Below are 72,089 nucleotides of genomic sequence, written 5' to 3' on the forward strand. Positions count from 1 at the left end.
GATACCGATTATTTCATTTGGAAATTCGGATTTAATACTATTTAGAAACCCGGCCGGGCGGAAATTAATATAATTAACGGCTTGACATGTTGGGCAGGACTGGACATACGCCCTTGTTAACTTTTGCAGTTCAGGAAAGTAGACTGCCTCGCGTACGCGTTGAGTAGTTTTTCGAATACCAGCATGAGAAGCTAAAGGGCTGTCATGGAGCTCTTGCAGGATATTTAATCTAAGACTAGCTGGGATAACAGGTCGAAATTCGTTGTTGGAATTCGTAGTTTTTGTATAAAATAATAGACCATCTATTAGTTCGTAATGGGCCGCCCTATTTCTTATCGCCACAATATCTTGGTGGCTAAAATTTTCAGGATCCTTCAAATACTCATAAATACTTCCAAACTCAGGATCCTTACCCAGTTCGGTTATTACAGTTTCTCGGGAATTTATTGTACACGCTGTCAGCATTGCAACTTTTACGGTATTACCCTGTTCGTCTAATTTAATTCGTGACAGGGCATCTGCTACGATATTTTCCTTTCCGGGGGTATGCTTGATTACCAGATTATATTCTTGCAGCTTGAGTGCCCATCTTATTAACCTTGGGGATAAATTTTTTCCAGAGTACAATCTAGTTACCGCCGCATGATCAGAATATACTGTTATCGGCGCCTTTCCAAAATAGACTCGGAACTTTTGCACTGCTAACAGAACTGCAAGTGCCTCTCTCTCGGTCGCGGAATAGTTTCTTTGTGTTTGATTTAAAGTTCGGCTAAAAAATGCTACTGGCTGCTGATTTTGCGAAAGTACCGCTCCTACCGCATAATCCGAAGCATCCGCTGAAATTTCTAAATTTTCATCCTTTTCAGGAAATTTCAACACAGGGGCTTGCGTTAATGCTTGTTTTAATTTTTCGAAAGCACTATTGGCTTCGGCCGTCCACGAGAATCTTGCCTTTTTCCTTTTTAATTTTAACAATGGCTCAGCGATAGCCGCAAAATCTTTTATAAAGGACCTATAATATGAACAAAGTCCTAGAAAAGAAGAGAGCTTCTTTGCCGTGTTTGGAGTGGGATACTTTTGTACCGCGATTATTTTTGATTCATCTGTCTCGATCCCTTTTTGCGATATTTTGTAACCTAAATATTTTAATTCAGGGGCTGCAAATTTGCATTTTTCGACATTAATTTTTAGACCGGCCTCATTTAATAAAGAAAACACCTGTCTTAAATCCTGTACATGTTGGTCTAGATTATCACTAGTAATAATGATATCGTCTAAATAGATAAATGTGGACTTTCCGAGAACAGGTCTTAACACAATGTCCATGCATCGCTGAAATGTTGCTGGGGCGCCTGAAAGGCCAAACGGCATTCGCAAAAATGCATAAGTGCCAGACTTGGTTATAAAAGCAGTCTTAGGCACGTCCTCAGGCCTGATCCCTATTTGAAAATAACCATTCGTTAAGTCTAAAGTTGTCATAAATTTGGTTGATTTTATGTTCCTTAAAATTTCTTCTATAATCGGTAACGGATATACCGGATATTTCGTTATGGAATTTAATTTACGGTAATCAATAGCGAATCTCCACCTTTTTGGATGCTCCAAAGGATAATCATTATTTTTCTTACATAAAACCACCGGACTAGCATAACTACTTGAGATAGGCGTTACGATCTTTTTACGTAGCATATCGGTAATATGCCATTCTATAATTTTTTCCTTATTCTTATCATACCGGTATGGTTTTTGACGAACCGGCAATGCATCTCCGGTGTCAATACTATGGTTAGTAACCTGGGTAAATCCTGGAATATCACTAAATAAGGAAGCAAATTCACTTACCACTTGTCGGATTCTATCTTGCTCGTCATTAGGCAGGTGGTCGAGATTTACCCTTGGCGGTTCAACCTTTTCTACACGCACTGGCTTCATCGTCAGCTTAAGAGACGCTTCATTAAAATCCAGTGTAGCTTGTGCGTCTGAAAGAAAGTCTATTCCTAGTATTAAGTGTGCTTGCAAATTCTTTACTATAAAAAACATCACCTTTACTTGTTCGTCCTTGATACGGATGTACAAAGGTACTTTACCTACGCACTTACATTGTTCTCCTTGCGCCGCTAATACTGTTGTATTATCCGCATTATATATGCGGTATTTGCGAAAATACTTTCTAAAAAAGACTTCTGCCACACAGGAACACTGCGCGCCGGTATCCAGGAGTGCGGTGGCCGGGATATTATTTACCAAGACTTCAATCTTCGGAAGAGTTAAATTTTTCACCATTACTGTATTTAACTTGTAGGAAGAGGGGTTTTCGTGGCCTTCGGATTTCCGCACCCTCTCGTCAGCAGAAATCCGTTTTAGTTTAAATTATTTTTTCTTTCGGTGCTTTCCTTCTTTCTCCACTGGCCTTGAGACTTTTTTCCTGGGTTGCTATTGAACTGTCGACGTTCGCCGGCTGTTTTTGAATGCTCGGGTTTCCTTGCCCACTGATTCGCTTTTTCTCCGTAGCCATGTGCTTGAGTTTGCTGTAGTCTTGGCGTACCAAATTGGTTTCGCTGTTGATATTGGCGTCTTCTTTCGACGTCCGCCGTTCTTCTACTTTCAAACTGGATTGCTAGCTCAAATAATTTTTCCAGTGTAGTCGGATTTCTCAATTCAATAAAGTCTTGCACTTGGGGTAGTAACCTCGGCAAAATCACTTGAATTATTTCAGGATCCGGATGGTTTCCATACAAGAGCTTGAAAACGTGAATTTTTCTTAAAATAAACCTGGAGAGGTTTTCCATTCTTTGTTGATATATACTGAAAAGTTCTGTTTCTAATTTCGCACGATCCCTTACAACAGGGAAGGCTTTTAGTAGGGCAGTCTTGAAATTTTCGTAGGTATAGGTGGGACTTCCTGCTTGACCCAAGAGACTTCTGCCGATACATTTGAACCAGTTAAGCGCTTGGCCCCTCAAAGCGCTGGTAGCTAAGGTAACTTTTTGAAACTCGTGCACGGGGTAGAGCATGAAGTGGTCATCCAATTTTTCCAAAAAACTGGTTACCTGTGAGTTTCCATTAAACGTTGCTTCTGGTTTTATCGAAGCGCGCATGGTCTGGACAATATACCCAAATCCTTCCAGGGCGGCAGCTGGCATTTCTGGATTCTGAGCTGTTTCTGCAGGCAGCACAGGTTCTTCTTGAAACTCGGCCATGGTTATTCTTCGTCGGGCGCCACTATCAGGTTCAATGTTTCTTCTAACTTTCTTCGGAAACATACAATGACCTGACTAGAACAGAGAGCTTACTAAAGCTATGTTCACAAATTGTAGTAAGTGGACAGGATACAGACGAAGGGTATACAAAACCCTTTATTTTTTTCTTTATATACAATGACTTCCGTACTTCGGAATACAATGACCCTCCACTCGGGGTCTAACTTAAAAGATATCAAAATAAAACTAAACTCTAATTTAACTTTAGAATAAGATTGGCCTTATAATAACAGAAAGCGTATGTAGCACAGAGACTGTGAACACTACAATACGTTTAATTTATCAAGAGGATTAAAACCTCTGGCCTGGAAGGCAAAGTAGCAACTGCGTAACTTCTAAGGTAAGCGGCCTGCTTCGAACTCACGGCTTCCTCTCTCCTGCTTGGCAAAAAGGCCACACTTAAATACTTGGCGTTCGCCAGACAACTTTGCATAAACTCCTTCACGCTTATAATTCTGGCCGGAAGTAGAAAATAAGAAGTGATAGTAAAGATTTAAAATAAAATAAACGTTAGTAAAACTTAAGATCCTTACAATCTGGCAGGGGTCGATTCCATTAAAGCGGCTGAATGTTCAACAACTTGCAGAGGAATGGGTTAGCCTTATTGAAAAGTGACTAGATTTTTCCACAGTCAGTCTGGTGTAAGATAATATGAACTGTTTAAAATAGACTCTCTATTATAATACTTTTTCAAGTAATTATCTCAACAACTCTTATTCTATCAGTATTTCACTATGCAAAATAATAAACAAACTAATACTCAAAGACAATTACATTCTAAAAGATTTTATCAGATATTTATACGCTGACAAGTATTTTCTTCAGAAATTCTGGATTACTTTAACAACTGACTCAGTTCTTCGTACAGTTCACTAATATTTCATAACACGATAATCATAGTTTTCAAAATAGTGAAAGATTTTTTAAAAAAGGTGATTACTTTGTTACTTTGAAAAGTGGGAAAATTTCTGTTGATTTCATTTTTATTTCAGCTTCCCAGTCAAACTATAGTTAAATTATACTATATTCTTGAGTAAGTATAACATTTCGTTGAATACATTGTTATCAGATAATTCTTGTAATCATAATTTGTTATCAGATAAGTCTTTCGTCAGAATATTTTTCTGCAAAAGTTAACCTTTTCTCTGCAATTTCATATTCTAAAATATTTTTCAAAATGAGCCATTTAAAACTCGAAACTGTCAGTATATGATTTAGTCCACATTTCCTAGTATAAAATGTAACTGGAAAGAGACCCAGAAAGATTTTTACAAATCATTCCTTTCTTACATGAAGAGATTTAGCAAAATTTCTAATGACCGTTTACAAAATTCGGAAATACAGATTTCGCGATACTTTTGAAACACATCTTGAAGAGAGAAGCATTAGTGAAATCCGCGACATCACTTTATAAGATTCTCTTGATTTCCACATGTGCCACTTTAGATGCCACTTTTTGTTAGGAAGCTCGTCCTTGGAAATATTCCCTCTAGACTTATAAGATTCGGCAAAAGTACTTTACCATTATATCTCTGGCATTTTGTACGCAAAGAAAGTTGTAGAATAATTTGCTTTCATGTAGTATTAATCACAGTTTGGAACAATCCTATCTAAAAGAGCATAATCCATTTTTAAAGCAAATTATGCACCTTTGTCAAAATTTAAAATGAACTATGGGTAATAATCGCAGTTTATGACGTGTAAACCCCGTCTTCTTCTCAGTACATTCCAGTTTTAAGACCAGTTAACACATTCTTATCCCAAATTTCAAAGAATTTGTGTAGTTTTTAAAGGATCTATTAAATGAATGTAAAAAAAAATTATGTAAACTGATTCAAGATTATAGACATTTCCTGGTGCAAAATGTAAAAAATTAAAAATGGCTTTTATCAAATTAAAAAACTAACTTTCATATTATATACAAACTTTCATATTCACATACATATTACAAATTAATATCCTTTGATTTATAGGTTTTTTTTTCGATTAAAGGAGTTTTCAAGATTTTGGGTGAGATCTTTCTTAGAAAAATATGTTAATTGGAACATTTTTGCTTTCCTGCAAAGCTAAATGTCTTAGTTTGCTTCCGGCCCTAAATAAGGTTGACTGACTTCATTCCTTATTGCTATATTAAAAATATTTTACGCAGTTATGAAATATTGCCCACTAATTTAGCAACTGATAATTTACGGATATTGTGCCTAAATTACAGTTATAAAACCTTAATCGAGTTCGATTAATCTTTACAATTAAACTTTCTAATGCTTTCCACTGTATTGCCTACTCTTTTTAAATTCTTTTCCAACAAAAGAGAAGCGGTCACAGTAGAACTATTACTTTGTGCGAAATTTTTTTAAATAATTTGTTTATTTTTTAAAAGTTTTGGTTAATTAATTTAATTAAAATTTTTAATTACCTTGTTTATTTTTTTGATTGTTACTGCTTATAGTACTTATCTGTTAATTAAAAAAATTAACAAATCACAAATTTCACCACGTTTTTAAATAAATCTATATTGATATCTGAAACCACTATTATTTCAACAGAAGAAGAATCTAAAACTTATATGGAATCTGTAATATTACCTTATGTCCTGAAGCCAGAATATAAGGTATTTCTCCCACCTTCTTGACGTGCCTTCGTGGTGTAGTGGTTCTGCACGCTGGGCCAGTATTTTAGAGGTCCGTGGTTCGATTCTCGGCGAAGGCGTTTGCTCATTTTTCATTTCCTCTGCTTCCAAAAATACCTAATGTCTCTACAGTAGGGCCCAAACTAAAAGTATTTTGGATGAGGAATCTCCACACTCAGGATTTGGCGATTGGGTCCCTTAAAAACCCCAGTCGCCCTTTAAAAGGGGGAGTATATAAGGTATTTCTTCCGCTTTCCTAACGTGCCTTAGTGGTGTAGTGGTTCTGCACGCTGGGCCGGTATTCCGGAGGTCCATGGTTCGATTCCCGGCGAAGGCGTTTGCTATTTTTCATTTTTCCTGCTTCCAAAAATATACATAATATTTTCCTAAATATACCTACAGGGCATAAGTGCCAAGAACATGATATTTGATTAATACAGCAAACATATAACTTAATAATAAAATACAAAAAAAAAAAAAAAGTTTTGTGAAGCCATCTTAGTAACTGAGCATTGATATGACGAACTGAGGAAAGACTGAAAAAAACCCGAAAAATGTATGCCAACACTTAACAGTGCATCGTGAATTCTAAAAGTATGCTGCTTATAAAATTGTTGTTATTTTGTAGTTAGTTGAATTACATATAGAGTAGAGTAAGTGGGAGGAAAATGATGCTTAATAATAAAGTTAAACACACACACACACACACACACAAAGACCCCTTCCCTGAAAAAAAAAAAAAAAGGGGGGGGTTAGTAGGAGTGAGTGTAATAGCAGACTGATAAACTACGAGCTCAGCGAGAGAGTAAAAAACCATAACAAACCCTTTTAGGCGGCCGTTAAAATCTGAAACCTTTCAGATTAAAAAAAAAATGTAATAATAATCAGGCAGTCTACGGTGATTAATTCATACAGTAGAATAATCGGAGTTTTCTAAAATAGTCAACAACACACATGTTGTTTTCTCTTTAACTGCCCATTGCATCTTCAGAGTTACACCATTGCGACGTACGTAAAAGAAGTTCCTTAAAAAGTGCTATTAGATACACCACAATATTTCAATACAGCTCTTGCAGTAACATGGTTAAGAATTTAGAAACTCAGACTATAGGACTTCAGGTTGACAGGGAGATTAATGGCGATAATTTTAAGTTATCTTTAGACCCATCTTTGTTCTTCATTTCAAGTTTTTAAGATAAGGATCAACAAACGCGTAATAGTAAAGTAGCAAAGTAAAGTAAACAAAAGTAATGTTGCAACGTTATTTACGCATTCTGTCTTAAGCTCGCGATATCTTAATACACAATGACAACTGACACACATTAGTTTTATGTAGTATTAAAGAATTTCCAATAAATTATGTAATTATTCTTTGTCACTAATTCATATTTTTAATATAAAAAAATCGAATGTGTACACTACATGACTTCCTTGTACGGAATATTAAATTATACTCATTTTTTCTTGCATTTCATTTAAACTTATTGGATTGAATTAAATCTACTTCTTCGATAGAGCATAAACCACAATAGAATAAATGCACTCTTTAAAATTCACTATATTTGTTTACTATAGCGACACTCTGGCGCTAGCTTCACTTAATAGCGTTACACTTCGTTCATATTATAAATCAGAATGCATATAAATTTATATCATTTAAAGAATTATCTAATCGTTGCCACATGTTCTATTCAAATAGTATAATAAATCTGCGACGATGTATAAAAGAAATAAAGCAAACAAACAAACAAAAAAAGAAACAGTTTTTCATAGACGATTCACTATTTTTCATTCAATTAAATCAGTTCTCTTTTCGTGGCAAGGCAAAAATACATAAAAACTCACAATATCAATATTATAAATTACGAAGTAAATCTGAAACACTTATTTCCTCGAAAAAATTACAGAAAGGGTTAAGCATGATTTAATTCGCAATAATAAATGAAGGCATTATCTTTATTGTTTCGAAGCTTAGTCTCTCTATATTGGCAACAAATCTACTATTGTGCTGTTTCAAATGTAAACAAACATGTCCGCCATGTTATTTAAAAATTAGGCTTAGCCGCACTTAAACAGCTTTTAAATTGTTATAATTCTACAAATATTGCTTTCAGATTTCCTAAAGGCATAAAAAACTTAACTAGAACAGGTGACAGGTGACGGAGGACGGGGACGCCTGGCGTATAACATAGGTAAACAGGCATATGTCCCACGTCCTCCACTATCTCGAAAAAGCAACTCGCTGGAGCCCAGTGAGGCTGCACCGGGAGTTTACATGGCCATACAGGTGCTAGATGTCGGGTAGTTTTTACATAGGACGTTGTTAATAACACAAAGTAACTTAAAAAAGAATATAAAGGATAGCATTAAAACACTAAAACACTCATATAAGCTGAAACACATAGATATACAAAATTCAACGTAAAAGCATAAAAACACACTCGTTATTACGTAACATAAAGACAAAAACACACACGAGAATACATATCATGACACATAGAATACATATGGAAACACGTAGAGCACATAAATGCAAATGTTACACACAGAAGAAACATATGAGACATAGTAACGTGTGCGTAAAGCAGTAGCGCTGTGCGGAAATATGCTCAGTTCACATAATACATAATGTACATACTTTCATTAGGGGCTTCTGTTGCATGAATTACATATTTCGTTGCATACACTATATTCGTGCATTGTACGGATATTATATATTTCGATTTACGATAACACATCATTCCATTGGGTGCCCAGTGCTTTACACTGATAAACATGTCAGTAACATTATTTCTGCAAGTTGGTGGATGTTAACACGAGGCTCGAAATTGAATGTGGAATGTGTATTACAGAATGTGTACATACTGCGAATATCTAATCGTTGAGTACATTGTCTGCAGTACCATGCTACTGTGGCTCGCAAATGTCTTGCCCTAGGGCGTTGATTTGCTGTACAACTGCGCAGATACTCCTTATAGCTGGCGGGTGTTTGATTATGAAACGATAGTAAAGTGTTCTATCATTCATTGGATGTGGTAAGTGGTGGTTTGTTGTTAGACCGCAGTCAAATAGGTAGTGCTCGGGAGAACCTAGCATGCCACAGACACAATTGTCAGATGCTGAGATGCCATGACGCATAAAATAAGATGAAAATGGGCCATGACCCGTTATGTACTGTGTCAGTGGGGCTATTGTTATAAGACGTTCCGTGTCTACCTTTGGTAGGAAGTTATACGTCCTTCTCCCTGTGTCGCAACTATTCCATTCTTCTTGCCACTTTTCTTTACAGATATTACGCAGAGATTTTTTGAGGTGTGAGACGGGGGTAAGGGCTCTTATAGTTTGTGCGTGGATGTTGTTGGCAGCCTCATTAGCCAGACGGTCTGCGACGTCATTCCCTTCGTTGTCGGAGTGTCCTTTCACCCATACCATGTTAAAGCGGGCTTGATCATTATTGCGTAAAAGTTGCTGTATATCTATGATGATGGGTGAAGTGTGGTGATGATCCCTGAGTGCGTGTAGCACTGACATGCTGTCCGTGTAAAAAGTCGCATTGGTAAGGGAAAGGTTGAGGGCATGTCGTAGCGCATTCAATATTGCTAGTGCCTCTGCTTGGAAGATACTATTGCTGTTAGTGATATGTCCTTTCCATTCCTTTACTAGTGTGCCATGTTCGTAGTGAGCAAACGCGCAGCCCACTCCCTGATCATGTTGATCCATCAGTGAACAGTTGTGTAATCGCAGAGGAAGTGTGTTGTCTGGAGTGCGATTGCTGATGTTGGATTTTGACATGGATCCCTCTACCTTTGATGGCGGGGTGGATGTGTTGCACACTGCCAGGGAGTTCATAGTCTGTTGTTCTGAACGTAATTCCTGCATATGTGGCTTCTTGTCTGTGATGGGTGATTCGTACATAGGTAGCCTCTGCCTCTGCCTTTATGTGTAATGGCAGCAGGCCTGCAAGTATCGTGGCGGCGCTGGACGCTGTTGTGCGATAACCTCCGCAGATGTTTAATGCAAACGGCCGTTGAATTGTGGTCAGTAGCTTGGTCTTTCGGCTGCTCATTGGTTGTGCCCATATGACTGCTGCGTAGAGAATTATTCTCTCTGCCACTGTTAGATACAATAGTTTCCTGATATGGGGGTTTTGTCCCCAATTTCTCCCTTGAAACTGCCTGGCTTTCCTTGCGATGGTCGATGTTTTTGTACGTATTTCTTGGAGGTGCGGTAACCAGGTGAGTCTTTGATCCCAAGTGACTTAAAAATAACGAAGACGATATTTAATCGTCTTCGTTATTTTTAAGTTCTTGCCCAGTAGCTTTATACATGGACGTCTTGTGGGATTTATGCCAGGACGTGGAATTACGATGGCTGCGGACTTTTGTCGAGAGATGATTAACTTAAGTTTATTGCATAGGTCCGTGAATATCGAGCAGGTTTCTGTGGCATTCCGTTCCAGTTCATCTCTTGTGCGGCCAGACACCAGAAGAGCTACATCGTCGGCGTATGCTATGATATCTGTGTGCAAAGGCCATTCATGTTGTAGTATGGAGTTAAGGGTGATTATCCAGAGCAACGGACCGGCGCAAGAGCCTTGTGGACACCCTCTTTCCTGCCGCTTGATAGTGAGGCCATTGTTGTTGGCTATTATGAGGCTACGTGCATGTAGATAGTCCGTGATGCTGTTAAAGATGTTTTTGGGACATTGTGCCTCTCTAAGTGCTTGCTTTATAGCAGGCCACCAGAGGGTGTCAAAGGCGCTTTGCAGGTCCAGGGATATGAATGCCGTGTGAAGATTTCTGCCTCTATTTTGTTCTATGCTATCTTTAAGATGACTCAGGGCATGCGTGGTTGACAAGCCAGTTCGGAACCCGTATTGCCGTGGGCTGAGGAAGTTGGTCTGCTGGAGATGGAATACTTAACTAGAACATAAGAACAACATAATTCAATCATTTTTAAAGCAAAAAAATGCACTATTTACAAACATATAAGAGTAAAGAAACTGAGATCACTGAGCCGGGTAACAGAGGGGGTATTTGTATAATTACATTTATATACGTTTGATGCGGACGATTGCAAACCAAATACGAGGCGCACATCTACAGGTTATAGCAGTCCTATATACAAAATTTCAATGTTCTGAAGCTACTCGTTTTTGAGTTATGGGAGATACATACGTACGTACAGACATCACGGAAAAATTCTCTTCAGAATTCATTTTAAAGCAGTTTTATAATTTTTTTGGAAGAAAAGAGTCTTTTATTATGTCTTTAAGTACAGATGTCACCCAAAAATATCGTTAAATTGCATTCGATAGCGGTCAAAATGGATATTTTCGTTGAAATATGCTGCCTGAAACTTTTCGCGATTACAATACTTCCTTTTTACTTCGTACAAGGAAGTAAAAAGAAAGAAAAAAACTGTGTGTTGCAAAATTTAAACTCTGAGTACAACGTTTTTAAATATTATTCTAAAATCCAATGCAATTAAAGCCTAATAGTTTAAAGAGAAAATGAATTACATAAATTAAACACTTTGTTAATATTTAATACGAGTTTTCATCAAGTGTTATGATCTGAATCATTAAAAAACTAATGGGATTCGTGCCTTTGCTTTGCGTCAGTTAATTATCGATATCAGATGCTCCATTTGGTTATTTTTCAGCCTCACACGGGATTCACGGAGAGATGCATTTCTTTGTCTACGCAACTTCTCTGTAGAATGAAAACAGTTTCCCGACTTTCAGCATATGTTGTCAACAATCGAATGCAAAATAAATAAAACTCTCTTTAAATTGACGAATATATCAGGCAATGATGTAAAATAATCAATTCTGAGTTCATGGCAACTCGAGAATTTAAAAAAATTTAATTTTTTTCATATTATAATTATTGTACTTCAATTTCATACATCGCGTCCCTGCAGGTAATTTCACACGCATGGCCATAGATTGCGGACTCTGTTCTTCAATTTGTTTGATTATCTAAACTTCAGAAGCCTTCAATTGTTTTTATTAAAGTTTTTAATGAAAGTGTAATAAGCTATATATACACTGTGAATTCAGAAAATGTTTGCTGAACATCGCAGCAAAGTACCATAGTGAAACATATCATAATTCATGCATCTTCAGCTTGAAATCTGGTCATTCCAAAGTATTTAAAAAAATTGTAAAAAATAAAAACTATTTTTTATGATTTACTAAGGAGAATTAGCCTAAGTCTTTCATGTCTTTTTGAAATTGTCTACTTAGATTTTTTAAAGGTTAAATTAGGTTAATAAAAATTACTGGCGCAAAACCAAGTATTATACTGCACCAAAACCAGTCTTAGGTTTTTAAAAAATATATAAAATGTGCTTCGTAAGCTCTATGTGGAAGTTATACACTACAAATGACGATCAGTTCAAAATTATAAAATTATTACGGTTAAACTAACGTACAATATAGATTTGGAGTCACCTTATTGGAATTTATACATTTCTCATGAGATTGTAATGATGCAAAGCTTTTGAAAGTTTATTACCCATGTTATCATTATATACTCCATTCTGTTATGTACAAAGAATATGACATTCAAATGCTTTACCACTCGAATTAAAACACTTCCATATTATGATTCCTCTGACCTTAAACATTAAGCCAAATTGAATTTTGGTTTCAAGTGACCATACTGTTCTTTTCCAGTCCTTTATATACGGCATTTTACTCTGCAACTAAAGAGCAGTTAATCTTTCATATGCATTTTCTCTTCAAAACGAATTTTCCCATAATTCTTCAGTCATATGCTGATAATCTAGATAATCTAGTCATTGTTAGAAAGTCTTAAAGCATAGTTTTTAACTGTTTATTGGAAGCTACGTATACCGAATAACACGTAGACTGGAAGTTAAAGTAGTTTGCATCAAATTTTGTTAAATCTTATGAAAAAACTGTTGAATCTGTCAAAAATAAAATAAGATTTCTTCAGCAAAATAAAGTACACTTTAGACAAAGTAAAGCACGTTTTTGTTAAATTTTGATTTAATAATTTTGGGAATGGTTTTCTTGTTTCTCATAGAGAAGACTTCAGTATATCTCATGAACTACCAAGGTATAATACCAACATCTTGTCGGATTTTTGTTCTTGAATGCTATTCACAATGGGTTAACATCTGAGAGTACTGCAGATATTTGGAGACTGAGTGTAAGCCCGAAGCCAAAACAAAGAAACATGATTTTTTTTTTTAACTACCGTATATAGCCTCAGTATATAAAGACCGAAAAAATTTTGATTAATTAGCAAAGACCGACAGAAAGTAGGACGAGTAAACAGATCCTTTGGAAAGCTATCATATATTCCAAAGGAATTTCTTTCCAGTAGGAGAATATCAAGCAAATATTTGGTTTGGGTATCACAAACTGTTGAAGAGTATCTAACGCCATTTGAGGGTAAATGAGAGGTTTTTTAACGCAATAAGTTTTATTTCCGATGAAAGAAGATTGGTTGTTCCTTATAATGCTTTGAGCTTCGTTGTAATCATATATCATATCACATATTTCTCTTTTACTGCGATAGATACATCGATGCGATATTTTACAGATTATATATTACAGGTGATATTTTAAAGGATTTTTTACAGGATATTTTACGGAAATAGAGGTTTACATTGTAGCAGAAGTAGAATTTCAACTATGAAAATTAGGAGACACGTTTAATCCGCCATTTAATGCTTCAAGCAAGTTTGCCAGATGTCACAAAGTACTATCAAATACAACTTTTGTTAATATCTTTAGTGAGTATTTAAGGAATTCTCGTCAGGTGGGAATTCTTTCAAAATTAAATAAATACCCATTCATTGAGAAAACATTGGTTAACTTACGTATCTGTAACATCGTTCCTCATAAATTAGAATATCTGGGTGTAAAAATTCGAATTATATTTAAGCGTTTAGTAAATTATATCAAAGTACTGCAAAGATTATCTGATTTCAAAGTCATTATTATGAACACCAGGAAGAACTGTATGCCGAAATCTTATCGCAACGGTTTTGATATCAAATAAAATGGAGGCCAAGTGGTTCATCTTCAAGAAGGAATTTCGCACTGTCTACTCTAAAAATAGAGTGGCATTAACCGTTGATTTTTTGTTTTTTGGAAGAATGTTGTAACATGATGATCGATGACCATTCTTCTTTAAATAGAATCTAGGTTGCAGCATTTCGAAGGACAACAAATGAGCGCTCATATTAGAATATTAAACTGTCGAAAAAAAATTTAGACCATTTTTCTTATTTTCCACAGGAGCAACGCTTATCGGCTTTAATCGATACAAAATAGCCCATATGTAGAAAATGCGGATCTCAAACTTCTTTTTTTATATCTTTAACAAGTACTGTTGAATAAGAATTTCAATATATATATGTACTGATTATGTTTTCTTTGGAAAGAGTATGTGAGCTTATAAGGTATTTCTCCCACTTTCCTAGCGTGCCTTCGTAGTGTACTGTAGAGACATTACGTTATTTGGAAAAGCCGGAGAGATGAAAAATGAGCAAACGTCTTCGCCGGGAATCGAACCACGGACCTCTGGAATACCGGCCCAGCGTGCAGAACCACTACACCACGAAGGCGCGCTAGGAAAGCGGGAGAAATAATTTATATACTCCCCCTTTTGAACGGCGACTGCGGTTTTTAGAGGACCCAGTCGCCACATCTTGGGTGTGGAGAATCCTCATCCAACACCCTTTTAGTTCGGGCGCCACTCTAGCGACATTAGGTTTATTGGAAAAGCCGGAGAGATTAAAAATGAGAAAACGCCTTCGCCGGGAATCTAACCACGAACCTCTGAAATACCGGCTTAGTGTGCTGATCACTACACACCACGAAGGCACGCTAGGGAGGCAGGGAGAAATACCTTATAAGCTTTGGAAAAAACAGTTGAAGTTAAACACGATGCTCAGTACAGCTTCAGATAACCAAACTAACCGAATCACAAATGATACGATTACTAAAAAAATACCGATACTAGAATTGCGACTTTTAGTTTAAAGCCCAGTTACCATAAAGCAAATAAAAGAATTTTATTTTTCTCTTTATCCAGTTTTATTTCAAAGAAATCGATACAATAAATTCCCTAATAGCTGGATTAATTGGGACCACGGACTAATATGATACATTAGACTTCCTGATAATTTAATTGCCTTTATTCTATAGGCCAAATGGGAATTTACAACAATGCAAATGAATAAAAGGCCTTACTAAAAAACAAAAGCAAGTGTAACAGAAAGCTAATGATTTATGTACTAGGCAATTCATTAAGCATGTCTAACACAGCATGTCTAACATTAATATTGGAATACACGGAGCACCAAAGTATGTGCTCTGACTCAATCAGCAAAGCTTATATTTACAAGTCTGCACAGGCCAATAGTATCAGTAGAGAAACGCATGTATTTAAGATTGCTGATGACAAATATGGGACTAAATATTGAAAAATTATCGATACTACACTAAGCTCAGCCCTATCATTAATAATATTATATTAATTTATTTTCATAAAATGCATTCATTTGAGAAATACACAATATGTTAATATCTTTTAATAAAGTAATTTTAAAAATCTTTCATTGTATCCCAGTATTTAACGTAGGAGACCTATGAGGGGCGTCATCGAATAACTGAAAAAAAAAAAAAAATGGGCTATGATCCAAAAAAGCCGAAAAATTATAGTTAACAATATTGATTTCAAGAAGAGGAGACTTCCCCCCCCCCCGAAAAAAAAAAGGAGAGGTGAATTATTTTTTCCTCCTTTTATGAAAAGGGTGATGTAGGCCATAAAAGCTTAGGAACCTATGATCTAACACATGCGAAATTAAAAGGAAAGCCTTGCAGTCGATGAAAAATGATCCGAAATCTAAAGATTTCACTATAAATAGAATTTTGTTGTTATCAGAAATTTATTGTGGCGGATGATTCATACTTTCATTAAATTACATTTAAAAACACTCATTCTCAACGCATCTTCATTTGGAAGGTTATGATGCTCTTGAATTTGCCATATTCTTCATACAGCCTTTAAAAAAATTACTGATACAGGAAATTTTCAGAACAACTTTTTTCAGAAAGCCATTTTAAGAAAATTGTAACCCCTTTTAATCTTTCTGATTAATATCGAAAACGAAAAGTAAAAAAGATATGTTGAAGTATGAAAAAGATAATCTTTATGTTATTCACAAAATAATGAAAGAGGTTTTTTCACGAAAAAAATAAGAGGAACATATATATAAATAACTACGTATGCACTTAACTTTGAATAACCAGATGCCTAAAAAAGTATAATTATGACATGAAATATTTATCACTGCCGACCCATAATACTGGTATTACTATGCCTATTAAAAGCAAATTTTTGAATAATTTTTCAAATGGTTTTGAAAAAAATGTACGATATGAAGTAGCTTGCATATTATTTCCTGTAATATGTTAAAGTAATTCAGTATTTATATTATATATAACTTTTTCATTACACTTTTGATTACGTTTTTCGATTTATAATTCAATTACTCTTTCATATATCATTAATCTTTTTTAAATGTATAAGAAATCATGTAATATAAGACAATGCCTTCGTGGAGAATGTGAGTGATTTTCACAATTACCTTGTATTCAAGTTTCTTCCGCCTTCCTAGCGTGCCTTCGTGGTATAGTGGTTCTGCACGCTGGGTCAGTATTCCAGAGGTCCATGTTTCTATTCCCGGCGAAAGCGATTGCTTTCCAGAAATCCTAATGTCTCTACAAAGTTAAGAAATTATCAGTGGCTAGAAACATTCTTAAAAAATACCAAGACTGAGATTCTACAGCTTGGTCTCGATGTATTAGAATATTTTGCGTTAAGTATTACAAATATATTATTTTCGAAGACACACAATGACAATGAATGATTCGCGTTGATAGGTAAAAAAGCATAAGCAAGTAATTTTCAGGCACTTAAGAAGTAATTATTTCTGTTTTTGAGGACAGGGTATGCTCAAAAATAGAAACCAGTTTGAATATATCATTCGTAGCATCAGTTGCAATTTTGATATCAACCATTTCGGCAGCGATTTTTCCTAGTTGTTATGAAAACAACAAATTCTAAAGATATCAATCTCTTTGGTATTTAATAAACTTCTGGAAAGTTCGAATTTGTATCAACACGACGATGTTAAATTTTTTCTGTCAATTAAATGTCAGATTCATTATTTATATTAAAGTTTTGGCAACACAGATTTTCTACATATATTTTGGAACTTTGGGAAAACTGAATGCTTGAACTGCATCTATTCCATTTCTCACAAGCAAGTTATTGACCTACATAAGGGACATAAATGTAAAGCAGTCTTAATAACTGACCTATGGTAAACATTAATTATAGGAATGTAACTTCTTAAACCTCGATCGAGCTACTTTATCACTACCTTCGGTACTTAATTATCTGTAATTACTAATAGAACTCGATGTTATATAACAGTTTTTTGAAGGATGATTAAGCATTTGTCAAATCTGCTCTTAAATCATTTAGCCCTTTAATTTATTTTTACATTAAAGTGCGATAAGTCCCTGATGTCATAAATTTCTTTAAATATTATCATTGGGTATCTGCCGAACCTAGAAGATAGAAAATGCTAATATGCTAATCTAGTTTCTAATAAACTTCCACTATAAGAAGTTTCGGTAATTTCTTTAGTCTTCTAAAAGGACAATTATTTAATTAAACTTTGATGGTGTTTTAATATATATATATTGTTACATTATTTTCTGACACCAGTTGTTGCGTTATTTTCTTCCTTCACGTTCGTTCGGAGTTCGTAGATTTGAAGTGAATAACGACGACACTTAATGAAGTATCGAAACACACTTTATTTAGCCAATATTAATCAGGACAGCTCCAAAGTCACTTTTTACAGTCGTCGAAGATCTACTACAAACTCGAACAATCAGCGACACAGTCTTCAGGTTATCAGGCTATAAGTGTGGAGACAGCTTCACTGCAAAGCAATATTCTAAGTCTTGCTTTTTTTTTTTTTTTTTTTTTCCCCGCAGTGTACTTTTGAGACGAAACATGTATTGCAAAATTTTAAGGTAGATTTAATCAAGTACAGTAACAGATAATTAGAAAGTTCCCATTAATTTTTTAATTCTTATCATGTTCGCTCGAATCTAGTATTTTTTTCGTTTGACCTTGGGTTAGTTTATATTACAAGTGAAAATTTCACTACATCCTTACATGGAAATAACTTCGAACATAGCAATTATCAGGTGCCGAAGATTTCTGAAGAGATCTCTTAGCTCGTATTGAGAGAGATAGACACGGTTTCAAGAGATCTCTTGACAAAATCCCAACAGTTTACTGGTTGTTATCCGGAATGTTGTTTCTATCTGCTTTTGCTTTTGTAAGAGCTCAGGTCAAGAAACTGCGCGACGCAGTCACCTTTGCTACGTCACTTTATCGTAGAAATTTCAGTCAGCACTCTCCTTTCATCAGAAAAGATGTACAAAGTCCATTATGAGACTACAAATTTATTTTGCCTATGATGGTGAGAAAAGAATATGAAAGTTTTGATAAATGAGCGGTAAAATGACAGCAAAAGAGATATTTGTCAATGCAACCGAAGAAATTGTTCAGACAGAAGCTTCGCATACGAGTAAAACTAAATCGGTGGTTTTGATTTTCTAACTGCATTAACCCTTTGATGCGCCGTGGTCGCGTCCTGAAACCACCAATTTTCGAATTTTTTTCTCCTCTTCTTTCCAAACTTTTTGAGTGAAAATCAATTGATTACTGATCTTTTATCGCTAAATAACAGAAAATGACTGCAGAACCATACATGTTTTAAATCTTAGTACTTCAAATCGGATGCCTTTTAAAATTCGTTTTCAATGAAACAAAATAACTTCATTTTATTAATATAAACAACTTTAAATTTCAAAAGTTATTCATCGCACATCATGATTTCTATCGTAAACAATAAAAAATTGCAATAATTAAACTACACATATAAAAAAACCTATCTATATTTATGGCATTTGCTTTGTGGTTTCAGTGTGCCACTAGAGCATCGTGTCACAATGCTCACAATCCTTGAGAGACTCGGTGGTCGCAGCTTGAAACCACTGCTCTTCACAATGGCGTTTGCTTGGTGTCCGCCGATAACATCGCGGCAAAAACATCGCGGACGAAAACGTCGCCGAGAAAACAACGCAAGGCGAAAACGTCGTGCTACAAAACATCGTGGGAGAAAACATCGCAAAGAGAAAACATCGCAGTTCTAAAACATCGTGCTACAAAACATCGTCGTCGAAAATAAGGCGGTTCAAAAACTTCGCAGTTTAAAAACATCGTCTTCGAAAATATCGTGGTAAAAAATAAAGTATCTACAAATCATCGCATGACGATAACTTCGCAGACATGCTTTTTTCAGGTTTTAATTATTGTAAATGGATATTCCCATAATGATTTGTGAGCGCAGTATGTAAAGAAGGATAATTTTTATTTTCACATATTTTATTAACTAATAAATGTTTACTGAAAACGTAAGAAGGAAACTTAAGCATAAAAAATTAAATGCAAATTATACATTATACTTTTCATGAAAAAATTACCAGTAAAAACTTTATAAAAATGATTTATTAATGACCTTTGTTAGTTAACTATGTCGGTTTAAAATTCTATTAAGTGCTATAAGTTGCATTAATTTTCTATGCTTAAGTTTCATTCTTATTTTCTCAGCAAAAATTTATTAGTTAATAAAAAGTATGAAAGTAAAAATTATCCTTCTTTCCATCTTGCGATCACAAATCAGTATGGGAATATCCATTTACAGTTATTAAAGCCTGAAAGAAGCATGTCTGCGATGTTATCGTCATGCGATGATTTGTAGATACTTTATTTTTTACCTCGATATTTTCGACGACGATGTTTTTAAACTGCGAAGTTTTTGATCCGCTTTATTATCGACGACGATGTTTTGTACCACGATGTTTTAGAACTGCGATGTTTTCTCGTTGCGATGTTTTCTCCCACGATGTTTTGTAGCACGACGTTTTTGCCTTGCGTTGTTTTCTCCGCGACGTTTTCGTCCGCGATGTTTTTGCCGCGATGTTTTCGGCTGTAACCCGTTTGCTTGCCTTTCAAATAAGAATGTTTATTTTTACCCGGATATAGATAAGGGGCTTTGAAACCACAGAGCTATTTTTACTTCCTTGTACGAAGTAAAAAGGAAGTATTGTAATCTCGAAAAATTTCAGGCATCACATTTCAAAGCAAATATCCATTTTCACCCCTATATCGAATGCAATTTAACGATGTTTTTGCTTGACATCTGTACGTTAAGACAGAATAAAAAACGCCTTTCCTCCAAAAAAATTATAAAACTGCTTTAAAATGAATTCTGAAGAGAATTTTTCGGGGTGTCTGCACGTGCGTACGTACGTATGTATCTCGCATAACTCAAAAACGAGTAGGGTCAGAACGTTGGAATTTTGTATATAGGACTGCTATAACATGTAGATGTGCACCTCGTATTTTAGTTGCAATCGGCCACACCAAACGTATATAAATATATTTATACATATATATATCCACTTGTCTCTAGGATCCATAATATTCAACTTTTAAGAGTTTTTAGTTAAAAAAATTATAAAAATAATACAGCGCGTGTAAAAATTTGCTCTTTACCGCATGAAGAAAATCGTTATAAAAACATTTCAAGAACGTTCCAAATATTTAGACGCAAGATTGAATTTTTTAGTCACCAGAAAGAAGAAATTGTACTGAATGTTTGATTATGAACGTTATTTATGTCATAATATTAACTATTATTATTTATTCATAATTTTTTATTAATAATTAAATTAAATTAAGCTGATTAAGGGTCTAAAGCTTATTGTAAATTCCTAATCGTGCTATTCCGTATCAACACATATAAAAATAAAATTAAGGAGGGGAACAACTTTTTTAATGTATATGTGTCTCCTTTTTATTATGTTTTTTATTCGCCATAATGCAAAAATTCCAGTCTGTAAAATAGAATTCCGACCTTTGTCAAATAAAGTCGGAATTTCAGGGTTTCAAATAACTTAAAAATAACAGTACTCCCCCCTCCGAAAAAAAAGAACGTGAAAATCGGTTTATGTTTCTTACTTTTCTTTGAAATACAGTTGCTAGCAATATCTTACATCGACCGATAGTCTTTTGATCAGAACCTGGGCATATGCTAATACTAAATAGATTAAGGAATCTGGAAAAGCAAATGTATCCTTTCACTTAAGTAGATAACCGTCGCGTGCTTTGCTGTAATCGATCAGTAAACAAAAACAACAAAACGAATTTGCAGACTTTCCTTAGACTTTAAGTCGCAACGTTCTGACTCACCGTCGGAATTCATCAAATCTGCTATGTATGGAATTCTGGACATTTGCATTTAGTTAGAGCAACAACATCCCGTGACAAACTTTTAAAAACAATAGCATTCAAAGCAACGATATTTCGTTTTTCAGGAATATTCCATGCTATACTTATTATATATTATATATATATTATATCTAGATATATTTATATTCCATGCTATATTTCGTTTTTCAGGAACATTCCATGCTATATTTATTATATATTATATCTAAATATATTTATATTCCATGCTATATTTCGTTTTCAGGAATATGGCTATTTTTATTAAATATGCTCACATAAAAACATTAGATTAAAAATTGGTTGCCATTTTAATTATCAAAATTTAAGTTATAATACTTAATTCTAAAATTTAGGCCTGTTTAAGAGAGATCAATTTCTTTATGTCTGGTCTTATTACTCTTAGTTTTAACCGTAAATTATGATCTACTTTTAATTTTGTTGTGTATTTATTTTTTAAATATGACATAGAATTTCTTCCCACCAAGGATTTGTCGATTGGGTCCTCTAAAAACCCCAGTTGCCTTTTAAAAGGGGGAGTTTATAAGGTATTTCTCCCGCCTTCCTAGCGTGCCTTCGTGATGTAATGGTTCTGCACGCTGGGTCGGTATTCCAGAGGTCCATGGTTCGATTCCCGGCGGAGGCGTTTACTAATTTTTCATCCTGCCGGCTTCCAAAAATTCCTAATGTTTCTACAAGTGTAGAAACTACACAGGAGAAGGGTTAAAAGTACCCTTTATTAAACTCTTTAAAATTCACAATGCGTCGACTTGACGCTAACACACTACGCCTTACTCGGGCGGTAATTCAAACAACAAGAACTAAATTAATAATTCGAAGATATTAACAAGTAGTAGAAATTACTCTACAGGGCTCAGATAAGTACTGTTACCCTAAAACCGCGTCGAAGTCTAGTAGAAGCAAAGTAATATCTGCCACTAGACGTAAACCAGCAATAAATGCAGAGATAAAAGCTCACGCTATAGAGGTAACGGCGCTTGCCCAAACTTTCCGTTCCATTTCCGTTTGCCGTTACCACCGCGTTTAGCTTGCAAAGCTGCAAGCTGTATAATGGCTATCTTCGTTTGGTTGCTTCATGTAGCGATGCAGGGACAGTAACGCCTAAGTGAGTCCTGGAGGCAAAGTATAATGCATAAAATACAAAATTTTCTTATAAACTGGAAGATTATATACACAATATTTACAACCCTTTGCTTTGCATTAAAGGAGTAATGAGGATGAAGTCAAAATCATGCTATAAACACATATTCAGCTGAGATTTTGGACAGAGCGGATGCGAAAGCACATTAAGCTTTACGTAGGAAAATTTTGGTTATCGCTAAGTATGAAAGTCGCAAAAGGGCGAAGATGGTGGTCCTCATGAAGAATCTCGTAGCTGCAAAGTTCAAAGTTAGTTCATTATATTACATTCTTGTGCTTCCTCTCTAACTTTTCCTTCTAGAGTATTTAAACTAGTATTTAAACTTTTTCTCCTCAAGGTAGAATTTGCATTACCTCATGCGCCCTACCAAATTTAAATATTCTGGCATTGACAATTAGGGAAATGAAGGCTTATAAGAAAGAACGTAAAATTAAGCTAAATTGGTTATTTAAAATAAATATAAATTCCTTGACATGGTTTAAAGCTTTGCGTGGAAGCCTCAGCAGTTTTGTGCTGTTTTACTCAAAATGGGTAAAATACGTATGCATTAAAGTGAAAGATTTTTATTAATTATTTTCAAACGCCTCATCTGAAACAGAATTTACTATTTACATCATCACAAAAGCACGCACACACATTTAATTTATACATACACATAAAAAATGCATTTTTTCTACAGCTAAGCAGAGAAACTGAAATACTAAAGTTCTTGTGCGGAAATATTCGGTACTTTTCCCCAAATCAAGCTGCAGACATTATACAAATGTATACTGTATTTTTGAAGGAAATAGATTATGAAACGGGCAGTTTTCTTGAATGTGAAGCAACTTAGAACAATTGTTTAAGCTTCAGATTTCAAAATAGCTGTTTACGCGGAAACCGAATAAGGAAATGACAAATGTCTCTTTTCCAAATTCCCAAACACATTGAATAATGGAATGAAGAAAGAAGACTCGTCTTGGTAAAAATGGTCAGATAAATAAATCCTTTGGCATTGAAATGCATTAATGCACTACGCATTTTAGTGTACTTATCGGATCTAGATAAACTCCTTCAGTTTATATATTCTGCGCTAAGACTTTTTAAACTAGCTCCCTATTAATGGGTCCATTCTGTATTGAAGAACAAGTAAATGCACACTTTGTCGACAAAATTCTAGAACTTGATGTATAAAAAATCAAGATTTGAAGGAAAAGATTCTAGCACTACTTTTCTGTTCTTGCTTTAAAGCAGATTTGATACTGTGGCTCCGGTAAATAATTTTAACACAGATTAAAATAAAGTGCAATTAAAAGTGTAAATATATTACACTGCAATTAAAGTATCAAATCTGCTTTAAAGCAAAAGCAAGAAGAATATTCTTTTTACCTTATATATATATATATATATATATATATATATATAATTTATTTCCTAAACCGTATTGATTAATTGATTATATTATCTCCTAAGTTTAATTAAAGTAGAAATATTTTAAAAGTGTGCATCCATACTGGTAAGTTATATTTTGAAAGATGTTTTGAAGTAATTTGAAAGCAAAATGTTAATAATGTTTTAACGGGGACTGGAGTTAAATCATCACGAAGAATAATATTACAATTGCAAAAGTAAAAATTAAAACATGTAATTATTGTCATTGATCGGAAATTAGTTGACTTTTCACGGGGAACAAACCAACTCCCGTTCAATGATCAATAATTGATAGAAATACGTAAATATGAAAGTGTTTCGTCTTTACTCGAGTTATAAATTAAAGCCAAACCGGCAATTCTAGTCAGGCCAAATATTTCCGCGAATAGTTGTTACTCAATGAATTGATTCTCATGAAGCATTTTAGTCAATTCAATTTGGAGTAAAAATCAATTACTGTAGAGAAATCTTGTAAAACTCGAGTAATCGTCCCCGACACTATCATCTTTATGTATTTGAGTACTATATTATTTGTAGAAATTAAACATTGGAAATTGTCATTATGAAATCGAAAGCAAAGTAAAGTTGAAATAAACATAGAAGATTATAAAAAAGATAAATAATGCAAACTTTGCAAAAACAAATCAAAGAGAACATAAAAATAATATAAAAATAATATAAAAATAAAATAGAAAATAATATAAATAAGATCAGTGAATGTACATGAAGATATAAAGGCCAGAAAGGTATTAAGTAACTTACATTCTTTCTAGTGGGGGAGTTGGCAGTGTGTTCTCTTCGTGTCTGACTCAGAAGTGTAGGGTGTCCGAAAATTCTTAGCGGCAGTAGGGGCTTTGAATTATATCAGTCGGCGAGACTTGGGTGAAGAAATTTATGGTAGTGGGTGGGACTTGGAATTCTTGAGGGATGTATTTTGTGGAGTTCTTATCTGAGAGAGACCGTCTGTTAAGATTTTTTTAAAAATACTAGTGAATGGAAATTAATTAATTTCTGGCTAATTGTCGTGTCGCAATGATTAAGAATTTAAGAAAGGAAAAAGGCATTTTCGCTATCCAAGAGCTAGTAGACAGTCTAAAGGCAGGAAATAGGCCCATTTTTTTAGTAACAGTATAGTAACAGTATATGTCTGAAGACAATTAGCTTTTTACAATATATACAGTTGAGTAATTACACTATATACAAATCTTTCAACTAACATTCATCCAACTTATACCGCCTTCTCAGGTTTAGGAATAAATTATCATATCCCTATCAGTTAAATGATTTAGAGTGAGTATTTAACGCCTGCTCTTTTAAGGCAATGGTTGATAAATTGAAAGGGAATTAGATTATTTTTGAGAATTTTGATAAGGATCAAAATTTCGCGTTGTAAATCTATTGTATCTGTGCATATAGTTTTAATTCGTTGTATTTTTTTTTTTTTTTTTTTTGTTTTTTGTTTCTTGTTTTGTCAAAAAGTAAAATTTTTTTGTAGTTAATGATTTGAAGATCTAGAAAGTCTATGCTATTTTGTGAATTATTAGTTTTATTAAGTTTAAGACAATTCGGATAAATGTCGGAGTTTTCAATTTTACCAAAATTATTAATTGTAATAAGGTCATCAATAAATCTGTAGGTGTGTTTGTAGTAATTTAACTCTTGTGGTTGTAGATTTTTTTGGAAGTTAAATTCTTTGACAAATAAAAAGATATTACAGATCGAGGTGCTGGAATGTAAGCCCATTGGCAATCCTCTGACTTGTTTAAAAAGTTGATTTTGAAACTTGATGTAGTTATGAAAAAGTGTGCATTTTAGGTAGGTTTTCCATTTGTCAAGAGTCATGATATTGAGTATATTAGGGAAAAGTTTTGGTAGATCAAGTAGACTGGTATAGATTTCTTCTAGAGGAAGTGAGGTATATAAGTTTTCAAAATCATAGCAGTTAATGTTTTGGATGTTAATGGTATGAATGGTATTAATGACAGGAGTGTTATTATGAATGATCCAGCAATAGTTATGATTAGTGTTACAATCATTGAAAATAAATTTACAGATTTTATTAAGTTGAATTGAAAAATAATAGTCTATATTTTTCTTGTAATTATTAGTTCCATTAGCTATAAATCTAAATTTTAATGGTGTTTTATGGAATTTGGGAATCGCATAAAGATTAGTAAATCTGTTGTAGTTTGCATTGAAAGTAATATTGAGTTTCTTATGAAAAGTTTTAATCCTGTTTATTATAGATGTTTCTGTAAGGTTGGCTGATTGATAAGTAGTTGCGTTGAGAAGTTCTTTATGAATAATCTCAGTGTAGAATTGTTTTCATATAATGCTAAAGTTATTAGTTGCTTTATCTATTTTTGTAATAGTAAAAAGCTGTTTTAATTTACTAATATCAGATGTAAGTTGCGACCAGTTCAGTGTACTTTTAAATTTGAGGTGACTGATTTCTGTGGATATGCGTTGAAGAATTTTAGCTTTCCATTTTAAGAAGGTATCTATGGGAAAATTCAGTTGATAGCTTGCTTTAACTATAAATTCGTTGATGTTGTTTTCGAAAGTCTTGTAACAGTAATTTGTAGTCATGTTTCTGACTGGTCTAAATTTTGTACCATAACTCATTAGTGTTTTTAGTTGATGGTTTTGTATGATATTCAGGTTGCCAGTAATTATGTGCTGGTGATTAGAATCTACGTAATTGCTGTAAATTGGTGTCTTACAATGTCATTCTGCAGTTTCATCTATTTCATGGTGGTTAGTAAGCAAGTTGCTTAAGGTCCTTTGATATTTAAATGCAATCATTGGTATAGTGTCAACTGCGGGGAAGTAATCTTTACAATCTCTGATGATTCTTGAGAAATGAATATTGTCAAACTGCGGATGCAGAAAATTGACTTTAAAATAAATTTTGCGTTGAGTGAGACTATTAGAGAGTCTGAAAAGACTAAAATCAAGAATCATGTCTTTAATGATTTGTATGTCGTCGTAGCTTTCTTGAATGAATTTTTTTAGTTTGATAAGGAATTTATTAGTACAGGAGTGTAACCAGTTGAGAAGTTTCTTGGGAAAACAGTCTGAGTCAAAAAAACATTTCAATTGTTTTTTCAATGCAAGTGTATCCAAAGTGGATAAAAATCTCGCATTATTTTTTATTTTGCTTCCTCTTTTTCCTCTCTGCGTTTTGATGCTGTAGAGTTTAAATTGGCTGAAAATAGACTTCTTAGAAGTATCTCTATGGCTATGTATATAAGTGTTAAGTCCATATGGATAAAGTGAACGTTGTTTTAGTATATAGAGAGATTCCTGAAAAATTCGTGTTTTGTGATTGGGTATTATATCTAGTATCTGAAGTTGAATAGAGTTGAAGTCATGGTGTTTAAAGTGTTCTAATTCTGCTGTATTAAGTTGTGATGGTATATATATATATATATATATGTTTTTATAAGCAAAGTTGTAAGAACAATACAAAAAAGACTAATTTTGGTCAAAATTTTTTTGCGCAATGTGCTGCAAAATTAAGGAAATGAGAAGAGAAATTGTAGTTAGCTCGCCAAAAAGTTACCAAAAGCTGTGGCTCCAAGAAAAATCCAACATATGCATATTCAGTAGTTTTTACAAGTTCGAATAAAAAACTACATGTTAAATATTTACGGAAATTTTAACATAGTTTCAAAAAACTAATTAAATTGAAAGAGGTGACATATTAGGCTACATGTGAAATAAAATGCAAATTATAAAACACAGTAAAATACTAATCGATGGAACAAGTTAAAAGCAAAAAACAAAACACAGTAAAAAACCAATCGATGGAACAAGTAAAAAATATATAAAAATTAAAAAGCGGAAAATGGTAAATTAGCTCAATTCGAGGTCCACTCTGGCTTTTCAAGGGAAATTTTCTGAGTGAACATCGAACCAAGCTAACTCCATTACGCGTTTCGCCAGAACTTTGCGTTACAAAATTATTTAATTAATTAAATAAACTGTCCTATCTTTTTTTAGTCTCAATTGTCTGTTCCAATTTCCCGACGCGTCCGCATAAATTGACACATTAAGGTGTAAAAAACGTAAATGCAATTCCGATGTACAACAATAATAAAAATAAAAATAAATAGCGGTATGCTATTAGTCAAAATATACAAAAATGTACGGGCTGGACCTGCAAGCTTAAAGAATTAAAACTTTATATGTATATATCTTGGCCGATTCAGAAAATCTAGAGGTGTCATTTTAGTAGACAATTGTTCTTTAAGTTTTCCCTTAAATTTTTCCTATTACATGAAATGCTTGCACAAGGTTATTTTAAAAAGTGATCAGATATTCAGTAATATAAAAAGAATATTTCAAGGGGAAAAAAAATTGCAAGTGCCATATCTAACAGTTAAAGGGCCCATCAGCTGCCGAATGGTAATTAGATATAGTTAACTTAGTAGTTAATTTAAATTTGTTCTTTCATGAAAGAGACTTTTCTCTCTTGTATGAAGAAGACTTTAGTATGTGATAGAGATCAACAGCATATCACTTTGTAGGAAAACAATACTCTAAAGCGGAGCTTCTTCCGTTCATTATGTTAACTGCAGTCGGTTTTGGTATGGAATGAAAGTAGCATGGCCGCAGCAGTGATGATAAATTTCTGATTCCCACCTTAAAATCTTGCAACATATTATGATGCATACACGGAATTATGACTTTGCCTTAAAATACAGAAATGACTGTCTTTACACAATTTATGTTAAGAAAGTAGCTAGAAAGGTTCTTTGAAATTATAATAAATGCCAAAATTAATAAATTGGTTTTAAGGCGATGGCCTAATCATATACGATAATTAAAAATTGAGACAATGTTAAATCGCAAGATATAAGAAAGAGCTGTATGTAATTAGTAAAAGCAATCCGTGCCGACCACAGTTTATAAGGATCATAATGCATCTCTCAATTACAGAGGCTATAACAAAATAATTAAAACTGTAAGAATAGACTTCTATGTGGATACCTAAGGGTTTTTTTAAGCAAAAAAAATTAAGTACTGTAGTGAATTAGATATGCATTTCATACAGAAAAATACACATTTTTTCTACGTAAAGTGTATAGACATGAAGTATTTCTTTGAGAGCAGGAGACGTGAAAATGAGCGATGCCTTCGTCGGGACTCGAACCACGGACCTCTCGAATACGTGCCGAGCGTGCTGACCATTACACTAAGAAGACATGCTAAGAAGGCGATAGAAATACCTTATATACTTTCTCTTTTAAAGGGCGTCTGGGGTTTTGGGAGACCCAGTCGCCAAATCCTGGTGGTGGAGAATAATCATTCACCACATTTTAGTTCGGGGGCCACTATAGAGAGATTAGGAATTTTTTGAAAGCAGGAAAAGGAAAACAGGAAAAGCAGGAACGTGAAAAATGAGCAATGCCCTCGCCGGGACTCGAACCAAGGAAGTCTTGAATACGCGTGCTGACCATTACACTACGAAGGCATGCTAAGAAGGCGGCAGAAATACTTTATAAAAGTATTAGATGAACTAATTTCGAAAGAGAAAAATTTGTTTTAGTTTTTAACTCATTTTAAAGTTTTAGTTTAAACTCATTTTTAAATTTCTTATTGACATATAATTAAGTACATTTAAAGCAAATTTTTATCTTTTCCATAGAGCTCGAGAGATTCCCTTGTTAAGCTCAGACCTTTATAGCATTTGCTGCAACTAATATATACGTGTGAGAAGGTAAATTGATGATATAAATCATTTTACGATGAGATAGAAAACTAATGAGCACTGTTCATTGTGAAGTTAGCTGAGTTTATTTATTTATTTAGTTTCTTAATCTCTCCCCTCCCTCTGTTCAAAGTTCAATCCGTTTTGCTTGTCTCTCAACTCATGTTGCTTATCTCCAGTGAAGCGAAGTTATATATATAAATTCTTTGCGTTAGGGTTCTCAACCTTTTGACAAACACAAATCATCTAAACAAAAATTGAAAAGCTACATTTTACAATGATCATTTTTCAGTTTCTCAACAGAAATATTAAAAATATATATATTTTGCCATTTGCACAACCTGTTGGCTATTTGTATTAAATATGCACACATAAAAAATATTAGATTAAAGATTGTTTACAGTTTTAATTATCAAAATATAACTTTAAAAATTGGTTACCATTTTAATTATCAAAATATATGTTGTAATATTTAATTCTAAAATTTATTATGAAATTTGGGCCTGTTTAAGGGAGAATTAGTTTCTTTATGCCTGGTCATATTTCACTTAACTTTAACCGTAAATTAGAATCCACTTTTAATTTCATTCTGTATAATATTATTATTATTATTATTATTATTATTATTATTATTATTATTATTATTATTATTATTATTATTATTATTATTATTATTATTATTATTATTATTATTATTAATTATTATTATTATTAATTATTATTATTAATTATTATTATTATTATTATTATTATTATTATTATTATTATTATTATTATTATTATTATTATTATTATTAATTATTATTATTATTATTATTATTATTATTAATTATTATTATTATTATTATTATTATTATTATTATTAATTATTATTATTATTATTATTATTATTATTATTATTATTATTAATTATTATTATTATTATTATTATTATTATTATTATTATTATTATTATTATTATTATTATTATTATTATTATTATTATTATTATTATTATTATTATTATTAATTATTATTATTATTATTATTATTATTATTATTATTATTATTTTTTTCAAATATAACATGGAAGAAAATCCTTCTTCACACAAATAGGTTGTGCAAAAAAGGAATAAAAATTTAATAGCTTTATTTGAAATCCCTTAAAATTCTTTTTCGGTTCAGCCAAAAGTTTACGTATTATTTTTTATGTCTTTAGTTAAAAGTCCATCACAGAAAATTCATATCAATTGTTTTTTTTCTTCACAATATTTTTTAATTTAATCGTTAAACTAACTTTTTCTCTCACTTTACTTCTTTGGGTACCACCAATTTTCCCTTGCGTTACCACCAGTGGTACGCGTACCAACGGTTGAGAATCGCTGCTTTAAGGTAAATCAAAAGTGCTTCAAAAAGCCTGAAGAAGATAGGTGAATTGTACTTATCAGCTGAGTGGAACTCCCAGTTAGTTGACCGTCAATGAATCAATGAACTTATTGTACTAATTAAAATTTTTGTAGATCTCATTTGATAACTAATGAATTCATAAATTAGCTTTGCAAAAGGAAAATTGTTTCACATCATCGTAAGTTTTGGTTCAATTAATAAAAGCCTAACTTGAGTTAAGGGTAATTAAAAGAGACTAGCTGCCGACTTCGACAGAGAAGTATATTTGTCTGCATAGAATTTTGACTTTGTGTCTAACTAGAAACCCATATCTTAACAAAGGGGGAGAAGACGAGGATAATTCAATAGCATAGTTTCCTAACATTATTTGAAATTATAAAAATCTCATCATAAATTTCCACTAGAGATTTTTTTTTTTTTTTTTTTTTTTGTAATTGGAATGAAGAAGAATGGGAAATAACAAAAAAAAAATTATTCGTTATTTAAATTTAAATAATTATTACTTTAAATTGATAAAATTATGGGATCTATTTAAAGTAACAGAGTTCCAAGATTCAATTTACTCATTTTTTTGCTTTGTAATAAAACAAATTACCTTCATATGTTAGCAGTCCACCAACGACCGAGCTGTAAAATTGCTTAACACTAATACTTTCGACCTGGGTTATTTCCCAGGCGAACGGGTTGGTGCAAGGGCCTTTTTGTGGTTTTCCCCATGTGTAACGCTTATATAAGTCAGTTTCCCTTCGAAAATTCTCCCGAAGGTATTCCTTCCCTTAGGCCAGTAGTGCCCGACCTTGTGCTCGGCAGCCCGATTACGTACTATGAACAAAAATATTTTTAAAATAACCATTCATTTATATTTCTTAATTGTTAAAATATGGTAAGCATTTATAGTCATAAGAGATATCTTGCAAGACATTATAAAATAACTGATTGCTGACTGAAGAAATTTATAGCGAACAGGGAATCTTATTGCTTCATTCCAATGTTAGATGGCTCAGCCGGGAAAAAGTACTTCAACGATTTGTAGAGCGTTTTTCGCCAGTAAAGCAGTTTTTGGAATTCGGAAACGAAAGTTATAAAAAATTGGACGATAATAATTGGTTATCCGATCTGTATTTTCTCACGGATATAACAGCTAAACTGAACAAACTGAATGAAGATCTCCGGGGAAAAGAAAAAAAAAAAACATTTTCAATTGACTGGGACTGTAACTGCTTTTCAGATAAAGTAAAATTTGTGGATAAATCAGATGAAAGAAAAACAATTTCACCCTTTTTCAGAATTTATCAAGCCATATTAATAACCACAAGGCAATTGAAACAGAGAAATACTCGGAAAACCTAAATGCTCTGAAAAATAATTTTGAACTCCTTCTCTGATTTTCATAAAGTTCAACCAATATTATTAGTCATCTCAAAACCATTTGCCGAAATTAATATTTAAGATGCATCACATAAGATTGGAAATATGTTTAACAAAAATGTTGATGTTTTGGAAATGTGCTCGCGATAGGCCAAAATGTGCTAGCAATAGGCCAAAATGTGCTAGCAGTAGGCCAAAATGTGCTCTCGAGAGGCCAAAGGTTGAGCACCACTGCCTTAGGCAGATAGCCGTAGTGTGCTTTGCTATATCAATTAAACCAAAGCAAACCATATGCTAGGAAGTTAAAGAATGTAGCTGATCCTTGCTTCTGAAATGAAGTACGGTTTAACACCCAAGAGTGCTTCTGTACTCTGGAATATATTATTATAGGCTTAAGTAACTTACAATGTGTTGATATTGTATGAAGACAAATCTATCTTAAATTTAGCAATATATCATCACTGATGGGCAGGTTATTTCATTTTATGTCTTAAATTTTAGAAGATACGTTTACAGTTCTTTCAAAAGATTTAAAAAAACTGAGAATATTCATTGTAAAATTTTGTTTTAGAACTACTTCAACAAATTTTCCAAAAAAAGAAAGTAAGAAAAAGCTGAAATTTATTTAACGTTACATAAAATGTTATCTTTTTATCATTACAGTCGAACCTTCGATTAATGGACATTTAAAAGAACAGGACTTTTGTAACAGGACCAGAACCGCTGTTCCAGAGTGTTCGCTAAATGGAAAAGTATGGGTCTAATACTTTGAGGATCCGAAGATTCAAGAACTTTTCACTAAAGTGCTGTTTCCATTAACAAAGGTTTGTCTTCATATTCCTTTCAGATATTTATTATTATCAGTAAGATTAATTTGGGTAGCCGTGTAGAAATCCAGCTATCATTAGAAATGTATGAAATTAAAAACAGATTCCATAACTTTAAAAATCATGCAAAGGTCCCACTTTCCCGTCAAAATACGCAGAAATTTTAGCTTTATATATATACATAAGACTAAAATTACTGCAGATATAACTGTCAACAGCTAGAATCCGGAAGAAATGTCAGTTAACCTACAAAATAAAAATTTATTCGGTAGATAATAGACAATTCTTTCAAACAGTTTTGAGTGCAGTCAAATAATTTAATTCCTTATCTGTGTCTTCACACGAGTTTCTGTCAGCCGAGCAGTCTCGTGAACCAACACTTCGCATCTGAGCTTTCAGCTGATAGCTTAGTTAGTTCGCCATGATTCTTCCACGTGTCGTGGAATTCTCACGTGGTTTACGGCATGGATTGCTATGTCGAGATTTGGGGATAAATTTATCAGAGAAACGAGGAAGTAATAGACAAGAGCAATGAAATTCTGAGAACAAAATTATTGGCTGCCAAATTTTATTTTTGATTATAAGATTGATTGCGATCATATTTTGTCGGCATATCACTGAAAGACACTTCTCGCAGCGGCATTGCGATCGCAATATAAGTTTCCGAAGAAGTCTTTGCCTTTAATAAAACTTTTCCTGTTGATTTATTATTAAGGCTAAACTATGTTGTTAAACAGCGGTTTATTGCCTACAGAGATTAAGTAACAAAATTAATGCAAAAGGGATAAGCAAAACCATACTAAAGTATTTATTGAATTCTACAGTTTATAAAAAATAAGCTATACCATTTTAAATACATAATACGCGGCATTATAAATATCTTTTTTTTACTAGAAAAACGCAAAAATTCTTCCAAAAACTAGGCATTTTCAGCAATTTGAAAAATAGGTCATATGACTCATCAAAAGGTGTATTATAATGTTATTACTGTACCTGTGAGTGTAGTTGTTAGTAATTATACTAGTAGGGAGTCTGGATCCTGGAACGGCAACGATAGGCTGAGGGGTACGCGAGTAAGAAAAGTTTGAGAAACACTGCTGTTATCAGTTCGTTAGTCAGTTTCCATTACATTTACATGCGGTGTCTACGAACTGTGCATAAAAACGTAACTGAGAGTTCTAGCTACTTTATTTAAAGCTAACGTAATTCTAAGTGATTTTTCAAGCAATCCTTTTTCAATTACTAAGCTTACTTAAACCAATTATTACATGATTAGATATATATTATATAGATAGGATGATTCAAAGGATGACTAATATGTCTCGAGGGTAAGTTTAAGTGGAAACAGCTCTAAAATAGAAGTGATCGGAAAGCAGATGCGTTTTATAAGCCAAAATGTTTTCTTTTAAAGACAGAACTGTAAAATCTATCTTAAACAGCTCACATCTTCGGCTCTTCTCATTTGTTGAAAGTAGAGTAACTTAATCAGATTCTACAAGGTTCATTCCAAATAGCTAATACACATGTTTTGGGGGGTTGGAGTTATGTATTCAGTGAGATAAGTAATTTAGCAGAGCGCTCCAAAAAACATCCAACTCTGATGGTATGTCTTTTCTATTTAACCCTGATGTCTTTCGCAGGTGTGTGGGTTTAGGTTAGTTAGGTTATTTAATTACGGCAAAGCCTCTAGGGCTATCTGCCTAAGGGGAAGGGATGCCTCCGTGGAGGACTTCCTATGGGAAACTAGCTCGTATACACGTTAGACATGGGGAAAACCACAAAAACACCCATCAGCCAGCCCGTTCGCGGGATTCGAACCTCAGACCGAACGACCAATATTCAGCGACTTTACCGCTCGGTCGCTGGTGGGCCAGGTGTGTGGGGAGTTCACTTTCTAGGTGAAACTGGCCCACCAGCGGCCGAGCGGTAAAGTCGCTGAACACTGGTAGTTCGGTTCGAGGTTCGAATCCCGCGAACGGGTTGGCTGCATGGGCGTTTTCGTGGTTTTCCCCATGTGTAACGTGTATACGAGCCAGTTTCCCTTAGAAATTCCTCCACGAAGGCCTCCCTCCCCTTAGGCAGATAGCCCTCGAGGCTTTGCCATAATCACACATACATACATACATACTAAGTGAAACTGAAGATTGATGAAAATTACAAAATCATTCTATAACTTTATCCTCAGTTAAGAAATAAAGCCCATAACTTTATTAAGGATATTTAATAGTCTTATATACACTATTATTTGTGATCTTTTGTCTAAAATAAGTAGCAATGGCTATTAGAAAATCCAGCGTTTTCAGAAATAATTTAACAAAGATAAAATTGCGCTCACTCGCTTTTGACATGCATTACACGATGCAGATTTTGCCTAGCTTGATTTCAAAGATCATATTTCTAAAATTTTGCACTTCTGTGTGCTTTGAAATCCAAAAAGATAAGCATTGGTCATGTTGATTAAATTAAAAAATTTCCAAGCATTTTAACAGCCGCAAAAAAATATTTGCAATATTTTTATGATCTTTAGACTTAAGCTATCTTGTTGCTTTTAATTTTTATGTATATACCATTCGGCCGTTTGGGAGAACTTTTAATTGATTTATAGTTTAATGCTAATTTAAAGTTGAAATGAAGTGATTTTTACAACTGCTCGCTCACTCAGTTTGTTGTCGCAGTGTGTGGAAGCACTTCGACATTATTTTGCTAGTGGAAATGAGTAGTTTTCTGATTTTTTTGGATTGCTCGATTATAGTACGCACGGATGGAGGTAAGTTAAAGACTTAGACCGGAAATTGCCCATAATGTATGTATACTCTTCCGTGTTATACGTTCCTTTATAATTGTTTTATAAAACCAGGGTTGTTAATTAAAAGCAACATATTTTTAAGTTTGATAAATCTAGGGTTAGAAAAGCATTTAAATTAAAAATGTAAAGAATTTTTTCCCCAACATTTTTATCGGTTTTCGTATCAAAAAATGATCAGGTCTGTTAAATTGTCTGAAATTGATAAAAACAGTTTGATGAGTTTTCTTATATCATATTTATTTCCAAATATAATGTTGAGTACGCTGATAAATGTATTTAAATAGAATTGGTTGAAATCCAAGCTTCTTTTAAGTTTAAGAATGAGGTCATTGTATCGCCTTTACTGAAAATTTTTTATAATAGCTATTATGTTAAGAAGACTTTTCAATAATTCGTAACAACTATCACTGTTATGTAATGTGCCTTAAAATTTCTTATTTTCTTTTAATTTTATTAATGTGAACCTAGCTGTAAAAGATAGAAAACAGATATTGGGAAATAACGTTATAACTAATAAATTTCTGTTTATTTGGGATAAATGTTCAGGAAATGAAAAAAAAAAAGAAATTGCTTTGTTGGAACAAAATACCGTTTATATGGAATGAGCTATATAAAAGAGGCTTTTGGCATTTTAGATTTGGATTTCTTAAATGACAAAAATTAAAAGCATAGCATTGAAAACTTATTTAAAGAGATATTTGAAAAATCCTTTTTTGAACTAAGCTTATCATCGGCCAAGCAACAAAGTCGCTGAACACTGGTAGTTCGACCCGGACTCAAAATCCTGTGAACGATTAGGTTAATGGGCGTTTTCGTGGCTTTGCCCATGTAACCCAAACTTAATTTTTTTAATACCGGGACTGTTTGTAAAACAGCCAGCTGAATTTATTTCCTGTCAGTTGCCTTGCATCCTTGTCTGGGATCTGGCTTAATGATTCCCAAAAATTCATTATCTATAGAGCAGGAAGTTGCATATGAAAAACGAGGAGCTGAAGTAAAGAAATGGTGACTAACTGTTCAAATTTCAGCGAATGACTTTCAAGATTAACATATTAGTCATTCAACAGATATCCTTTAGCAAGGTATTGAAAGCAATCCATTACCTGTGTTAAGAAACCTTGTGGCTTTGTTCGCTCTCAAATAAAGCCGCTTTACTAAGTGCATTGTATAAATGCTTCAAGGAAGATCCTTGCGGATATCCGAAACAGGCATGCGCTACTTTGAACATAAATGTTAAAACCAGGGCTGTTTTAAGAGAGATGAATTGAAATATCTTATGAACAACACACACGATGTGTTTAAAACTCATTACATGTTTCGATACGGAGGAGATTAATTTAATGTGAAAAGTGATTATGAAACTCCTATTTTGCGTGTCTTTGCGTAGTAACTCAACGAATAAAATTCTTTAAAATGCTAAGTTCATTTTTTGAATTTTCTTGAACTTTAAAATCATGCATCTATTGAACCGCTGAATTGTGCCCAAACGTTGTCAAGATGCATCAGTTAATGAGTATAAAATTTATAAATTTATTATTACTCCCTAACAAGAGGCGCTTAATATTAGGCTAACTGCTGCTTTTACTTAGAATGGCATAATTGCATTAAAATGTAATCAGATAAAAGTCTGAGGAAATGTTATGACATTTTTCGTACGCATCGTTAAGCGATCAGTTTCAAGAAAATGAAACTTACTTCAGTTGTTTGAAAAATTTCAACGTTCATTGAAAATTATCAGTTTCAGTATGTACATTAAGAAATAGGAAGATATTTGCTTTATCATGTAATGTAATAACTTTCATTATTTTTAAAAAAGTTCACTTTCTGTAAATTTTAAAATTTATATTGCATTTCATAAAAAAAGGTAGCAAACATATGGCCATTTTTAAAAATTAAATATTAGTTTATATTTTTTAAATATACTAACATTAGATATAAGTAAGACAACTTCGTAATTTTTCTGTAGCATGATTAATGAATAATAACAGAAAATACTTTTTAGGCCTAATAAATCATAAAGTATCTTAATTGTCGGTTATAAAGTATTTTCTGTTCTAATTGCTCGAAATATAATTATAAATTATTATTAATACATCCTATTTGCACTTGATTACGAGTAATTATAGCTTAATTTAATTCTAAGGAAAGGACGCGAAGAAATAAGACTACAGAGAAATCTAATTACAAATTCATACATCACATGAAAAATCAATTTACTTCTGTTTCCATCAATTACCAAAAACTTAACAAATCCCGCGAACTGGCTGGCTGCATGGGTGTTTTCGTCGTTTTCCCCATGTGTAACGTGTATACGAGCCAGTTTACCTTAGAAAGTCCTCCACGAAGGCATCCCTCCCCTTAGGCAGATAGCCCTAGTGTGCTTTGCCATAATTAAATACACCACCAAAAACTTAACAAATTATTTTGTTGTTACCATTGACTGGTAAATAGAAACCAGAAAACATTTAATATCGGTTGAATTCTTGAAGACAAAACAATTTGATTTTCGGTAATAATTGGTAGATTGATTATATAAAAATTTGATTCAACAATGAACAATTTGATTCTCTTGCATAATACATTAATTTTTCTTTAGTATTCTTTTCAGAAATGCATTTTCCTAAAATAAACGGTTCTCGAATTTTCCTTTTAGTTCAAAAGGAATTTCGAAGCACTTCGTTAACATATCCATTACATAATCTGATTAATAATTTATCCCACAGTATATTAGTTCAAATGAATTTCTTATGCAGAATAATTCTGGCATTAGAAATCCCACTTAAATATTTGTTATAAGCAAAGATTTTGGAGATGAAAAAATATTTTTCAGAGTATACTTTTGTTGATTAACAAGAAATGTATTAATAGCACACCGTGAAAAACAAATTTTTTAAATAATTTTTTTAGCGGGAAAAGAGGAGTAAAACAAATGATAACCAGTTTCTCTTTTTTGAAAATAAATGCTAATGTTTATTATACCGAATTCTTTTAACTGCTGCCATTTTAGCAAAAAGAAATTGACAACGCGAAGAGTTTGACAGATGACTTTTGAGTATTGCGAAAGATATCGCCATAAAAGTATAATTCAGTACAAGTCTTAAAATTTGTCTTATTTCGACCATTTTCACAATTAATAACCTATAATGTAAACTAACTTTACAATAATTCTGCCTTACTTTCGCACTAGATCCCATTTACAATTAAGTTTCTCATTTCAGAAAAAAAACTTACTGTTAAGTGCAATATTCATAAATCTAAAATTAATAGTTTTATTCTACAAAAACTTTGCGTAATTCGCAATAGCCTTCTGTGTCGTACTTTTGATAACTTTACAATTTACTTATTATTTATATTTAGATGAAATATAAAATGGTTACGTAAATATTCAGTTCTATTTAAAATAATGCATAGCTAAATAGCACTATTCTCAATGGCAATCATATTACTTTACCTCTGCAACAGTTTTTCCTCTCGCAGTATGAAAGCCTGCTCTTCCATCAAAAAAATGTAATTCAAATGAAAGATTTTGCTAACGGTTAGAAAATAGTTTCTTAAAATTCAAGATTCTTAATGAGAAATATCTTGAAAAATGCTTTTTGCAGTATTTTTGTTACCAACAGTTTTCAGGAGATATCTAATAGAAAATTTGAATTACTTAACTGCAACACATTATTCATTGCTAATGTAGCTACAGATTTAATTGAAAGATTGACCTGATGTATAATAATGTTAATCTAGTATACAAAATATAACTGGGTGATATTTTGTATACCTTTTCCAAGTGCCAAAAGGTACTTTTGTTGAAAGAATTTAATTTCTTTGGAAGTTTAGATACTAACGTTTGCGTGTTGAAACGCACAATTTCAGAGGTTATTATTGTGGTTCATTTTTAAATCACAGATCCAATTCAAGAGATTTTCCAAAACGACTGGCAAGAAAATTAGATGAATAAACCTAAAATATTTTCTAAGCAAATTTATTTTAAATACATAGTGACTTATTTTGTTTCACAACTTATGATTATTCACTGCAGACAAGCATTGAAAATATATTTTATAACATATTTTCTGCAAGAAAGGGTTTTGCTATGGTAAATATTTCAGAAATAATTTGTTAAAGTTACTATATTAACAAGCTTAACAGTTCAGCAATGCCATTTAATAATTAAATTAAAATTAAGTTATATTAGAAACTTGCTGCATTTCTTGTTTTATATTAGGGTTCAGTTTAATTAGAGACATTATATTGAAATCTCATTTTAGACCTTACTTAGCATCTACGTAAATCGGTATTTTTATTTCCGTGTTTGAAGGAAGCTGAATGACGCATTCCTTGGAGACTCTCGTATGGTCTGAACGTCCTAGATGCAAAGCACGAAATGGGAAGATTTTTCTCTGGGGAATTCCTTGCCTTCGTGCTATCAGTAGATAACCTATCTCGCCAGCCATCTTCCAATAGACAGCTGGAGGTGTGTACATTTTAGCCAATTAGGGGCAAGATTTTGCGCACGAAATCGGCAGAATTTTGAACTGTGAACGGACTTGGTGTTCCAAAGAAAATTTTATTTTGATTGAAGCCACATGTATAAAAGCAGCCGTGATTCTAAAGCACCCCATAACAAATCCAAGTAACCAAGTCTCCGCGAAGCACCTCACAGCAGAAGCATCCTAAAGAAACATCATGACTACCGCAGTTGCCTATCGTAGCTTTGACGAACATCAAGAAGTCGAGGATACCATCCCCATGCTAGATCCATCCGAACTCTACCGTCCAGAAAAGAAGAAAATAGAAGACTTCAGGCTCTATTCTGAAGATAAAGTAAGTGTAAAGATTTTTTTTTTTCACTTTAATAGTCTTGGGTATGTTTAATATAAAGTTTTATATGCAAATTCTAAGTTGTGCTCGAAAATTAAACTAAATTCTTTTTACATCTTATGAAGTGAAAATTTTCGGTACTACTGGGTTTCGATGGTCGTAAAAAATCGCCAAACTATTGTTGATGGCAATGCTGCCAAAAATAATTGCGGCAACCCTAATAATTATTGCGGCAAGAAAGGAATTATAATAGTAAATAACCATCTAAGATTGATGTTTTAATTTAGATGAAAGGTTAATTTCATATAATACTTTTTTATTATTATAATTTATATGACTGAATGGAAGCATAAGGGTAAACAACTATTTCAGATCATTATTATAATTTGTATAAAAATTGCTAAACATAACTGAATGGATACCTGCACCGCTATTTCGCTACCGACTTACCGCTAAAGCATAATTTCATCTTGTTGGTTGTTCAAACGTAATTTTCTATAATGAATGATTCCTTTTCTTTGAAAATGTTCTCGGTAAAGTGCAGAATCGCTCACTTATTTGTTCGCCGCTTTTTACAAGGGTAAAAACAATTGGATTTTTGTCAATTTTTTTTTTTAACTTTTTAAGTGAAAATAGGTCGATGTGTACATAGATAAAGCCAAGGGTGTGCGCAGTACCATTTTTGTGAGATTTTTTTAAAAATGAAAATAGGTCGATGTGCACAAGGATACCGAATATGTGCAATTCTTAAAAACGCGTCAAACAGTGGGAGATTCTGCACTTTAATCCAAAATTCTATTGCCGATTTTTCGTCATGGTCAATTCTCAAATTGTTAAATCCATAGGATATTAAAAAAGGATTTAAAATCAAAAAAAGGATTTAAAAATTAAACTAGTATTTCAATGGCGTCTTAAGAAATATAGAACTATATAAACATACGCAATCTGAAATCAGCGTGTACGCTAGATTTGGCGCTTTTGCGCATACATTTTCGCTGCAATTTTTTACGGTCCTCAAAACGGAATTATACCACATTTTCTTAAGAAGTGTGTCGGATTTGCTGAAATCCTATTAATTGTAATTCTCAAAACAGTTCGGAATTGTAGAAGACTGTACTCTTCCGTTTTGCCGGCGCAAGCGATAAAGTCGCCAGTAATGGTGCAATCGATGCCAAACGAAATATCCTTGCTGGTAACCTTTTACTTTAGTTTTTACATTTTGAAAACAAGTCGTAGCCATTTCTTACCAGATTAATTGTTCCTTTCAATACTAGCATACAATTACATAGAAGTTTTACCGGATGGTTCAATTTTATGCCGTAAGGGCTTTCGCGGTATATGTCAATTAGGATGCAATCACACCACTCACCCGAAGACGAAAATATAGAAAAAGCTAAGTCAAGAGATAAATTTATCCATTCTAACAAGAATGCTCTAGCGAATTAAAGCACTGCGGTTTTATGTAATTTCTGAGTAAGCTATTCGTAGGAACTGAAATAATTCTTACGTTTAAACTTGTATTCCAAATTAAGATTTAACTTGAAATTAATGTAGATAATTACTGAGAGAATTATATTTTTGTAGCGTAGTTTACGTTGGGGTCACGTGATATGAATCGGCTAATCAGGATGTTATACGATGAAGCATAGTATATTCTTAATGTCTTTTCACAAATTTATTGGCCTTTTTTACAAAATTTTAAGCGACATTAAAATGGTTATACCTTTAAAATAAAAAATTCTTAGAACTAACATTTGTCAACACTTTTTATGTGTATACTGTGGGTTTTCGCCAATAAAGTCTACTTATCGAGATTTGCGCTGGTGAAACGGAAAATTACTGTAGAGTACTTTAAAATATTTAAATAAAAATGGCCTAGAAACTATTCCATTAAAATTTAACAATCTTTAAGTGCAATTCGGAACCTAAGCGTTTCTTTTTATGAAAGTATAACCCGCAGTTTTTTATTAGTTTCTGTACTTTTATAATCTTGCACCTTTTTATGCTTTGAAAGCTTTAAAGTATTTCTTAAACTTGTATTTTGGTTTTAAATGGAATAAAAATTAAAGTTTTAATGCTTGGGCTATGAACATTTAGTTTTACGTGACTTCTTCCTAATAGGTTTGTTATTTTTATGTAGTAAATTTTGTTTTATTTGATTTAGGAGGATCCAATACAAGCAAGAGTACGTGAAACATACCTCAACATGCATACTTACCAAACTGTAGACTTTGTTTTATCTAAGGTAAAATCTAATTTTAATTTATTTTGCTTTTATAAATTTATATTACAGCTTTTATTCTTACACTTCAAACCAGGACCTTATTTAATTCCACTTCACTTCAACCTGAAACGCTGGTATTTTGGTCCGAGATTCGAATCCCGGTCTAATGGTTACATGGGCGATTTCGTAGTTATCCTCATGTATAACGTGCATACGAGCTAGTATCCCTTAGAAAGGCCTCCATAAAGGCATCCCTTCCCTTAGGCAGATAGCCCTCAAGTACTTTGTTATATAATTAAGTAAACCAAAGCTTATTCAATTTCTGTACTTATTGATAGCAACTTTGCTGCTTCATCTTGTGGTTAAAACTTACTCGTGTTGGTGAAATTTTACTACTAACTACTATTGCTAAACTTTAATAAATTACGCTTTGAGCTTTACAATCGTATTAAATTTATTTAAAGTTTTTTAAATAAACTGTCAAGAAATATTACTTATTTTAGAAAGTAATCCTTGAGTGATCTTCACTATATTAGCGAAGTTTAAACTTTGATTTTCATACCAACTGAAAACAGCATTTCCTGAAACAAGAATATATTAATCACCACTTTCAGGAATAAATTATTATTTATGTGTAATATAATTTTATTTAACAATAAGTATGTTTAATATATTTCCTCGTGTATAACGAGGATACAAGCCAGTTTTCCTTAAAAGTATTCCTTTGTTACAATCAAATACATAATGAATAAAAATGGCGCTAAAAACCCAAGTTACGAAATTATCTTTTTAATTTAGATGGCATACTGGTCTAAATTCGACAAGGCTCGTATGACTGCAATGGAAGCTCTTGAGAAACTGAACTGCTTGATCGATGAAAGTGATCCTGACGTAGACATTCCGAACATCGTCCATGCTTTCCAAACTGCAGAACGCATTCGCAAGGCTCATCCTACTCTCGACTGGTTCCATCTCACAGGTCTGATACATGACCTTGGTAAAGTAATGGCACTCTATGGAGAACCTCAGTGGTGCGTGGTTGGAGACACTTTTCCAGTAGGATGTGAATTTGCTCCTTCTATTGTCTACAGGAGGACAAGTTTCGCAACGAATCCCGATCTCTACAATGCAAAGTACAACACTCGCCTCGGCATGTACACTGAGAACTGCGGTCTGGAAAATGTCATGATGTCATGGGGCCATGATGAATATATGTACAGGGTAAGGATGTTCTTCATTTTATTTTAAGCTTTGGGCATTAGTATATTATTCCAAACGATAATACATAATGTTAAATTATAAAATTTCTGCACACATCGGGGATTCGTTTGGCGATAAAATTGAGAATTGTTAATATAAAATTTAATGACTGAGAAAAATAATAAGTCTAAGTATTCGATAACCATTTTACCTCATTATATAAATGTTCGAAAATTTTTAAAATGTTTTATTATCTATGTAATTAAAAGTCGGCATTTTGAAAACTTCAAAAGAGTTCATGAATTTTTTCAAAAATTATATTTTAAAAATTTTGATGCTGCAGAGTAAACACATAAGGAGTAAAAATTACTGAGTACCTTAATTCTGCTCATGGAAAAGTTTCGTATGCTGTCTATGTAGTTGAAAAATCATTTATCTCCTATGACAATAAGGCATTTTGTTCAGCTTTCGCTAAGCATTGAAGCTAATGTATTGATAATAAAATTACACTTTAGACGAATTTTCTTTCAGCAATTCAATTAATTTTATTCCAATTTACACTCACGTTGATTTAAGCACATACACGTTGTGTAAATATATATAATATTCTTAAATATTACTCTTTATTCCATAATTCAATTATAAGTTCTAATGTAAAATATATAACTGCATTAGGAAATACTTCTTAATAAACTGAATATTCTCTTTTCTATGCGTTGATATATAAGCACTTTAAAAGAGTTTAATGATTCGGTTTATTGATTTTATGTTAAATTAAATATAATAATTTCTTAAAGAATAACTATTTTCATAGTTAAAGATTTTAATAAATTACGCTGTTTAAGGAAAACTTAGTTACTCCATGACAATAACATCCAAACAGTGCCATATTTGCGTATAAGCTGAACAAGCTATAGCTTAGAGCCCCCCCTTTCTTGGGCCCCCTCTGAAAATTTGTAACATATCGCATATAAAAGAATTGACTCGTATTCCCCATAAAGGGCCCCATATCTCAAATAGCTTAGGAGCTCATGAAATCTAAATCCGGTCATGCATCTAAATGATATAAATCAGTATATATAGTATTAGCGGAAGTACCTGATGGCAGTTAAGTTAAATTGATGAGTTCCTATGAGTAACTACACAAAATTTCAAGTCAATCGGATGTATAGTTTCGGAGATCTCATGATGAGTAAGTGGTATTTCTCTTATGTACTCGTATGTAGACGAGCGGAAGTACCCGATGCCAGTTAAGTTAAACTGTGAGTAATACATCTAACAACAGAGAGAACGATACCACTGTAATCCTTCTCTAATAACGATGCAAAAAAACACGACTTTTCAGTCTGATATACATTTTTTCAGTCTTAATGCGATATGGAACTCGCATAAAAAAATTTCGATAGGAAAAATAAACTAATTCTCTCTCTCTCATTATATCAGCAACAATGGCACGCAGTTTTTAGTGGTTTTCGTCTTTCTAATAAAACAATCGTTAAAGATAAAGTTTCTTCCAGTATTTCACCTATATTCAATTATAGTCGATTAAATGTGGCAAAAAATTTATCATAATTGATCAGAAATTAATGTGAACAAACACACATTCTTCTTTATATGTATAGATTTTATAAAATTTACAAATTTTTGATTAACAAACTCTACGATCTGAAAGCGAGCAGTAGCAACACTTTTCGAAATAAAGCATTTTTATCTCCAGCGCGCGACACTGTTGCCACTCGGAAAAATGTGTGTGAAAATTAGCGCTTTCAGAGTTTTTAATTAATATTTCGGCTGAATAAAGTCCTACGAAAATCGGAACAGCCGAAATTGCTTCTCACGCACTTTTGGAACCTGGATTAATGTATTTAACATTTGGCAGCGCTTTTTTATTTCATCGTAAAACTTAGAGAAATTTTTTATTAACAAACTGTAGAATTTGAGAGCGAGCAGTGGCAATAAGTTTCGAAGTTAAACAGATTTTCATCTCCAGCTTGCGAGACTGTTGCCGCTATGAAAAATGAGAGCGAAAATTATCGTTTTTCCGAGTTTTTAAGTAATATACAGTGTCTCACAAAAGTGATGGGACACTTGTGCTTTACAAAAGGAAACTGTAGTAAAATAAATTTAAAAAACATGTAAAAAATTTTTGTGGGTGTGTTTCCCCACTTAAATTTAGTTACAATTATTACATAACATACATTTTCTCAAAATATTAAAATATTAATTTAATAAAAATACAATTGTTTAGAACGGAGCAAAAAATGGCTCACATAAGTGATGGGACACTTACTTTTCCATCAAATATTTTTCCAAAAATTTTACTTTTTAAAAGGTTTTAATATTTTGTTGGATTTACTTTTAAAATATGATTTAATCTTCTTAGGATGGATTCGACTTATTTTTCCAGATTTCTGGAGTGGTTTTACCCCATTCTTCTTGAAGCACCAATTTTAATTGTTGTTTTGAAGAAATGGTGTGCTTGCGAATTCTTGATTCCAATTCTTGCCAAATATTCTCTATGGGATTTAAGTCTGGAGATTGAGGTGGTGTTTTTATTATTTCAGGACAGTTATACAGCAGTCTGAGTCTAACGTTCAAACCAGTGTGCGTGGGGTCATTGTCCTGGTAGAATTTAAAATCGTTATGAAGGTTCAATTTTCGCTTTGAAGATTTCAAATTTTGATTTAAAATGTCAATATACTTGTACTGATCCATTATACTGTCAATGAAAACAAGAGTACCAACTCCAGCGAACGATATACACCCCCCATACAATAACTCCTCCTCCACCATGTTTTCCTGTTGGCACCAAGTTCTGTTTTCGAAATTCTTCCCTGGGTTTTCTCCACACCAAGATTCTACCGTCAGAACCAAATATATTAAATTTACTCTCATCAGCAAATATAACTTCATTCTAGTAATCAGAATTTTTATTTATGTTGGATTTTGCGAAAGCCAGTCTGAGTTTTCTATTCCTTTCACTTACGAAGAATTTTTTTCCTGGCTGCTCTACCGTGATATCCAGCAGATCGAATTACTCTTCTAATAGTGTCAGGATTAGCAATTACTCCATATAATGCTTGTAAATCAGCAGCAACTTTAGGAGCACTCATTCTTGGATTTTTGTTTAATATTTCGAACAATAATTCGCTTTATTCCATTGGATAGCTTTGATGGTCGGCCAGGTCTTCTTTTATCCTGAATCATATGATTCTTTTTATATCGTTTAATGATATTAAAAACTGTTGAATGACTCAAGTTAACTGTTTCAGCAGTTTCTCTAATAGATTTTCCACATTCAATAGCAAATTAATAACTAATTTTCGAATTTCAGGAAAAGTTTCTTTTCGTTTAGCATTCATGGCTGCACAGAGCTAAAAAACACAAAAATTTCAAAAAGAACTGGAAATACTGCAGACGATTTTATAAATTATTGCCAATATCTCTTGAGTAAAAATAAAAAACCCCAAAAATATTTTTATTGTAGTACGTAGTAGTATCTAATGGTGTCCCATCATTTATGTGAGCCATTTTTTGCTCCGTTCTAAACAATTGTATTTTTATTAAATTAATATTTTAATATTTTGAGAAAATATATGTTACGTAATAATCTTTACTAAATTTAAGTATGAAACACACCCACAAAAAATTTTTACATCTTTTTTTAATTAATTTTATTACAGTTTCCTTTTGTAAAGCACAAGTGTCCCATCACTTTTGTGAGACACTGTATCTGATTTTAGCTATTCCTTTTTCCCTGGGGAAAAAGTGGACGTTGACCTATTCCAGAACCCAGAAAAGAATTGTAGAAAGTTTGACGACGATAGCTATAGCAGTGACTGAATTATTAGAGGACAAACACCCAAGCTTTCTTCTTTATAAGATATATATATAGATAAATAAAAATGCGTCTTATATCTGAAATCTGTTAATATTTTTCACGCTTAATATTTGCATTTTCTAAGTTTGATTTTTACAGGAAATTCATGAAAATATAGCTCTAGAAATGGCTTTCGGTAATTAAACTATTTTTCGTATATTGCAGGTTCTGAAGCACAACAATAGCAAATTGCCTGAGGAAGCGTTGTACATGATTAGGTTCCACTCCTTTTACCCATGGCACACTGGTGGCGACTACGAGTATCTCACAAGCAACAAAGATGTGGAAATGATGAAATGGGTGCGAGAATTTAAGTAAGTTTGATTTTATATACGCATAGATTTTAAAATAATTGCATAACCCATGCAATATTTCAAAGATTAATATTTTAGTACGTTAATATGAAAGTTTTAGATCCATTACGATTCATAATTTCTTCGCAAAGAAGCATAGAATTCCGGTTATAATTAAACTACTTGAAAACAAAACTAAGACAGCCTGGGAAGTTGGACAAAGCATATATTTTAGGGAACCTTTACCGCTATTTTGACTTTCACGAGGATAAACAGGGTAGAGAAGAATTGTATAGAATGATTTAGAGGCCTAGGTGGTAATTGGGTCATTGCTAAGCTGACTTTTGTTGAAACTGAACGTCATTTGCGACCGAATTTATGATTTTAATATTAAATAGTGGCATTTACATTTTTATTCAAATCAAAATCTGAAATCCAGTTTCTTTATGAAAGAAATGGAACTGTTCCTAATAGTATACAACCAAAATAAAAAATTAAAAAAAAAAAAATGCGAAACAAACTTCAGCTATAGAATTATGAGACCTTGAAGTAACTTATCAAATAAGATTATAATAAAGTTCTCACTAAAAATACTATCAAAATTACATGATTTCAACTCCCTTTCTCCGGAGATATTAAATGCGAAATTTCAAATATTAGAACTTCTATAAAACCTGAAACTATTGCTTTTGAATTAATTCTTTACCAACGTAAATTTTATGTTTTAGAGGATCAGTATCCGAAATCTTGGTGAAATAAGCAATATTTGTACACTTTTAATTAATGATATTTCTGATAATTTTGCTCATATGAAAAAACTTGTTTTGTCTAATTCGGTTAAACAAAGGATTGTTCTCGCTGAGCTATTTTTAGAGTTAAAACAAAACTTCTATTTCGTATATTTTAAATTAAGACTGTAGTAGATGAACTTGTTGTTCATTCATTTGAACTTAACTGATTTATTTTTTAAATTAACTTTAGGCCTATGACCAACCATTCAAGAGTCACTTATTCGAGTAGATTTTTGAAACGTTCATGTAGTTTAACGAGTGTTTCGAAGTTTTAATACTTTTACCTTTATTTACAAGTGATGTTTCAGAATAGGAATGAAATTAATGGTAAATGCTACTTTAAAATAAAGTCTGGAACTACTAGACTAAATTAGATTAAAAATCTATTTATTAAAAAACAAATTAAACTATTACAGTTTTAGCGAACTTTTTATGCGGTCACCAGTTGAGTTGTATGAGTAAATTCACTGAATTCTGTTTACGGCTGAGTTTACCTTGATGTCATGGCTGAGAAGCCTTTCTCAGTGGATTATATGGAATTACTTTCAGAAAGTTCTCCATGAATCTATTTCAACCCAGATAGCATTTGCATACTTTTAAAAAGTCATCTTTTTCTCCCGATTCCATTTTTGCCGTTTAACCGCCAACTTTTACTCCGTTGTGCGTACTAAAGGAAGTATTGTAATCTAGAAAGCCCACCAGCGGCCGAGCGGTAAAATCGCTGAACACTGGTAGTTCGGTCCGAGCTTCGAATCCCGGCGAACGGGCTGGCTGCATAGGCGTTTTCTTGGTTTTCCCCATGTGTAACGTGTATACGAGCTAGTTTTTCTTAGAAAGTCCTTCAGTAAGGCATCTCTTTCCTTAAACAGCCTTCGAAATATCCATTGACTGTTCCCAAATCCATTTGGACGTTTTTCTTTTTTACGTTGCGTCTGTACGTACGGATAGAATAAGCCTCTTTTTCCAAAACTCATTGTAAAAACGGATTCAAAAGGAATAGTTTCATGTCGCCTGTAGGCACGTATCTTGCATATCTCGAAAACGATTAACCGTAGAACGTTTAAATTTTGTATATGGGGCTGGTATAACAACTAGTTGACCACCTCCCTTTTTATTGCAGTCTGCGGTGCCAAACGTGTATATGCATTTATATACACCTACCCCTTTATCTGGCTTTTATTTTTACATCCGTGGATCGTAGCCATATATTTCCGATTACAAGTGTTTTAAATGACGAAAATATTCATGTTTTGGGAATGTCAAATTATTAAACTAATTTTCGACAAAAAAAAAGATTTAAACTTTTAATGCGGTCTTCCGGTTCCTATACCTGCATTTGGTAAAGTTTTATACGCGTTATGAAAAAAATAAATAAATAAAATTATAAGTTTAACTCCCTTACGACAAACTCACCGGGATGTATATTTTCAAAACTTTAGTTTTTGATGCCATTTTCAACTTCCCTTAAGGGATTACTTAACTTGGAATAATTCGATGAAATAAGTTTAAATGAAACGCAGTATAAAATGTGCATAATTTAATAGGCTGCACAGGGAAGTTGTATGGTGTTCATATCGGATTTTTTAATCGCATTTTATCTCACAAATAGATTGTTTTTAGGCACAAATTAAGTATTTTTACCAAGAGGGAGCCCACCAGCGGCCGAGCGGTAAAGTCGCTGAACACTGGTAGTTCGGTCCGAGGTTCGAATCCCGCGAACGGGCTAGCTGCATGGGCCTTTTCGTGGTTTTCCCCATGTGTGACGTTTATACGAGCCAGTTTCCCTTAGAAAGTCCTCCATGAAAGGCATCCCTCAGGCAGATAGCCCTAGTGTGTGCTTTGTCATAATTAAATACACCATTTTACTAAGAGCGTCAATTATCGTTATCAGTCGTATATATCTTTAATTCCTGTAGGGGAAATATGGCAAATAAGAATTATCACCCCCTTCCCCAGTTATACACAAATATTCTTTACGGAATTCAACACTGAATTCTTCGCCATGTATTCCTAACGTTTTAACCATTAGCATTAATTCCTAACGCTTTGATTCCTAACGTTAGATTTCGTATCGCAGATGGTCAAATGTAAGCAAATAATGTTTCTAGTTTGGTGCACGTGAGAAATTCCCAAACGATATCAAGATGTAACATTTGAAATATTTTGTCAAATTTCTTGGAAGTTTAAAAACTTTCTTCCGGTAAATATTTATCCGGGTGTGTTCATATTTAAACTTTAAGAAATCAGATTAATGCTTTCTATTCTTTGTGAAATGTGTTGGGTATTAAATACATGTAAATGTCTTTATCGCCCTATTTACATTGTTAAAATTTTACGACTTAAAAATAGCTAAAATGTTTTCTTTCCTTTGCAGTAAATTTGACTTGTATTCTAAATCTCACGAAGTTCCTGACATTGAAGCACTAATGCCTTATTATCAGTCCCTGATTGACAAATACATTCCTGGAGTTTTGGAGTGGTGAACCTGATTAATCGAAGGAGGAATATCTGAGAACCAGAAACAGCACAGTACTTCATATGGTGCTTATCATAAGCTACGTTATGGCTGTTAACATAAAACTTTAATAGGCTCCTTATCTGTATATGACAGATCACAAACTTATATAGATTTTATTTGCTATGGACATTGCTGATATAGAGCAATTTGAACGCGATGCATCATAATGATGCACAGTTTTTTCTCTATATTGGAGATTTTAGGTATGAATGGAAGTCATGTTTTTCACTATCATTTGTTTTCAGTTATGTATGGATGTAATTTATCTTTATATTATGTTTCGTATGTTAATACGAAGTATGGATGAGTTATGTAAAATAAAATGTTTTTATTATATTCATTTCTTAACCTTTTATGATAATCATAGTAAATAAGAAATACTCAGAAGTGTTATTTAGTGTTATTTATTGACAATTTATTTTCATAGGATGTTCATTTTTCACACGATTTTCTCCTACATTCAAAATTTAGAGTATGATTCAGGCAAAAAAAAAAAAAAATGTAAATATTTGCTAAAATATTGAATTCCATGTAAATTATGCTTAATTTTCACTTTACTTTAAGAATGTCAACAATTGAACTGTAATTTTACTGAAAACTAAGTTTAAAAATAATCATACGTAAATATACAAAAGTTGATTAGTTTAAAACCAAATGCTTGAAAGATCCAGATTTCCTTATTTAGAATTAATGAGGCTCTCTTCAAGAAAAAGCTTTTAAATTTTAATGAGATAAACATAATTTGCCTAACACATTTGCAATTAAATATATGAGTTATTTAAGTACTAATAAGAAAAAATTTAAAATTTTTAAGTGACTTTTCTGTCCTATATTGTCGAGGGCATACAGACGCAGAAAGATTATTCTAAGAACAGATATTTTTTAAATTCCTGCTATATTGACATACGGGTTTAATTTCCTGCTATTAGCTCACACTCTCCCTATATCTTGTTCAAATTTTCAATTGTTAATAAAATACTTTTTATTCATCCACTTAAGTTCAAATACATTTGGTACTTTTCAGTTTCGCCAACATACAGTATACACATAAAAAATGTTAACAAATGTTAGTTCTAAGAATTTTTTATTTTGAAGGCATAAATATTTTAATATCGTTTAAAATTTTGTAAAAAGCCAATAAATAAAGACAATAAATTTGTAAAAAGACATTAATTTAAGAATTTACTATGCTTTCATAGTTCAACATACTGAGTCGAAGGTTCGTATCATGGGACCCCAAGTGATCTCATCCCATGTAAACTACGCTACAAAAATCTAATTCTCTCAGTAATTATTTACATTAATACTGAAGAGTATATCTATTCTCCCTTCCAATAAAGACCAAAGAATTCACTCATTTAGGAAGCGTTTTACTGCATTAACATTCAAAACAATTAACATACGGGTTGAGGAATATTGCTGTGCATCCAGTTTTGTAACCAATGCAAAAGTCTGATAAAAGCTTCAACACGTAAGACATGTTCCCTAAGTGAAGATGTGTTGCGCTAAAGTTTTATTACAAAGCAAGATTTTGCATGATAATTGGATGGTATTTTATCGAACATGGGCAAATATAGTATAATTTATTCCTGCACACCAGGAAAAGTTCTAATCGTTTTCACAATTTCCAGTGGTGAACTTCCTGAAAGCAGCCTCATCACATTTAAACTTGCATGCTAGAAAGGGCATACGGTCTATAACTTATGAAATTAATTACTTGAAATTGAGTTTTATTGATACTGTTGCTATGTAAATTTTAAAAAATTAAAGTAAGCTTAAATGCCAATAGCGCTGTGTAGCTGTCGAAGTATTAAATTTCCTAAAAAAATTTTAAAAAAAAGTCTGAAATGTTAGATTTTAAATTACGTCCAAAGGGATTTTTTTAACGTTTTGTGCGTTACCTTTATTTATTAAATATCGTGTTCTTTGCCCTTAAACCATAAAATTTAGTTCAAAAGCAATGTCAGAAAATAATTTTAAAATGAGCATATCTTTCGAATTTCCGATACACAGTTCGACGCGCTGGTGATAGTTTTTTTTTTTTTTTTTTTCCCCGCCTCGTAGAGTGTTGCCATTGCTCGCTTATGCAGATTTTTCATTATGTAATTTCCTCAAATATAATGCATGACTCTTAACATTTTGTGGCAACAGTTTGAAAAGTTGAAGCGACATTTATAAGAGTCCGACGCAAAATGCCAAAACGAAAGTAATAGTCCTTACGGACTCAAATCCCTTTGGACTAATAGTAAATGGGGTTTAAAGGGGAAGTCAGTTAATTTTCTAAGTAATGAATCTGGCTATTCTAATTTTAGTTTCCACAACGAAGTTAAACCAAGTGTTGGATAACCTTTTGGCTAGTTTTAGTTTTTGCTAAAACAAATATGCGTATTATTCGTTTGATACGTGTTTCTAATTCAAAAATGAGCTGAGTTTATCATTCCACTTATTTCCTTTAAGTAGTTCTATATTTAACTAGCTGATTGGTTAATGACGACAAAGCACATGGTAGCTTTTGTTAAGGGGAAGATTACCTCTGTGGAACATTTTCTGTGATAAAGTGGCTCATTTTGCGTTATGTATGAGAGGGCCTTGCAGCCGAAATGAACTATCAGCATTTTTTAACTTCAGCCAAAAGTGGGTGAACGTACATTTAAATGAATTGGTACTTACATATTTGAGTACCCATATAAGAGAAGTTTCATTAATTTTTACTGAAAAAAATGGAATGATTTATCCCGAAAATGAATCAATATTTTTTACCTACAATTGTGTATTTCCTCTTTTGTTTTCTGGTGAAAACTTCATGGTGATGACTTCAAAGCAATTATTCCTTTTGTGATTTTGCGGGAAAATGCTGCATTCTTGAACAGCAATGCAATTTCTTCCCTTGCATTCAACTTCTACATGCATATATTTTAAAACTGAGTATAAGAGTTTTAAAAAATTGAGATTCCCTTACATAAACCATTGGGACTTGGAATGCAACGAAGAGAACGCATACAAAAATGTCGACATTGGTTTGATTTATTTAATTACGGCAAAGCACGTGAGGGCTATCTGCCTAAGGAAAGGGATGCCTTTGTGGAGACTTTCTAAGAGAAACTTGCTCGTATATACGTTACACATGGGGAAAAATTTCGAAAAAGCCCATGCAGCCACCTTTTCGCCTAGAATTTAGTCCAGATCGAAACTACCAGAGAAAGCGACTTTACGTCTCCGCGCCTGCCGAGCCCACAGCGACGTTATTTGCTAAAAAGTAAGGAATTACGCAGTGATGTCTGAAGAACTGTTATGGTGTGATGACAGAGCTCAACGTATTATGAAAACCTGAAATTTCTTTTTAAGGGGGTTCAGCCAATACTCAAATATTAATAAATTTTCCTTTTCTTATGTAAATAATTTGACAGATTGAGTTGTTTGCTTATGGCAAAGTTCGAAAGGAGATATGAGAAGGGAGACCTTTCCTGGAGCCTTTTTAAGGAAAAGTGGCTGGTATTTACGTTGCGGATTGGGGAAACCTCATGCAACTCTCTATTTCCATTCTCACGGAAATAACTCAGGCAAACTCCCAGTGTTCGGCAACTTTAATTAATTATGTTATTAGTCAGCTTCTTTTTAATACGAATGTACTATTCTATACTCATACTAGTGACATTTTTCGACTAGGCTTATGGAGGTTCATTGAAAGATTTAGGTATTTTATATAATTATAGCAAACAACACCGGCCCCATCATATGATATCTAAGAACAAACACAGTACCGTATTTTGGCTTTGAAAGTAGAATCGAAAAAGCCCTCAAAACAGTAATAAATTGTAGTACAACACACAGAATCAAAGTTCAAAAGGCACAGATGCTTAAAGGGAATGAGTTAATCTCCCAGGCATGAAGGACTAAATGGCAATATAAACTACTTTGCACACATTTTAGAATACCTAAGAATTCTATTAGACAAAAACTATACTTGGCTTGGAATTTTTGTCTACCAGAAAGCTTTAATATTCTCTCAGTAGGCTAGTAGACAAATACCTAGAACTTGAAAGAAATGCTAATAAAACAATTATATACCAAGGACTTAAGGAGGGCTACCTGGCCCCTACCAATGACTGAATGGTTAAAGAATGTTGAATACTGGTAGTCAGTATTCATCAGAGTTCGTCCTGAGCTCGAACTCGGATGAATAGGCTGACGGCATGGCTAGATGGCTGGTTTTCGTGTTTTTCCTCATGTTTAACGTGAAAACGAGCTAGTTTCTCTTAGAAAGTTTTCCTCGAAATTACCTCTCCCTTAGAAATAGCCGTTATATGCTTTGCCGTGTTTCAATAAACAAACCAAACTGAATAGCTGCTTGGTTTGGATGCTAAACACAACCAAAGTAAATAAGAAATAAATTAAAATTCAGAAAATTGCTTTTTGGAAGGCAACCAGTATATTCTCAACTTCATCCAGGTGGATGTTGGAGTAATGGCATTGCCTCGCAGTATTAGGAATATAGCAGAACAGTTGTAGGTTTTATCACTATACAAAAGTTCCGAAATGCCGCCCTGCTTGAATGGTGTTAAGGAAGCTGTTTGCCACAGCCTTGGATTTAGATTCGTATATTAAAGAAGGCATACATACTTGTAAACGAACAGCGTGTTTGCGGTATAGAGGCACTTATAATAATACCTTATTATATACAAAACTCCTCTCGAGACAACGGTATTACGAGAAGACGGGCGGCAAACTCTCGGATTCGTCCTTGGGAGGTGCTCTCTATCGAAACAGAGACTGAGCAGGGCCATCTCTCACCATAACCAAGGCCTTCATCAACGACAGGCGCAACCTTCAATAATTCTTCATTTTATAATAATAGAGATTGTTTGTCTCATTTTACAATGAATAATTGCATTCTTTTGTGTGGACCTTCATGGTGTAACTGGAAACATGTCCGGTTACCAATAAGGTCTCGGCAAGTTCACAGATGATTTCTCATCAGAAAAATCTGATAATTTTATACCTTTGCATAATTTATCAACCGAATATTTACTGTATCTGTTTATGTTACGTAAATATCATTCATGTTGGATTTTACTTATCGCGTTTAAAGTAGCCACATAATGATGCTTGTAATGTATTATCTATTCATATGGCAACTAATTATATACTTAAATTCTAGGAAAAATATTAATCTGTGTGATCATTTATTCCCACCTAATTAAATGAAATGACTAATTTACACTTTTTTTAAAAATTAGCTTGAATCATCATGGGGCATACCTAATTTCAACCATAGACTATGGTACATACCTAAGCGGAAACGTCGCTGAACACTATTAGTTCGGTTCGACGCTTGAATCCCAGCGAACAGTTGGCTGCATTGACATTTTTCGTGGTTTTCCTCATGTGCAATATGTCTACGAGTCAGTTTCCCTTAAAAAGTCCCCCACGAATGCTTCCCTTTCTTTAGGCAGACAGCCCTCAAATGCTTTGCCATAATGAACATAAACCAAACCAACCATTAACTGAATTGTACGAGAGGTATTTAATTTAAACAAAGGTGGCGTGTCTAAATGGATAATACTTTTAACCCTTTGTTGCATACAAATAATCTAAAGAAGTTAAACGAAAATGTTTGTATTTTTTCTACTTAAAATAACCTTAGTAATAATAAAAAAAATTATTTTATTTAAATTTTATTTTAAATAATTGCTACAGTTTGTTCACTACAGTGGACAGCAGGCATATACATACATGCATACAAATCTCTTCCCAGCGATTTACTGTCATTGCATTTGAAATCATTTCCTGCCTTGTTTGCAATGATCATTACCATCGTTTAAACGGCAAATGTACAACTGACATGTGCATATAGATCCCCCAAAATACCTTCATTTCGTCGATTGTGATTGAATTCATTTTTATACGATTTTGTAATCTGTACCTATTGGATTCACATGTCAAATTTTCTAGAAATTCCTTGCCAAACATAAAATTTCCAGTGGTGTTTTGGCTCGATAAACAGTCCATTTGGGTTTCAATTCACTCTTTTCGGTAGATCTTTATCTACCCACTCCACAATTTTCTCAAACTGATATTTAAAATAAAATATATAAAATGACTAATTATGAATGAAAAATGGCAGTATAAGAAAATGTAAGCAATATTATATAATGCTTACTATGAGAAATTTACGAACTTTGGAAACAGAAGTAGCAGCCATTTTCCAAATAGCAATGCTTTACCTCGTGACGCTATACAACCATCTATGATCGACAGTTGAAAGTTCTAATAATATAGAATGAATAAACACAGGAATGGAATCTGTTAAGGCATTTACAGAAGAATAAACAAATTTAAACTTTCGTCTACTAGAGTGGACATGATGAAACAAAGGCTTAAAACGTATCTGTAAGAATAATGCCAAGATATTTTATTGCTATTCTTATTGTTTAAGTGTTGCAAAATATAAAGATACGCTGGCTGAGAAAGTTTGACTAACAAAAGAAAAATACTTAATTTTCTACATTATTCTGCTGAAATGCAAAGCCATTTTATGATGGATTACAGTTATCATGGGGTAATTACAGTTATCATGTAACCAGAGAGTAATGTAGCTTTCATGGCCTCATGCTTATACCTTTAAAGCAATATTACTGTTAAAGCAAAACTACGTCAAAAATAATTTTATAGTTCAATGACTCGCATATGCACTTCAGTACCTTCGCATAATGTAACTTGGCAAAATTCATCTATTGAAATGCACAACGTTTATTCGTTTTTCATTAAAAGTAAGTCCAAGCAAAGATTACGACATGCCATTTACTTAAGATAACGTTATCTGACTTAGAACAATACAAGGAATACAATTCAGGGAATTCTAAGTTTTTAGGTTTCGTATAAGTATTATTAAATAAAGTTTATTACACATTTTATTCATATTTTATTGTTGGCATTCTATTACAACAAATCCTGTTCCAATCGAAAACTAAATTTATCTAATTTTTGACAGAAGTACGACGTTTATAGCACGTTGAACGAGTCAAACCAATCATTAGGATTTCATAGTGGCAAACCAAGCCTTGGCAACAACGAACACCGCCTTCACACCGTTCATGTTCTTTTGCACAGTTCCTGAAAAATCAAGGAAGATGCGTATTTTAAAGAACAGGAAAATGCTCTGTAGAAATGAAATTGCATTAAATTGCAAAGTAAAAAAAAAAAAAAAGAAAAAGAAAGATGGCTGGTTTTCTTTTACCTTTTCTGTTATTCGTTTTCTGCATCGTATTCCTAAATGTTTAAAGTTATTAAGTTAATTTTAAACTTGGGATAGTTTGTATCCATTTCAAATTTCTCCGATATGTACAGAGCCTTGCTGGTCTTCGTACGTTGTTGTGTGGTATGGTTCTAATACGATCTTATGGCTAAATATTGATTTGGCTGAACGGGTTACGACCTGTCGTAAATAATACCTCACAAAACAATTTATTTTAAAATTTTAAATTCTTAATAAACTATTAAGTTTTCAAAATCAGAGAGATCGAACCACTTCCTAACTTTTTTTTCCATCTGATAACACTAAATGTTTCAGTAAAAGGAAGTTTTTTTTTTAACTTTAAATTTATGAAAGCTACCTAAATAAATTGATACAACAGCTTTGAGAAATAGCAGCACTGTTGCGATGATAAAAAGAACTCAAACCGATCTAAGAATATTTTTTCTAGCTTTTATAAATATAAGGTGAAGCAAGGGCGGTAGGCATATGCCTAGCGCCCTTGCTTCACCTTATACTGCCCCCCCCTTTTGAACTACTAAGCTTCCTCCCCGGATGGAATACCGAGAGAGACCACCTCGGGGATCTGTCTGAGGTCTTTAACTCTGAAATATCTCTGATTGTAGGTACATTTTTGGGAAAAAAGTGGACGTCGATCTTTTCCAGGACTCAGAAGAAAGTTTGGTGACGATAACTATAGTAGTGACTGAGTTATTTAGAGAATAAACAAAGATTTTCTTCTGTATATATATATAGATACAGATAGATTTATTAAATGTTACTACAGCAAGATTAAAATAACTGTTTATTTCTTTTTCTAAGACGTAGTTCCAAGACTTAAATGTTGCCTTAAATCAAGATGCTTGATGACTCAGTCTCTTACTTGGCGATATATTTCTGTCATTTGGTAGTTTCTATATTCTATTTTGACTTTACATGGGGATATTATCTTTTATTTGGCGATATTACTTCAGTTTAAAAAATCGTTCTATAATATTTTGATAGTACTAACCGATCATATACAAATGTTCTCATATGCATGTTCTCATATACAAATGGCGTACTTCTGTAGGTCGATAACAGTATCTGAATGATAACTTAGGCGCCATGGCATTAAGCGGCATCTACTGTATTTCAGTTTATAGCTATGGGATATTCAAGCTATATTCTTCTGGTAATTCTTTTCTGAAAAATGTCTTGCATAGCATCTCCTCAACAAGAACTCACAGAGCTTCTGCCGTTCTATATGGGAGATTTAAATATTTGGTTACAGTACTTATTGAGTTAAAAAAAATTTTTAATTAATGAAACAATCTAACGGCATCGTTTCCTTTGGTTTGCTGTTAATTTAAAATATTGAAACAGTTTTATATAAATACGTAAAAATTACTTACTCATCACGTGCAGTTTCTACTCCATTTTCTTCAACTAAAAGTAATCAGAAAAGGAAATAATTTATATTAATGCTGAAGCAAATATTTGATAAAATCTTTATTTATTAGTTTAAAAGTGAACATTAGTCCCGAATGGGATATTAGTCTCGAAACAGCATTTTGAGCTGAACGACTATAAACAACGTATCACTTTTCAAACTGTTGCCACCAAATATTATTACTGCGTATTTCTCGCATTGTAAAAAAACAACGGTACCTAGAACCATCTAGTTTTGAATAACGTAATCCTCCACCTAAATATGGGCAACTGGAAGCCCAAGTTTTGAATTTGGAATTTGTTTTATTACCTGTTTCGTATTTTTTAATCTTTAACAAATTGTTCATAAAGAAATTCAACGATTTCAAAGCGAGCAGTGGCAACACACTGTACGGAATAAAATATTGTTACGAAACGCGCAGCTGCGGTAAGATAGCTTCTCCGCAAGGCGGGTTTAGGCAAGGGAAAGCAGAGTTGCCAGATTTGGCGACAGAATTCGCAGTATGCTATAGACGGATGGAGAACCTTTTAGAACGAATTCTTACCGGTTTGGACCAGAATGTTTTCGAAGGGAGCCCCAAAGCTATATAAATCCTGTCTGCACGCGAAGTAGCAGTGAGTCAGTGTCTAACGATTTGATTGTTAGTCTAGTTTTGAGCTGGTCATCGAGTACATCGAGAGTCTCTTAGTTTATCTCGAGTTAGTGCATCGTCGAGTTTTTTCTTAGAGTGTATTGAGCTTCGAGAACGACCGAACCGAGGCGGGAGCTGCACTCTAGTGCTTATCGTCGAGTGCTTAACGAGTTGTAGCGTGGAGAGTCTCGAGAGTACATTGAGTGCTGAGAACGATCGAGCCGAGTCGGGAGCTGTACTCTGGTGCTTTGCCGTGAAGATGTCTTCACCGTTACAGTCTGATAGCCTAAAGCATGTGTTGCTGATTGTTTCAGCGTGCTTGCCGTAGTGTTCGATAACTGTAAACGTGTTTTTTGGAACTATCCTGAAAATACTGCATAATAAATTGTGTTTTCATTCTTCAGCAAGTGTTGTCGTTATTCAATCCAAATCCACGAACCCATAAAAACGTAACAATTTTGAATAAAAACTTCAAATTTTTTTCAGGTGTTGCTAAAAATACACCTACTTTAAGATGATGTTAAAAGTTTTATAGGTACAAAAATACAAAACATTTTTCGAAAAATTTATAAAAAATATTTAAAAATACAAATTTAAAAAGTAATTTGTGAAACGTATGCGAATTTTATTTGGATTAAGCCTAAATTTCGAATTATGGAAGAAGAAATTAAGTAAGTTTAATAAAAAAGAGACATTAAATATATATATATATATATATCAAATTCAATCAACATTGAGGAGCTAAAATTTTCAGAGCCCGTTTTTTAAAAACTACTCCTGTGATTTTTACAAAACTTAGAAGTTTGGCACAATTTGAGCTGTAGAATTGAAATATGAAAGAAAATTGGCATGTTATTTCAGAGAAAGTCCGATTTTCTGTCAAAATAGCTATATTAAAACAATGTTATATATATGTAGAATTGCCCCCCCCTTTTTTTTGCTCAGTGTACCTTATCTAATTACAACGAAAGAGAAATAATTCTCGAATCTATAAAATAGCTAACACTTGCAAATCTAATTATTAAATTGACAGAAAAAGAAAGTGAAAAAATATATAAGGTTTCAGATTTTAATGGTCACCCAAACGGATTTGTTAATAGTCTGCTTTTAAACTCCGTCCTGCTAATCCATTTTTTCCCCTTTTTAGTTTTATTATTAAGCATCATTTTCTTTGCACTTACAACATATACAAAAAAGAGGCAAAATTATAAAACGTTTAAAAGCAGCGAAACAATATGCGGTTAAATTCTCGACGCAGCGTTAAGTGTTTGCATACATTTTCTGTTTTTTTCAATATTTCTTCAGCTTATCATATCAATGTTCAGTTTTCTTATTAAGTTGGTTTTACAAAGTTTCCTTTATTTATTAACCCATTCCGGCACGATACCTTTTAAAGTTGGAGCTTTGATAGAAAAATAAAAGGTAAGCAATCTAATTAGGCCTAGAGGAGCACATAAGTAAAATTTTGTGAAGATAGCACTTATCTTTTAATTATGTGGGTGTGCCCAAAGCGGGTACATTGATTGAATAGAGCTTCGAAAAGAGTGCTAAAGCGAGCATTGTTGTCAATGAACTGACCGATGAGATGCGGAGAAACAAAGAATACAGACTCTCAGTTGTCCTAGATGATCGGTGAGCCCGGTCTGAGCACACCTAGGGTTCGCCGTTTGATTTTAGGCAAGATTTCAAAGTAAAAATTTAAAACTAATATAGAATAAGGATATTAGCATACAGCCAAAAAAATAACATAGAAATTTCTTTTCAAACAATTCCTTTTATATCCTTAAAAAACTCTTCAAGATTTCTTTGAAAAATGAGGGTCTTAAAAAACTAAACATGGCTAAAATATATGGACTGGTTTGTGTTGAGTTGCCATCTACTATAAATAAAGAAGGTTCAGCGTAACCTATAGTAACCTATAAATCCTTTTTCATTCATTTTTTATGTGCGTACAGAAGGAAATTTTTTAGTGTGTCCAGACCGGACACACTGATGTGCCGCAAAGGATTAAATATCGCGTTCTTGGCGCTTACGTCACATAAAATTCGATTCAACAGCAAAATGTAAAAAGATTTAAAGACACATCTTTCGAATTTCCGATAGGTTCGGTAAAAATATCGAAACTAATCTTGTGAAAATTTGCAAATATAAAGCTGATTTTTGTTGTTTGACTTCTATATTAATATTCGTTCGGCGTGTTATTTTAACCTAAATCGTTGAATTTGTTAATCGAAAAATCGTTAAAGTTTTACAAAACATGAAATATAGACTAAAACAAAATCAAATTGCTCATGTTCGGGTGTAAGAATACATTATTTGAAATTTGATGCCTCTACGTACCGTTGTTTCTTTACAATGCGAGAAACACACATACATTCATGCAAATTTTTCATTATTTGATTTTCTTAAATATAATAACTAGATGGTTCTAGGTACCGTTGTTTTTTTACAATGCGAGAAACACACATACATTCATGCAAATTTTTCATTATTTCATTTCTTTAAATATAATACGCAGTGATAATATTTGGTGGCAACGGTTTGAAAAGTCACACATCCGTTTATAGTGATTCGACGCAAACCTATGTGTGGTCGCCTATGTGACTAGTATAGTGATTCACCTATGTGACATCGAATTCTGTAACTTCAAAATAAAAATTAGGTAACTGAATAATAATAGAGACTTAATGTTCGTTTTTCAGCTTAATACATTCTGTTTGTTATATTTTAATGTTCTTAGATATATTCCTTTCAATTAAGGACTTAATTCTTTTAGACCTTAAAAAAGAGAGCGAGAGGTGTATGCTATTTTTTTTGGGGAGGGGGATTTGTACATTTAAAAATACATTAAGTTACACAAATGCATATGTATAATTACCTAATCCCTCCTCTGTTTCCAAAGATGTTGCGAATGCTGTATGAAACAGCACTATGAATAAGAAAACGTATGCTTTCAACATGATGTAGTAACACTGGAAAAGAAATAAAGCATTATCTAAGGCATATTTCCTCAATTCACATCATAAATTACTTTTAAAACTTGTAAATATGCCTAACTAGTGGCCTAGAGACTAAGACTGCTGAATACTAGAAGTTCGACTCTCATGCAGAAGGTAAAGGTTGTGGACCTTTTCATTATAAGACGATTCAGTGAGATATGTAGGCTTGGCTTAATTCTGCCGGAACAGGGTTTTTGGTGATCTCTGTTGATTTATTATTATTGTTATCACAGAAAAATTTTCTTTATGCAATGCTGCCTAGGGCACAGCCTCAGTCATTTTCTTTCTTTAATATAATATATCGTATATAAGAAATAAGAAAAACTAAGCAATATTGATGGCGTAGAATGTTGAATCTGTAATGCAATGCAACTTGGCAGTCGAGCCATATTAAATATTTATCTTTATTTCGACTGATAATTGCAGCCACAATTCACTTGGCACTCTAATTGTGCCTTACATTTCTGATACTGTTGGGATAGGAAGTTTAAATTATAATTTTGACTCGTATATTTTTTATCTTACACACACACACAAACATACACACATATATATGTGTGTGTATACATATATATATATATATATGTGTGTGTATACATATATATATATATGTGTGTGTATACATATATATATGTGTGTGTGTATACATATATATATGTGTGTGTGTATACATATATATATATATATATGTGTGTGTGTGTGTGTGTGTGTGTGTGTAGTTATACGGTTTTCTTCAATGGGGTAAAACAAAAACAAAAAAAATTTTTTTTTTTCGCTCTCAATAATATTGTTCATGTATAATTAAAATTAAACACATAGTATGTCGGTAAAAAAACACTGCATTAATAGAATTTAAAGAAACAGCAGATGTGATAGTACAGAAATAACATACATAAGATCAAATTACGTTCAATTCCTTTAAATTTCTGTTTGACAAATTTTTGAAATTCCTCATTGTTAACAAGCATCTCAGGATTTTATTTTTGGTCTCGTATACCAAGAATGCTGCAATAGCTAAAAAGCTATTTTTTCTATTTTTACTAAAGTATAATTTAAAAAATTTTCTTCGTAGGTACTATGTTTTGTTACAAGCTTTTTGAGTTAATTTCTTGGAATTATTTGCTTTTTAACAAATATACATTTGTAAAATATAATAATTTTTCTTAAAGAGATGCACATTTCTTGAAATACTTGTCTATTATTTGAAAATTGTCTACTATCATATCTTGTCTATTATTATCTCTCAACTGAAAAATGCTTAATATAAACTATTTATTTGGGTCTCGAAAGTTTTGCAGAATTAGTGCGTGTGTGTGTGATTACGGCAAAGCCTCGAGGGCTATCTGCCTAAGAGGAGGGATACCTTCGTGGAGGACTTTCTAAGGGAAACTGGCTCGTATACACGTTACACATGGGGAAAACCACGAAAACGCCCATGTAGCCAGCCCGTTCGCGGGATTCAAACCTCGGACCGAACTACCAGTGTTCAGCGACTTTACCTCTCGGCCGCTGGTGGGCTTTGCAGAATTAGAGTTATAAAGATTACGTATGGTCACATTTCAATTCAGGGAGAAATCGGTTTCCAACTGAAAGTAAAAATTATAAGAAGCTAGGTATGATCTTCGATAACACTATGAAAGCTGCGTATTTTCAGCTGATGAAATCCTGAATCTGACTTTAAGAAATCCTAATCTTTACAAACTGCATAATAATAAATATCTGAATAATACATGACAAAAAAATTTACATTTAGCGTACTTTGTAAGAGGGGGAAAGCAGTATATCTAGATTTTACGAAAAGCTTACCTCTATCCAGCCCCTCGAAAAATTTATAAATTTCTACTAAATGCACGAAGTTTTAAAGCAAGTAATTTAAAAATAAAAATAAAAATGAATCATACGAAAATTGAATGTAACAGATGCAGAAAATTCCATCACATACATTACGGTAATCACTATTCTGTCACGGAGCCTCAGGTAACATCTGGATTCTTCAACCACCATCATTAATATTCTGCTTCTATTAAGATTACTCTGCCAACAGAAGATAAATGAACAGATGGACTTCTAAAAGTCTACGCCTAGTTGAAGATAAATTCATAAACTCTCCAACGTACGAGTAGTTACAATTTCACTGAAAGATGAAAAAATAACTTACAAGTAGATTTTATGTTCAATTTTAGATGAATTCATGAGCTTTATAAAATAATTACAGCTTCAATAAAATTAATGGAAAAAATTATAGGCAGTTTTTTTAATATTTTAATGTTTAATGATAGAAAATAGGTGTAATTTAAATTGTGCAGTAATTAAAAAAATGCAATAAAAATAATTTTCCTCATTATTTTTAGACCAGAGAGCGTTAGCCAGAAAGGCTATCAATTTCGTTTTGGCATTTTGCGCCAGAAACTTTAAATGTCCGTTTCACTTTTCAAATTGTTGCCACCAAATATTCTCGCCTTGTGTTATATTTAAAGAAATTAAGTAATGAAGAATCTTCATAAATGTATATATGTTTCTTGCATTGTGATAAAATAACGGAACCTAGAACCTTTTAATAAAGTAATCCTCCATTGAATATGAACATCTGAAAGCCCAAATTTGGAATGTTTTATTAAGATTTCATATTTTGTAACACTTTAACGAATTTTTGATTAAGAAACTCAATGATTTCAAAGCGAGCAATTTGGAATTTGTTTTTAGCCCAAAAAAGCGTTAGCTCAGAAGAGCTATTAATTTCGTTTTGGCATTTTGCGTGGATTCATTTTCTGCTTTGATTCCCTTTTCAAAATGTTGTCACCAAATATTATCCCCCTGTGTTATATTTAAAGAAATTAAATAATGACCAATCTGCTTAAATATATGTATGTTTCTCGCATTGTGATAAAACAACGGTACCTAGAGCCATCAAGTATTAAATAATGTAAACCTCCTCCGAATTTGAGCATCTGGAAGCCAAAATTTGGAATTTGTTTTATTATCGATTTTATACCTTTTAACACTTAACAAATTTCTGATTAAGAAATTCAACAATTTCAAAGAGAGCGATAGCAACAATGTACGGAAAAAGAAAAAAAAAAAAAAAGTTTTATCTCCGGCGCTCGAGACTGTGTTTCGAAAATACTGAAGATATGCTCTTTTTAAAATTATTTTGCCATATTATTGTTCAATTGAACTTTATGGTGTAATTGCAAAGTACATGATACTTAGTAAATAAAAGTAACACAAAAAACGTTTAGAAAAAGCCTCTTTGAGCGTAATATAAAATCTGAAAGCTTTCAGATTTTTTTAGCCCAAAAGAGCGTTAGCTCAGAAGGGCTATTAATTTCGTTGTGGCATTTTGCGTCGATTCAATTTCTGCTTTGGTTCACTTTTCAGACTGTTGCCACCAAATGTTGTCGCTCTTTGTTTATATTTATAGAAATTAAATAATGAATAATCTGCATAAATGTATATATGTTTCTCGCATTGGGATAAAATAACGGTACCTATAGCCATCAGGTTTTGAATAACGTAATCCTCCTCTGAATATGAGCACCTGGAAGCCCAAATTTGGAATTTGTTTTATTACAGATTTCATATTTTGTGAAACTTAAACGAATTTTTTATTAGCAAACTCAACGATTTCAAAACGAGAAATGGGACTACTGTATGGAAAAAGAAACATTTTTTATCTTCAGCGTGCGAGATTGTGTATCGAAAATTCTAAAGATAAACTCATTTAAAAATAATTTTGTGATATGGTTGTTGAAGTGAATTTTATGTTTTAATTACGAAAAACATGATATTTAATAAATAAAGGTAATCCACAAAACGTTAAGAAAGCGCTCCTATGGCCTTAATGTAAAATCTGAAAACTTTCAGATTATATATATATATATATCGATATCGATTTCTTATTTTGTAACATTTTAGCTAAATTTGATTAAGAAGCTCAACGTTTTCAAAGCTACCAATGGCAACACTAAAAGGGGGGGGAATTTTTCATCTCTAGCAGGCGAGACTGTGTATGGGATCGGAAATTCTAAAGATATTCTCCACTTTAGAATTATTTTGAGATATTGCCTTTGAATTGAATCTTATGGTTTAATTGCGAGGAACGTGATATTCAATAAATAAAGGTAACTCACAGGCGAAATCGCAAAAAGAAAACAATAGTCCCTCAGGGACAAAGCCCCTTTGGACTGAAAGTGAAAATTACGCCCAAAAGGGCATTTTTTTAACGTCTTCTGTATTATCTTTATTTATTACATATCATGTTCTTCGCACTTAAACCATAAAACTCCATTCAACAGCAATATCTCAAAATAATTTTAAAATGAGCCTATCTTTAGAATTTCCGATACAAAATCTCACGCGCTGGAGATAAAAAAATTTTTTTTTTCTAAGCGAGCAATGCTCAATGTTGCCATTGCTCGCTTTGAAATCGTTAAGTTTTTAATCGAAATTCGTAAAAGTGTTACAAAATATGAAATCGGTAATAAACAAATTCCAAATTTGTGGTTCCAGCTGCCCATATTCGCAGTAGGATTACGTTATTCAAAATTGGATGGCTCTAGGTACCGTTGTTTTTTTTTTTTTTTTTTCACAATGATGGAAACGTATATACATTTATGCAGATTCTTCATTACTTAATTTTTTTTAATATAATACAGGACTGTAATATTTGGTGGCAACAATTTGAAACGTGAATCAACGCATAAAGTGAATCAACGGAAAATGTCAAAACGAAATTAATAAGTTCGTCTGAGCTAAACGATCTAGCATGTGAGCTTCTTGATCATCATCAACGTTAAACGGTAGATCAACAATACTCAATTCTAATTTCTACGACTTCGCAAGTATTTTGCGGTTTTATAAGGTTGCTTATGCTCACTTGTCTGACGTAATCAGCCCAAGTCCATGGACCTTATAAGAAATAGACTAACCCAGTGGGCGGGGCGCGCGTCACCGACATGTCGACAAGAAAGAGTAGGGACGATCTGGTTTACTTTAACATTGAAACCTATGGCGTTTGTATCCCATAACTCTTTTTAATTATTAAATGTGATACGTTGTATAGTGATGAGATTATGAAAGCTACAGTTTTTTCCAAATAGGATTTAATATATCTCATTAAAGCACTTTTTACTGCATTTCGCGCATTTTTTTCACGCGTAATTCTTGTACAAACATCTTTACTTTGGTAAAACGGTAAAAACTCTAAACACAAAATTTATAAACTTAATTTTGCGTAAAAATAAAGTAAAATTAAATAAGATTGATAGTACGTGATGCTTTGAAATAAATAAGTAAAATTAAACAAGATCTGATAATTTTTTTTTAAAAAAATTAATGAAAATTTTCAGGCAGTGATTTTCAAACAATAATAACATTACAAAACGATCATATTTATTTGATTATAGGATCATTAAATTATTAACATTAAAGTGGATTAGTTATTTTAATAATTCATAAAATTCGGAGCATAAAAGTTTCTAAGCGTAATGAAAGGGAAAAAAAAGATAAAATAAAATCCAGAAGCACTCAAATTTTATATTACGCCCAAAAAGGAACCTTTGTTCCTTTTTGGGCGTAATATAAAATTTTTTGGGCGTAATTTAAAATTTTTTAAAGTTTTGTGTGTTACCTATATTTATTGAATATCATGTTCTTCGCCCGTAAACCAAATACATTTGAAAACAGCATATCTTTAGAATTTCCGCACTGGAGATAAAACTAATATTTTCCGTACAGTGCTCGCTCTGAAGTCGTTGAGTTTGTTAATCAAAAATTCGTTAAAGTTTTACAAAATATGAAATAGATTAAAATAAATTCGAAATTCGGCCATCCAGATTCGGTTGGAGGTTTACATTATTCAAAATTTGATGGCTCTAGATCAGTGCTCCGCAACCGGTGTGCCGCGGCTCACTGGTGTGCCATGAGTAGGATATAGGTGTGCCGCAATCAAATACATGTATTTGACATTTTGCAATTTTTTATCATGTATTTAATACACAATGACTTTTTTTTCCTTAATAATGTCTATTTTAAATGTTTTTATATATTTCACTGTTGTGTGGTTGTGTGTGTGATTGTAAGTGTGTCAGCATTTGAATTTTTTCGGCACTTCCTTGATAACTCGGAACTCTTTGGTGTGCCACGAAATTCCAGAAAGATTTTTTGTGCGTCGCAGGTGAGAAAAGGTTGCGGAGCACTGCTCTAGATACTGTCGCTTTTGTCACAGTGCGAGAAACATACATGTATTCATGCAGATTCTTCATTATTTAATTTCTTTACATATAATACAGGGCGATAATATTTGGTAACAACAATTTGCAAGGAGACACGGACACTCATAGTAAAACAGCGCAAAATTCCTCTTCGAAACTAACAGCCAGGCGATCGCCGCTTTGGTTTAATGAATTAAATTAACAGTAAATAAAAAAAAAACCTTAATCAGAACTAAAAATAAATTTTAAAAAATAGTCACTATAAAATGCAAGCAAAATTAATTATTACGGTTAAATACAATTTTAATATTAGAATTAAATGTATAAAAATTTTTAAGGCGTCAAAAGTGTTTAGCACTATGATGTATTATGAAAGATAATTGAAATAAAATTCCCTTATAGAAATTGTGCTATAATACTCATCTGTAATTTTAAAAAAGCAGCACAATTTAGAATTTTAAACAAAACTTTCAAAAACTAGTTTTTAAATGTTTTAGTACTTTTTACTTATTTACACCCATAAAAAGCATTGCTTGTTTGAAATTTTCTATTAGTTCAGATTTAAAATATTATTTTCTAAAAGAAGTAGTTACAAATTTCCTTACAGCATAGGAAAAGCTAAAAAAATATCCAGCCCTGAAAGCATGGAATAGCTTTATAATTATTTGGAACGTTAATTATGCTTGATAAATATGCTAAAGTTTTAAAAATCAATCTCAATTTCAAAAATAAAAATATATAGAAATTCTAATTTGTGAAAATGAAGCGCTACATACAGCTTTTTCTTGATAATTATACACACTGCAATAGCCAACCAATGTTAAATTTCTGCAAATCGTCCCTACTCCTCCGGATGTGATCAAGGTGACAGCCGGCAACGCCTCAGACGAGGGAGAAAACCCGTTTGGGTTAGTCTATTTCTTATAAGGTCCATGCCCAAGCCACGAAATTCCTCGTGGCAAAGAGCGTTAGATTACGCGTGCCGTTGGCAACAGCCTTGATCACCATTCAGGTGACAGTGTGATTTAGCTCAGTTCCGCCCGCCACTTTTGATGAATAATACTTAAACGAGCGAGAGAACACCCTCTTTCCTTTCACTAAATCACGTGTAAAGCTCGCCGCATATTTAGAGTGCCGCCATGTCGCACTGACACTATACATTTACAAACACCCATGCCTTCTCCGGGATTCGAACCCTGGCCCTTCGGCACGGCAGTCAGCGACGCTAACCGCTATACCGTTTGGGCGGCGGTTTTATAAGGTTCATCTCATAATCATCAAGTAAGCCAAGCAGTCCTTTGTAACAGCAATATCGTTTGCTAAGCTGAACATCTGGCCATAGAAACAGCAGAGTTGTTGGTAGCCGGAGAATCACCACCATACAGAAGCTAATTTTAAGCATCAGGGACATTACACAAATCTATCATGCATCCATAAACAGTCTAGCTCGACGTATCTATCACGATATATCTATCACATGAAACTTTAAATTAAATGGATAAAAGCTGGCGTCCGAATCTTCTGCAGCAAAATATCCGACCATTTGGTTAATTATGCAGCCGAGAACGAAACATCTCGTTGCGTACATTTTTTCAAGTCATCTTAATAATTTAAATAATAATTTAAATTGTTAAAAAATAATTAAAATCTGAAGGTTTTCAGATTTTATATTAAGCCCAAAGGGACGTTTTTTAACGTTTTCTGTTCTACCTTTATTTATTAAATATTATGTTCTTCGCACTTAGACCATGAAATTCTATTCAACAGCAATATCTCAAAACAATTTAAAAAGAGCGTATCTTTAGAATTTCCGATACACAGGCTCGCGTGCTGGAGATTAAAATGTTTTTTTC

General features: G+C 32.9%; 1 protein-coding gene and 1 long non-coding RNA gene across 3 annotated transcripts; one reads left to right on the plus strand and one right to left on the minus strand.

Annotated features, from left to right (window-relative positions):
• The first annotated feature begins 35,819 nt into the window (after positions 1-35,819).
• Positions 35,820-52,050, plus strand: Miox (Myo-inositol oxygenase). Its single transcript, XM_035371983.2, has 6 exons — positions 35,820-35,950; positions 40,302-40,807; positions 42,969-43,049; positions 43,827-44,249; positions 48,274-48,422; positions 51,567-52,050. Exons 2-6 carry the CDS (start codon positions 40,670-40,672, stop codon positions 51,673-51,675), a joined length of 900 nt encoding a protein of 299 aa, XP_035227874.2. The 5' UTR covers positions 35,820-35,950; positions 40,302-40,669; the 3' UTR covers positions 51,676-52,050.
• Positions 52,051-58,608: 6,558 nt separating this feature from the next.
• On the minus strand, positions 58,609-66,059 carry LOC146997468 (uncharacterized). Of its 2 annotated transcripts, none has more exons than XR_015040479.1 (4): positions 65,967-66,059; positions 63,904-63,997; positions 60,357-60,390; positions 58,609-58,823 (listed from the first exon to the last, which is right to left on the minus strand). It is a non-coding gene; the product is annotated as an uncharacterized LOC146997468 (long non-coding RNA). The 2 variants fall into 2 exon arrangements; XR_015040478.1 differs by lacking the exon at positions 65,967-66,059 and adding an exon at positions 65,831-65,873.
• Between the last annotated feature and the right edge of the window lie 6,030 nt (positions 66,060-72,089).

Source organism: Stegodyphus dumicola, chromosome 4 (genome assembly GCF_044657685.1).
Source record: "Stegodyphus dumicola isolate Sdum_Otavi_A_Nest chromosome 4, ASM4465768v1".
NCBI classification, from domain to species: domain Eukaryota; kingdom Metazoa; phylum Arthropoda; class Arachnida; order Araneae; family Eresidae; genus Stegodyphus; species Stegodyphus dumicola.

Excerpts from the sequence above, each read along its gene's own strand:
- Miox (XM_035371983.2), top strand. The coding sequence starts at position 40,670 with ATGACTACCGCAGTTGCCTATCGTAGCTTTGACGAACATCAAGAAGTC. Across the intron at positions 40,808-42,968 it reads GGCTCTATTCTGAAGATAAA|GAGGATCCAATACAAGCAAG; the intron begins GTAAGTGTAAAG and ends TATTTGATTTAG. Across the intron at positions 43,050-43,826 it reads TAGACTTTGTTTTATCTAAG|ATGGCATACTGGTCTAAATT; the intron begins GTAAAATCTAAT and ends TTTTTAATTTAG.